Here is a 71,878-nt window from a genome sequence, read left to right as displayed (position 1 = left end):
GGTTGAATTTGGTGCATGCTGCTTTGGATCTAAAGTGCCCCTGTTGAACGCCTTGTCCATAAGGGCTTAGCGTCTTATCTGGATAGAACTGGCTCTCCGGGGCATTGACTGTGCTTTGTGGCTTAAGGTTTTAGTGTATTGCTCGGCGCCTGACTCACAAGGTACGCAGTACAGCATTAGGTGAGATACTTGGTGGCCAGGGGGTGAAGTGTTTGTGGCATTTAGTTAAATTCTGTTAGGTTTGAGTTAGGGTAACATAAAACGAGCTCCAACAAGTAAATTTAGATGAGCTCTGAGCTTTTCAAGGTTGGTGTGGTAAATACTGAGCTATAGCGTACCATTAAAGCATTAGCCGATTCGAGTGCCAGTGCAGATAACTTCTGTGTGACATGGCTAACAGGGGTAACTCTCAGGCACCCTTTACCAATGGAGGGGGGTTTGGCCCGCAAGGTGGTTCGCAAACCCCGGCTATGCCTTGCAACCTGCAAGCCTTTGCCCAATTCTTTTCCGCGTTTGAAACATTCTATCTACAATGTAGACCAGGGGTCGCAGAGTCCTCCACGCCAATGGTGGGTACACAGGATTGCATTCCAGACACCCTCCCTAGCAATCAGAAGCGCCCGGGTACATCAGTGCACCTGTATATTCCAGGAGCCACTGGCTCAGCCTACACCCACAGAAGGTGGATTGGGTTCATCATCAGAGGAAGAGGCGCAGGCACAGCAAGTAACGCCCACAACCGCCGAGCAGGCTCTGGGTGTCAGTGAAGTGCAGGGGGAAAAGAGAAAGGCAAAGAAGAAACACACGGCGAAGAAGAGTAAGAAAAATAAGCCTTCCGACACTGAGACTCTACTTCCTCATCAGACTCTGACAGCGATGCCCCCTTGGATGGGTACTGGGGCCTGGGTGAGGATATTTCCAGGGTTTACATGGCCGTAATTTGCGCGTGTTACCCTAAACGCAGCATGCATCTAGTAGCTTACATAGCCCACGTAAGAAGGGCCTTTGCTGTGGCTGGGGAGACAGCCGCCTTAACGTATGATGAAGATTTCCACAGAAATGCTTCTTTACTGCTCACTATCCGCTGGGACCTGAGGGACCAGAACTATTGGATGGAGCATGTGGGCCCATACATGGAAAAGATACCACAGGACCCATATAAGTCTGGGAAGGTCGAGACAAAAAGGCGTAGGCAATGCTGGGAGTATAACAGAGGGCAGTGTATGTGACCAAACTGTAAGTACCTGCACGAATGTGAGAAGTGCCTAGGCAATCATCTGGCCACATCTTGCTTCAAAGGTAAGCAGCCCTTTCGGGGTGGCAGGGGGCACTTCCACCAGGGTAATCGTGGTGCCCCCGGACCCTCCCAGGGTGCAGCTGGAATTATTAATACTACCCTCGGTCTGGCCTTCTCACCAATTAAACTACAACCGTAAAAAGTCCTCCTTGATTTATACCCAAACAGACAAGCCGCTAGGTACCTGTGGGAGGGGTTTTCCCTTGGCTTCAGAATTCCTGTTTCATTCACACCTAACTCCAGGAATCCCCCTAACAAAAAATCTGTAAAAGACATGCCAGATATCGCTAAAAAGAAAATACATAAGGAAATTGTGGCTGGGAAGGTAGTTGGCCCCTTCATGTAGCCTCCTTTCAAGGGTTTACACATCTCACCATTAGGTATTGTCTCTAAGAAGGCCCCGGGCGAATACCGCATGATATTCCTATCCAAGGGGGAGTTCGGTTAACAATGCAATACCACAGGAACTGTGTTCCGTGAAGTATGCCTCCTTCGACCAAGCAGTGAAGCTTATTCGTAGATTCAGTAGGGGAGCCCTGTTAGCGAAATGCGACATCGAGTCTGCCTTTCGGCTCCTTCCAGTCCACCTGGACAACTTCCGTTGGCTGGGTTTTAAATTTGAGGGGGCGTATTTCATAGATAAAGCCATGCCCATGGGATGCTCAGTAGCATGTGCAGCCTTTGAGGCATTTAGCACATTTCTGGACTGGGCCCTTCGCTTTAAAACCGGTTCCGAGGGGGTGGGACATTATTTAGAGGACTTTATTCTCGTGGCAAGTAATGTGCCCGACTGCGTAGCGTTGCTACAAGCATTTACATCCCTGGCAGAGGAGCTCGGCGTCCCATTGGCGAATGACAAAACTGAGGGCCCAGTCACAACCATGACCTATTTGGGCATTGAGCTTGACACAATCGCGCAGACATCCCGCCTACCCAAAGAAAAGTTAACTGCCCTTAAAGAGTTTATTTTACAGCTGCTGCCCCTTAAGAAGGTCACCCTCAGGCAGATTCAATCACTCCTAGGTCGTCTTAACTTTGCTTGCCAGGTTGTGTTCCCGGGCCGCCCCTTTTGCGGGCATTTGGCAAGGTTGTCAGCAGGACTGCGGGTTCCCCAACACAGGGAGCGCCTCTCAAAAGCGGTCAAGTCTGATTTGGAGGTGTGGCTAAAGTTTTTGGACATGTACAATGGCATTTCTTTATGGCAGGACAATCTGTCGCTTCAGGCTGATTTTCAGGTACAGTCTGATGCGGCGGGTTCCTTAGGGTTCGGCGTCTATTTTAAGGGACAGTGGTGTGCGCAACCGTGGCCCTCGACCTGGCAGGGTAAGCCTATAACACGTGACCTCACCTTCCTAGAATTTTTTCCAATCGTGGTCGCGGTTCACTTGTGGGCGGAGGAGTTCAAAGATCACCGGGTATGCTTCTGGAAAGACAACCAGGTGGTTGTCTCCATCCTGTCAAAGCAATCATCGCGTTCCCCGAGGGTGGTGGCCCTGCTGCGATCCTTTATCCTTTTGTGCCTAAAACTAAACATTTATTTTTCGGCTAAGTTTGTACCAGGAGTTAATAATGACATCGCGGATGCTCTATCTCATTTCCAGAGGGATCGCTTCCACTCTTTGGCGCCAGAAGCACAGCAATTGTCACAACTGCTTCCAGAGCACCTTTGGAGCCTTGGGAGCGAGAAGTCCTGAAGAGAGTATTAGCATCTGTTGCCCCATCAACACTGAGATCATATAAAAAGGCTCGGTCGGATTTTCCGGCGTTCCTTAATAAAATAGAGAAGGATAGGCATGACACCCCCGCCCTACAAAGGCAGAGGTGCTAAAATACCTGGTGCATTTAAGGGGGTTGGGCCACGCACAAAAGACACTTAACATACAGACTACGGCAATCTCCTTCTTTTGTAAGGCCATGTACTCGGTAGACCCTTGTGCCGATTTCTTGGTGCGGAAAGCGCTGGAGGGCTGGCGCAGGCTTCAGCCTCCCAGCACCGATGGTAGAAGACTCATAACCTTCGACATCTTATGTCAAATCCATAAAAAACTAAGGGCCATTTGTTGGTCAAAGTATGAAGCACGCGTCTTTTCATCAGCTTACTCCATCGCCTTTTTCAGCACTTTGCGCATAGGCGGGGTGGTTTGTGACGACCATCCTAATTCTGTTGCACGGGGGATCCTCTTGAAGGATGTAACATTATCTCGCTCTGATCTAGTTATCCATATCCGGAGCTCCAAAACTGATCAGCTAGGAAAAGGGGCCCTAATCTGGCTTATAGCAACTCAAATGAAGGGGCCATGCCCAGTAAAGCAGTGTTCCCCAACCCCCGGTCCACGGACCGGTGCCAGTCCGTGGATCAATTGGCACCGGGCCGCCCGAGGAACTTCAAATCATTTCACTGTGGCGGGCGGAGCAGAGCAGAGCATTGCGCCCTCTCAAGCCCGCCCATTGTGTGACAATAGCAAATGAAAATTCGCTATTGTTACACTGATGCTCCTCCTGGCCAATCAGGGAGCGGGTCCTCCCGCTTCCTGATTGGCCGAAAGGCAAACCTCACGCCATTGGCCGAGGAGGAGGCGCCACGGGAGGACTGAGGACTCGAGGTCGGAGACGCGGGGACTGAAGAGAAGCTGCCGTGAGGTAAGTGCACGGAGGGGGGGACTCAGCACTATCAAACAGAAAGAGGAGCAGCAATGGTTTTATTAGAATGCCCTCTCATTCACCCAGGCCTATTGCACTTATTTAGGTCAACAACTCCTGGGTCGAATGTGTTTGTGCGGGTTCAGGCATAAGTGCACGGAGGCGGGGCGGGGGTTCTCTGCTATTGAGGAGACTCAGCACTATGGCACGATGATCTCTGTATTGAAAGGGGGAATGCTGGGGCATCTCTGTATTGAAAGGGGGAATGCTGGGGCATCTCTGTGTTGAAAGGGGCACGCTGGCATCTCTGTATTGAAAGGGGGCACAGTCATCTTTTGTGATTTATATACCGTATTTTTCGCACGATTGGACGCACCGGACCATAGGACGCAGCTAGTTTTTTGGGGAGGAAATAAAGGAAAAAATTTTTCCCTTTATTCCCCCCCCCAAAGCAGGTCAGGGAAACCGAACCAGGTCGAGGAACAGCGGGATAGTGGCGCTGCGCCTCCCTGCTGTCCCCCGAGCTTGTGGGGCTGGCTGATGTCTGCCTGGCGCGCGGGGCGCTCTGCTTCAGGGCGCCCCACCCGCCGGGCGGCAGGCTGCTATCCGCAGCGTGGGGAGCCCTGCAGGGAACTCCTGCAAGGCTCCCCATGCTGCGGATGTCTGCCCGGTGAGAGGGGCGCTCTGCTTCAGGGCGCCCCTCGCGCCGGGCGGCAGGCTACTATCCGCAGCGTGGGGAGCCCTGCGGGGAACTCCTGCAAGGCTCCCCACGCTGCGGATGTGTTCCCGAAGCACCAGGCGCTCTGCTTTTAGGGCGCCCGACGCTCCGGGAAGCAGGCTGCTATCCGCAGCGTGGGGAGCCCTGTGGGGAGCTCCTGCAGGGCTCCGCACGCTGCGGATGTATGCCCGGCGTGAGGGGCGCTCTGCTTCAGGGCGCCCCACCTGCCAGGCAGCAGGCTGCTATCCGCAGTGTGGGGAGCCCTGTGGGGAACTCCTGCAGGGCTCCCCACTCTGCGGATGTCTGCCCGGCGCGAGGGGTGCTCTGCTTCAGGGCGCCCCACCCGCCAGGCAGCAGGCTGCTATCCGCAGCGTGGGGAGCCCTGCGAGGAACTCCTGCAAGGCTCCCCACGCTGCAGATGCGTTCCAGAAGCGCAGGGAGCTCTGCTTTCAGGGCGCCCGACGCTCCGGGAAGCAGGCTGCTATCCGCAGCCCAGACACGGCTAGCGGAGCGCTAATCCCGAAGCTTGGGGCGTGCGGAGCTCAGCGCGCCCCAAGCTTCTGGGCGCCGGCAAGGTCTCCCCTAGCCGTCTAGCGGAGACCTTGCCGGCACCCAGAAGCTTGGGGCACGCTGAGCTCCTCACGCCCCAAGCTTCGGGATTAGCGCAGTGGTCCGCTAGCCCTGGGAGAGCCGCGCGACGTCGCGGGGCTCTCCCAGGGCTAGCGGAGACCTTGCCGGCACCCAGAAGCTTGGGGCGCGCTGAGCTCCGCACGCCCCAAGCTTCGGGATTAGCGCAGTGGTCCGCTAGCCCTGGGAGAGCCGCGCGACGTCGCGGGGCTCTCCCAGGGCTAGCGGAGACCTTGCTGGCACCCAGAAGCTTGGGGCGCGCTGAGCTCCGCATGCCCCAAACTTCGGGATTAATGCAGCGCTCCGCTAGCCGTGGGAGAGCTGGGTCTCCCACGGCTAGCGGATAGCTTCCTGAAGCCTGGAGAGCGAGAGGGGTCAGTGCGCACCGACCCCTCTCGCTCTCCAGGCTTCAGCGAAAGCCTGCATTCGCTCCATAGGACGCACACACATTTTCCCTTGCTTTTTAGGAGGGAAAAAGTGCGTCCTATGGAGTGAAAAATACGGTATATATTTCACAGTTATTTTGATACACTGGTCATATATTTAAAACACTGATCACATTTTTGTGTTGATAGTTTTTTGATTTACATTCGGATTTAGGTGACATCTGGAGCTGAGCGGTTGCAAGCAGCAGTGGAGTGAAGAGAAAGAGAAGGTATCACTCTTCTAGCTCTTCTATCTCTTCACCGGTACTCGTGTGTACTGACGTGTTATTGTGTCTGCTTTAACCCACAAATTAGCAAAAATGAGTATGAAACAGACATCGTTAGAAAGTTTCCTTGGGAAGAAAAAAAGGCCCAGTGAACAGACAGAAGAAGAGCCTTCAACATCAAAGAAACATGCAACTTTTAACAGACAATACCATGAGTCCTATTTGAAATATGGATTTATCGGGACAGGTGATTCCCACGCATCAAAACCGCTCTGCATAGTTTGTGGCGAGAAGCTCTCTAATGAGGCAATGAAACCTTCAAAACTGCTTCGCCACTTGACCGCCAAGCACCCTGGCATAAAAGACAAGCCCCTGGAGTATTTTGAAAGAAAAAAAACGGGAGCATGAAGCACAGAAGATATTTATGAGGGCCACCACATCAATAAAGGAGAATGCACTGAGAGCATCATATTTGGTGGCTAACCGCATTGCTAAGGCTAAAAAGCCATTTACTATTGGTGAAGAATTGATCTTGTCCTCCACTAAAGACATTTGCCGTGAACTTCTAGGAGAGGCTGCTGTGGAAAAGATAGCACATGTGCCTTTGTCAGCTAGCACTGTGACTAGGCGCATTGAGGAAATAGCCGAAGACATTGAGGCACAATTGTTGGAGAGGATTAATACATCACCGTGGTATGCACTCCAGGTTGACGAATCTACAGATATCGACAACAAGGCACTACTACTTGTTTATGTGCGATATCTATATCAGGAGGATGTGCATGAGGATTTGTTATGTGCACCATCTTTGCCAACCAACACCACAGGAGCAGAACTGTTCAAGTCACTGGATGGTTATATATCAGAAAAACTGAAATGGTCCTTTTGTGTCAGCATATGCACAGACGGAGCTGCTGCCATGACCGGACGACTGTCTGGTTTAACTGCTCGGATTAAGGAGGTTGCACCTGAGAGTGAATCTACGCATTGTCTCATTCACAGGGAAATGCTGGCAAGCCGAAAAATGTCACCGGAATTTAACAGCGTATTGATGGATGTCGTTAAAGTTATTAACCACATCAAAGCACACGCACTTAACTCGCGCCTGTTTGAGCAGCTTTGTGAGGAGATGGACGCAGAGTACAGATGCCGTCTCTTATACACAGAAATAAGATGGTTATCCAGAGGGAAATCGCTAACCAGAGTATTTGAATTACGAGAGCCATTGCAATGATTTCTCTCAGAAAAGAAGTCACCGCTGGCAGCACATTTCAGTGACAAGGTATGGGTCACAAAACTGGCTTACCTGTGTGACATATTCAGCCTGCTCAATGAACTCAATCTGGGCCTTCAGGGGAAAATGACAACTGTTTTCAAGTTGTCAGACAAAGTAGCTGCATTTAAAGCCAAACTGGAGTTGTGGGGACGGCGCGTGAACAGAGGCATTTTGGACATGTTTCAGACATTAGCAGGGATTGTAGGAGAGACTGAGCTTGAACATTCATTCTGCCAGTTGGTGCACGATCACCTGTCTTTGCTTTTAAAAGAGTTTGAGCGCTACTTCCCAACCACAAAAGACCCACGAACTGGTAAGGAATGGATCCGCGACCCATTTGCCAACAAATCAGGCGAATCTAGCATGTCTATGAAAGAAGAAGAACAACTGCTGGAGATTGCAAATGACGGTGGCCTTAAAACTACGTTCAAGACAACAACTCTGCCGATGTTCTGGAATACCCTGAGATTGCCACCACAGCACTTAAATCCCTATTGCCATTTCCGACAACCTATCTGTGTGAAGCGGGGTTTTCTGCAGTGACAGCAACCAAAACAAAACAACGGAATAAACTGGACATAAGCAACACACTTCGGGTGTCATTGTCTCCTATTACCCCGAGATGGAACCGTCTCGTTGCAAAGAAACAAGCTCAGGGTTCTCATTGATTTGGCATTCTAGTGAGTTAAATAAAATAAATCACTTTATATTCATTTTTTGGTGTAGCGGTATTTTCTTTTGAAGGCATGTTTAAATACAATTAAATCAAAATTATTAAATCAAAACAAGCGGGCCACGGAAAAATTATCAAACATTTACCGGTCCGCGGCGATAAAAAGGTTGGGGAGCACTGCAGTAAAGGACACAAGACGATTTATATATTTGAGACCAAATACCCCGGGCCCATTTTTCATACATGCAGATGGCTCCCGCCTTACAAGACATCAGTTTACACGCGTTATGCGTAAGGCAATTGCTGCTTGCTGCTTTCCCCTGGCTGAATTTGCGGCTCACTCATTTCGAATCGGGGCAGCCACTACAGCGGTACACTTAGGCCTACCGGCTGAAAGGATAAAGGATCTGGGTCGATGGAAGTCAGATGCTTTTAAAGGGTACATTTGGAGGCCTTTTTGACAGTTTTCATCATCCCTGACCCCTTCTTGTTGTGCTCTTTTCTTCTAGGTGACGTGGTTGTGCGTGTTTGGATCATAGGCCATAGTATCGTCCACTGGGCCAGGAACCATGCTGTCAGCCGTGGCCAGGGGTGCGCGTTAGAGCTGCCAAAAAACGTTGAAATCTCTTGGATCAGTCACTGTGGAATGCATTGGGCGGAATTTCTGCCAGGGGTAAAAGCTAAAGCCACCGTGAAAGGCCCACCGGATGCCCTTGTCATTCAGCTGGGTGAAAATGATTTGGCCTACCGGACAGGCGGTGACTTAATGTGGAACATTTTCGATGATTTGGATGATCTGAGGATTTCTTTTCCAAATTTAGTCATAATTTGGTCATCACCTGTCAGGGAACTGCCATCAGAGACTAGAGGAGAGGGAAGTCGCCCCAATGATGCAGGGGAGGGAACTAGCAAGGAGAGAGAGAGAGCTTCCGGGCACTTCCGGTCAGCGCCAGTGATCAATGGCGGACTTGCCTCCGAGCTCCGGGGGAAGTCTGCTCCGCGGGTTCGGGTCCTGCCGCTACGGCGAAGCGGTGACCCTTAAAAATCACAGGAGCGGAATCCTGTGAACAAGGAGACCCGGTGGGCACCTTTTGCGCCCCCCCTAAACTGCAAAGGAGCCTTTTTAAAGGTTTCGGAGCGGTAGCGGGTGAGCGGCGCGGTGCTGAGGGTCGTCTACAGCCTGTGGAGTGAAGCTGCACCGCCATGATCGGAGAGCGCTGATTTCTTCTAAAGAATTCGGACTTTAAAGCAACTACTCGTGAGTAGGATTTAACAGATTGAATTTGGGGGAAAATTTTAAGAATTTGAGAACTACCACGGGAAAGGTATAAAAAGGAAGTCTGCCTTTCCACGCTGCAGATGTTTAAAGCAAAGTGACTGTAAAGCAGCAACCAAAGATAAGAACTCTTAAAGTTAAGAATCTATCGTTTGGAGAATATCTTCCCCCGTTGTGCAGGAGCGGAGGGGGGTGGAAACTGAACTTTTGTATGCCTGCAAGAAACGTATGACTTTAAAGGGGAAAAGATATCTGCTGCCCTGATCTCTGGAGTCGGACTGCCTTGATAAGGGAACTTAATGGTGGATTCTCAGCACATTGGGAACAATTGTTGCATTAACTCTGTGTAAGCTACATTGTCTTCAGAGAGACTTTAATACAAAATAGCACTGTAAAGAACTTGAAACTGTGGCTAACTGAAAAGGGGGATTTCACAGAGATATTGACTATAAAATTATAAAGGGAAGTTGGAGTTTTACCCCCTAGTGGAGACTTTGTGGTAACATTAATAATTAAGCCACTGTAACAAGATCCAGTGGAAATTTCCTTTAAGAAACAAAAGTGCAAGTGTGGGACGTGACCTTGGCTTTGAATGAGAGTGTTATGGATAAAGAGAAGGGGAAATTTGAAGAAAAAACAAGTCTAAGATCCGGGAGACAATACAAAACTGACAGTTCCCACCAGCGAAGAGCCTCAACGTCCGGAGGCATAGGAACAGCTGCTGCCTCTCAACCAAAAGTAAGAGCAATGTCTACAGAAGATACTCTGGCACAGGCTCTTAGCAAAATTAATGCATCTCTGGAAAATTTAACAAAGCAGGGTACTGAGACAAGTAAACAAGTTGTGGAAACTAACAAACAAGTGGCTGAAGTCTCAAAAAAAATTGATTTGAATACGAAAAGCATCGACGACCTGGGGAAGAAGGTAAATTCTAACACAGAGACTATTGTAAGGCTTTTGGAGGATTCGGCTACAACCCGAAAGATTGCCGAGGAAGCGAAAGAAATTGCTGTTGCCACCCAGGAGAGGATACCACCTGTCATCAAGAGATTGGAGGACCATGACCTGACCTTGTCTATGATCGAATTGCAAAGAAAAGAGAGAAATTTAAGGCTGAGGTCAGTTCCGGAAAGTGAAAAAGATAATGTCAGGGGTTCAGGGAGAGAGGCACAGATGAGGGAGGAGACTGAGAGCGAGGGGGAAGAATCCAGGAACGAGGAGGAGGAGGATGACAATGACTTGAGGGCTTCCATGAGTCTCTCAAGTGAATCGGAGGATTCCCAAAAGGGGGCGCCCCTGGTCAGGCCAAGGGGAGCCACAGGGGGGACTCGTCAGGAGCAGGGGAGCAGCAGGGAAACCCCGAGTGGGAGTGGGAGATCGGGGCCGGCTTCCCAGCCGGAACGGAGTGAAGAGGGTGGAGTTCCCAGTGTGACACACGGAGCAGAGCAGGAAGCAGAGAGGGGAAGGAGATCGGGGCAAGGCGTCCTGCCGGAAGGGGCGGAGAGTAGTACAGAGAGTAGTATAACTGTCAAGAGGAAGGTCAGGGGTAGCGAACGCGCGCCAAGTTCAAATGTGGAGGCGCGCGGAAATGCGGAGAGCCCGGAGGAGGAGCCTGGTCCCAAAGCACGGAGGAGGGGGGAGCAGGCGTCTGGGGACTCAGCGTCAGAGGAAAGCAGGAGGGAAGGAACCCAGGGGGGCAGAAAGACCCTGCGGAAAAAGAAGGACAGGAAGAGGTGGACTAGCACAAGCCTCTTAAACTGGTGTAGAGGCGGGACTGATTCAGAGGGGACTTCAGCGGTCTAAGCGTAACAGACGTGGGGCTGCGCGCCTCAGCTGTGGAACAATGTACTTCAATAAAGACTTTTGTAAATAAAGTGGACTTGGCGTTGGTCTCTTGTGAGCTGGGACCTGAGGCGGCCCTGACAGATAACCTGGTGGATTTTTTAACAAAAGAATTTTCGGACTTTTGGCAACAGGACCTGGAGGAGGAAGAATTTAAGATACTGAGTGCATTTAGGCTTGGTACAAGACAAAGGAAAAATAAAGCAAGAGATTGTTTGATAACATTAAGAACTAAAGAAGAAAGAGACAAAATTCTGAACCTGCACTACCAAAGAACTCTGGAGATTGAAAATTCTTTTGTGGAGATCTATAAAGACATCCCGAAGCACATTTTGGATGTAAGAGCAGACTACAAAGACTTGGTCATTCTATTGAAGGAAAATAAGACATTTTTCAGGTGGGAATATCCACAAGGCCTATCTTTTAAGTTTAAAGGAAGGAAGATAAGAATAAGATCATTGAGTGATAAAGACAAATTCTTGAGAGACCACGAAGAAGATCTTCAAAAGGAGGTGGAATCCGGAGGGGAACTGGTACTACCAGGAAAAGGATCATTGGACATATCTAATTTATCATTTGGGTTGTCACCACCGACAGAGGAAGAACAACGACTTGGAGCAGTTGGAGGAAGTAAATAGTCTCACCATGGCTCTGCAACTTCTAAGTTGGAACTGCAATGGTTTGAACATGCCCCGAAAGAGGAAAGCGGTTTTTCATATATTGAAGAAAGAACAATTGGACTTGATTTGTTTACAAGAAACACATGTGACAAGGCTGCACAGGAAATTATTAGTGAATAAAAGACTGGGACAAGAATTTATTTCATCTGACAGAGTTAAAAAAAGAGGAGTTGTAATATATGCAAAAGAAAAACTGCTACCAAAATTTTTGTTTAAAGATGAACAAGGAAGATTTTTGGCAATTGAAATTCAAGCCCAAGGAGAGAAATTTTTGATTGTTGGAGTTTATGCACCTAATGAGGGGAAATCGGAATTCTTTAAGAAGTTGCATGAGATTTTGTTAGACTATTTGGATTACAACTTGATAATGATGGGAGACATGAATGGAGTTGTTTCAACGAACATGGACAAAGCACAAAGACAAACACTTACCAAGGATGGAAGATTACCAAAAACTTTTTTTGAAATGACTGACAATATGGATATAATTGACATATGGAGAACAAAGAATCCTCTTGAAAGAGAGGGAACCTTCTTTTCTGAGTCCAAAATGACATGGACCAGAATCGACCAAATTTGGGTTACTAGAGGAATGGCATCAAAGATAAAAAAAGTGGAAATCTGCCCAAAAACTTGCTCCGACCATAATCCAGTAAAAATGGAGATGAAATTAGCAACTACTGGCACCTTCAGATGGAGGATGAATGACACCTTGTTTAGAGATGAAGAAGTTTACAAAAAGGCCCAAAAAACTTTGAGAGACTATTTTGAAATAAATATGAACACTAACGTTGAAAAAAGAGTAATCTGGGACGCAAGTAAAGCCGTTATGAGAGGATTTTTGATACAACAAAATGCAATTAAAAAGAGAACTCAAAATGAGAAAAAAGACAAGATTTTGGAGAAGATAAAAGATGGGGAAAGGAAACTAAGATCCAAACCAAAGTCCCAAGAGACTTTGAGAGAAATCAAGCTATATCAAACACAATATATGGAATTGATGAATCAGGAAATAGAATGGAAAATTAAACAAATGAGACAAAAGACATTTGAATCAGCGGACAAATGTGGTAAACTTCTGGCTTGGCAAATGAGGAAAAGATAAAAACTTAATACGGTTACAAGTCTAGAGGTGGAAGGAAAGAGCATTCATAAGCCAAATGAAATTAGAGATTGTTTTCAGAGTTATTTTAAACAATTATATTCACAAGGACCGCAGAAAGAAGAAGATATAGACCAATTCCTTAAGACATATGGATTACAAAAAATTTCCCAGGAAAGTAAAATAGGGCTGAACCAGAAAATAACTGAACAGGAAATAGAAGGTGCCATTCAAAATATGCAATTGGGCAAATCCCCGGGACCAGATGGGCTTACTTCCAAGTATTATAAGATGTTGAAGGAATGGATTGTACAACCAATGAAGGAAGTTTGTAATGAAATTTTGGAGGGGAAAAGGGTACCGGATTCGTGGAAAGAGGCGTATATCACACTAATATAATATATCACACAGATACACACTAACTGTGTATCTGAAGAAGTGTGCATGCACACGAAAGCTCATACCAAGAACTAACTTAGTTGGTCTTTAAGGTGCTACTGGAAGGTGCTACTGGAAGGTGCTACTGGAAGGAATTTTTTTTGTTTTGACTAATACCGAAGACAGAGACAGAAAAGACTCAACTTAAGAACTACCGCCCTATCTCGCTATTAAATGTGGATTACAAAATATTTGCTGACATTTTGGCTAAGAGATTGAAGAAAGTTTTGATGGAGGAGATTCATGGGGACCAAGCGGGCTTCCTCCCGAAAAGACATATGTCAGATAACGTAAGGAATATAATTGATATTTTGATATTTTGGAAATGCTAGAAGCGAACATAAATACTAGAGCAGTTTTGATATTTGTTGACGCGGAGAAAGCATTTGACAACATTTCTTGAAGTTTTATGAAGAAGAATCTCCAGGGGATGGGGGTAGGCCAAGGATTTGAAAATGGTATTGGTGCAATATATTCAGAACAGAAAGCAAAATTAATTGTGAATAATGTGGTTACAGAAGTGGCGCGCCCGCCCGCCTGGCTTCTTCCTGCAGGAGGAGGAGGCGCAGGAGGCGGCTGCTGCTGCTGCTGGCGCTGCTGCTGCTGCTGCCCCCGCCGCCGCCGCGCTGAGCCCCGGAGCCCGGCGGCCGAGGGAGCCCAGCGCCGGCGGGGTGGTCGCGGCGCGCGGCGCCCGCTCAGGATGTCACGCAAGGTGCCCCGCGCGGAGGTGTGCGCCGACTGCAGCGCCCCAGACCCTGGTTGGGCGTCAATCAATCGCGGAGTGCTGGTCTGCGACAAATGTTGCAGCGTCCATCGCAGTCTGGGGCGCCATATATCCATCGTCAAGCACCTTCGACACAGCCCTTGGTCGGCCACCTTGTTGCAGATGGTGCACACCCTCGCGAGTAACGGTGCCAATTCTATATGGGAACACTCGCTGCTTGATCCGGCGCAGGTCCAGAGCGGGAAGCGTAAGGCTAACCCGCAGGATAAAGTCCACCCCACCAAGTCTGAATTCATCCGTGCCAAATACCAGATGCTGGCCTTTGTCCACAAGCTCCCGTGCCGAGACGATGACGGCGTCACCGCCAAGGACCTCAGCAAGCAACTGCATTCAAGCGTCCAGACGGGGAACCTGGAGACCTGCTTGCGCCTTCTTTCCCTGGGCGCCCAGGCCAACTTCTTCCACCCGGAGAAAGGGACGACGCCCCTGCACGTCGCTGCCAAGGCGAGCCAGATCCTCCAGGCAGAGCTGCTCGTTGTCTACGGGGCGGACCCCGGGGCACCTGACGTGAACGGACGCAGCCCCATCGATTATGCCAGGCAGGCTTCTCAGCACGAACTGGCCGAGCGCCTGGTGGAATGCCAGTACGAGCTGACGGACAGGCTGGCTTTCTACCTCTGCGGGCGAAAGCCAGACCACAAGAATGGGCATTACACCATCCCGCAAATGGCAGACAGCCTGGACCTCTCTGAGCTCGCCAAAGCAGCCAAGAAGAAACTGCAGGCGCTAAGCAACCGTCTCTTTGAGGAACTTGCCATGGATGTCTACGATGAAGTGGATCGCCGGGAGAATGATGCAGTCTGGCTCACGACGCAGAACCACAGCACCTTGGTGACGGAGCGCAGCGCAGTCCCCTTCCTTCCCGTGAACCCCGAATATTCTGCAACGCGCAATCAGGGACGGCAGAAACTTGCCCGTTTCAATGCCCGGGAATTTGCCACCCTCATCATCGACATCTTAAGCGAGGTGAAACGTCGGCAGCAGGGCAAAAGCCTCTCCAGCCCCACAGAGATCCTCGACTCCTCCCTCCACGGGCCCAGCGACCTCGACGACTAACACGACTACGACAGCGTTGCCTCAGATGAGGACACGGACCAGGAGCCCCTCCGCAGTGCCAACGCGGGGCGCAATAACCGCGCCCGGAGCATGGATTCCTCGGACCTCTCAGATGGTCCCATCACGCTGCAGGAGTACCTGGAGGTCAAGAAGGCGCTGGCCGCCTCCGAAGCAAAAGTGCAGCAGCTGATGAAAGTCAACAACAGCCTGAGCGACGAGCTGAGGTGGCTGCAGAGAGAGATCCACAAGCTGCAGGCGGAGAACATGCAGATTCGCCAGCAGGTGGGGCCCATCCACCCGGCAGCAGCGCCACCCCCCAGCGAGCGCCCCGACCACAGCCACGTGGCCTCCACGGCCACGGGAGCCCACCGCCGGGACCGCCACGCCTTCTCCATGTATGAGCCGGGCACTGGGGCCCTCAAGCCCTTTGGCCAGCAGCCGATGGACGACCTGGTCACCCGCCTTTCCACTCCGTTCCACCCCGGGGAGGTGGACGAGGAAGCCTTGTATTCCATCCACAACCAGGCCAGCATCTACCGGATGCAGAAGAGTTCAAGATAGAAAAAGGAACACGTCAGGGGTGCCCAATCTCTCCATTACTTTTTATTTCAGTTCTGGAGGTTTTACTAAATATGATTAGAAGGGACCAGTTGGTTAAAGGGGTTCAGGTCGGAGCTAAACAATACAAATTGAGAGCATTTGCAGATGATCTGGTACTTACTTTACAAGAGCCAGAATCTAGTACAAAAAGGGCTTTAGAACTAATTCAAGATTTTGGTCAAGTGGCAGGATTCAAACTGAACAAAACTAAAACTAAGGTTTTGGAGAAAAACTTAAAACCTATTGAAAGGGAGAGGTTTCAGAATGTGACAGGTTTAACTGTGGTTAAGAAAGTGAAATATTTGGGGATTAATATGACAGCTAAAAATTTGAATTTGTTTAAAAACAATTATGAAAAATGTTGGATAGAAGTGAAAAAAGACTTAGAAATCTGGTCGAAGTTGAAGCTTTCCTTGTTGGGTCGAATTGCAGCTATAAAAATGAATGTATTGCCTAGAATGTTGTTTTTGTTCCAAACACTGCAAATTGTGGACAAGATGGACTGTTTCAAGAAGTGGCAAAAAGACATTTCTAAATTTGTCTGGCAGGGCAAAAAGCCCAGAATAAAATTTAAGATATTAACTGATGCAAAAGAAAGGGGGGGGATTTGCCCTGCCAGACTTTAAACTTTACTATGAATCAGCAGCTTTCTGCTGGTTGAAAGACTGGCTACTTCTTGAGAATACAGATATTTTGGATTTAGAAGGGTTCAACAATACCTTTGGGTGGCATGCATATCTGTGGTATGAGAAGGTCAAAGCTCATAAAGCTTTTAAAAATCATATTGTCAGGAAAGCATTGTATAATGTCTGGATTAAATATAAAGATTTGCTGGAAAACAAAACTCCCAGGTGGTTATCTCCAATGGAGGCAAAGGCCGTGAAAAAACTTAATATGGAGTCGAAATGGCCGAAATATTGGGAAATTGTGGAACAAGAGGGGGATAAATTGAAATTGCAGAGTTATGAGAAATTGAAAGATAAAGTGCGAGATTGGCTTCACTATTATCAAATAATGGAGGTTTTTAGGTCTGATAGGAAAAATGGTTTCCAGGTGGAAAAATCGAAACTGGAGACAGAACTGTTAGAGTCCAAAACTAAGAACTTGTCAAAAATGTATAACTTGCTGTTGGAATGGAACACACAAGATGAAACAGTTAAATCAGCTATGATTAAGTGGGCACAAGATATTGGTCATAACATCATGTTTGAAGACTGGGAACGGTTATGGACCACCGGTATAAAATTTACGGCATGTAATGCCTTAAAAGAAAATATTATGAAAATGATTTATAGGTGGTACATGACCCCAGTCAAGCTTGCAAAAATTTACCACTTGCCTGATCATAAGTGTTGGAAATGTAAAGAGACTGAAGGTACATTCTTTCACCTTTGGTGGACGTGCCCAAGGATTAAGGCTTTCTAGGAGATGATTTATAATGAAATGAAAAAGGTATTTAAATATACCTTCTTGAAGAAACCAGAGGCCTTTCTCCTGGGTATGGTCGGCCAATTGGTGCTAAAGAAGGATAGAACTTTTTTTATGTATGCTACAACAGCAGCAAGAATACTTATTGCAAAGTATTGGAAGACAGAAGAACTACCCACCGTGGAAGAATGGCAGATGAAAGTTATAGACTATATGGGACTGGCAGAGATGACCGGCAGAATCCGAGACCAGGGGAAAGAGACGGCGGAAGAAGATTGGAAGAAATTTAAAGACTATCTTAAGAAATACTGTAAAATTGCTGAATGTTAAGACGATGTTGATTCTGAAATTAAGGGGTTGCTAGCTGTAATTATTATGTAAATATGAAAAGAAAGCTCAAAATTTAATAGAAATTAAGGGAAGGATTTGTTGAAGAGAATTAATTAGAGAATGGAATGCAGTAAGGAGAGGTATGAGGAGGTCGGGAAAGTAAGTTTCATGAACATAAGGGAATGAAGTTATACATGTGGTTTTTTGCTTTTTTGTATGTATTTTTGTCTTTCTTTTTTGTGTTTTTTGTGACTTTTATGTTTTATAAAATTTGTGAAAATGCCAATAAATATCTTTTTTAAAAAGAGAGAGAGAGAGAGCTTCCGCTGGGGAAGGAAATCAAGGTGACACCTGGAAGAAAGGGGAGGCTGAGAGTACTTCGGAGGGAAGGCTCCGAGACTTTTCCAGTGACATCAGCGGGGAGAGCACAGGACCTCCGCTTGGCACGCCCACTCTGCGCAGAAAGCTTCCGCGCAGAGAATCTAGGCGGAGACTTGGAGTCAAAGAATTCTTATGTTGGAAGAAGTTTAGGAAACGCCCACTGACGGATTCTGCCAGTGATTGAGACAGTCGCGTTGTAAGGGCTGTCAAACCAGGGAAAGGTTTAGCTATACAACCAGCTTGGAGCAGTTGGAGTTTACGCACAAGCAACCCCAATTCCCATTACATCACCGTTGGAAAGGCACACTTGGAGGGACTGCCGATGCCCTATTGCTATAAACAAATCTAGAAAGATCCTGGAACGCTCAGTGGCTCATAGAGTGGCAGCGCTGGGGGGACAAGTCATTGACCACCCCAACAAGGTGGCCCTCTACCGTGAAGATGGCATGCATCTTTCCAATGTGGGAAATGATGTTTGGTTGGCTGACATATCTGCAGGGATTAGGGATTGGTTGCAAGTCTGAGGGTATTGGCGGCGAGCTTTGCTCGAGTGGCGGTTAGGTATTGGTAGGGGTATTGTTATGCAGATGTATGGGGGGGAGGAGCGCCATAGTCCGGTAAAGGATTCCGGGGGGCGTGGCTCCGTCAGAAGCCTATGGAGGCCAGGGCCTAAGGCACGCCCCCGAGCAGTGACCCCGGGAGAGTGCCTAGTTGATGTGCATCAGCAGGGCTCCCCCTGCTGGTGTTAACCCTTCCCGGTCTTCAAGCAAGCAGGCTGAAGCCGGATAGTCGGATAGGACCAATGCCTAAGCCAATACCGCTCATCACCTGTAACCAATAAAGTTGTGGCCAATTTTAGCCCATTAACCTTAAATAACGGTGTCTTGTGTCTTTATTCATTCTGGTGGGAGGCGGGAACTCGCCACGCAACAACAAGTTCATTACTATCTTTAATTAACACATAATCTATATATGTGTATGTCTTATATCTGTTCGAAAAAAAGGTGGGTTTCATACTAGGGTTCCCCAAATTAAACACATCTTTTAATCCCCATTTCGTTAACTTAAATGATTGTTCTGTCTTTAAATTCCAATTGAAATTGCCAGTCACAATAATTTCCCCTTCCGTATATGCTTGTAATTTATCTAAAGTTTTCCTTAAAAAAATTTCTGTCCTTTATTTGGGCAATATATATTGGCTATTGTGAAAATTGTCTTCATTATTTGAATTTTTATAAATACCTATCTACCATCATTATCTTTCTTCCAATTCAAGACCTCTAACCTCAGATTTCTATTACATAATATAGCAACCCCTCTGGCCTTATTTGTTGCTTTAGATTCTATTTTTAAACCCCAATGCTGGGAAGGCAACAGAGGTTTATTGTTTGCTTTGTCTCTGTATGTTTCAGGCAAACATAATATATCTACCTTCATTTTCTTTGTCAATTCCATTATCCTATACAGCTTAGTATAGAAGTTAGCCCGCTAACATTTAGCGATAAAATCTTTAAGGCGCTATCCATTATCCCTTTCAATGTTTATTTTTTGAGTCCATCCATGCACATATTCTTTACCTACATTTGTGCTTCTTTCATACCCCGAGAGGGGAGTTAATAAATGACCCTCTCAGTGTTACGTATTTCCATGCTGTTACGGAATGGAGGGGGGGCGCACACAAATGAAGTCTTACTCCCGAGTAAGTGTGGAAAGAGAGAGACAGGAAGAAAAACAGTCTCGAGAGAAAACACTGAGTTTGACCAGAAAGTGGGGAAGGGGACCGCGACACCACACAGATAACCTCTATTAAAGAGCCCATAAGGTGTCCGGAAAGAACGTGACTCAGCACACCAAATTAGGCAAAATGGAATAATTAGAAAAGTAAATACAGCAAAGTTTAAAGTTTAAAGAAAGACTGGCAACCGATTCAAATATAAACAATTTAAAACAAAACTGCTGAAAGTAATACAGACAGGGGAACAAAATTAAGTTACCTGCGTCTGAAGGAGGAACAAAGGGGGCAACGCGGAGGAGTTGCCATTGGAGGACGTCATAAAGAATACAAACAGGAAAAGACACCAAAGAAAGAAACTTGGAAGCAATAGAGAGGGGAGTACAGGAAAAGAAGACACTGAAGGAGAGAACAGCGACACGTGTGGTGGATGGAGGAAAAGACATAAGCTAAAATACAAGTTGAGAAAATAGCACCACCTATTGGACATAAAGAAAAAAGAAAATCAGACATAAAAACTAAAAGGAGACAAAATAAAGAACAGAGAACTTTTATAGAAAGATTTTAATGATTTTGGTAGTAAATTACACCTCTTCTCTCTTCTCAACTGATCATTTGGAAGAAAATACCAGACAATTTTTTAAAAATAAATGGACATATATATACTTAAAATAAGGAATTCCCTGAAAGAAAAGAACGTTGAGGGAGCAAAAAAAAAAAAAAAGGAGGGAAAAACAGACAATATTACAGCTCGATGGGATCAAAGAAAATACCAGCTTTGAGTGGTGCCAACACATCTCAAAACCATTCGAGAAGAATATCAACAGTAGAGAGCGAAAACAATATGGATATGAAAGAAATCCTAGCAGTAAGGGAAAGAATGAAAAAAATCTAGGGGAAAAGATAACAGCACTTGATGGGAATATAAAATTACTAGATGAAAAGATGGAAAGTATGGGCGCTAAAATAGAAAAAAAAATTCAAGGGTAATAATGGACCTTTCAACTCTAGTAAATCAACTGACAGTCAAGCATCAAAGTTTAGACACAGTGGTCCAGGAGACCAAGATAAAGATACAGAAACAAGATGAAAATATGAAGAAGAATCAACAAGATCAAAAAGAAATGAAAAGATACCAAGAAAAAAATAAAGAAGAAATAGATGAATTGAAAAGAATACAGGAGGACTCTTGGGATTCTTTGGCCATCTTACAGATGAAACAAAGAGAGATGGTTCTCTGTCTACGCGGCATCAAAGAAAGCCAGGATGAAGATACATCCACGAAATTGATAAAAGCTACGGCAGACTGGCTGGGAGTCCAAGAACAGGAGATGATACTGGACATTGAAAAAATATTTCGAATAAGAGTGAGCAAAGCTAAAGCTAGGAAAGGACCTGGAGATTGTTTGATATTTTTGAATTTGAGATTGCTTAGAGACAAACTCCTGCTGAAAGGCAGGTCTGATCCACTCTGTATAGAAGGGAGTTATGTCGAATTTATGAGAGAGATCCCAACACGTCTGCTCAAGAGGAGAGAAAATTACAGATTTATGACCTCAGCGCTGAAGAAAAACAAAATAAGGTTCAAGTGGGAATTCCCAGAAGGACTATCATTTACATACAAAGACAGAAGAAGATCCTTCAGATCGGTAGAAGATACCAAAATTTTTTGGAGAAAGTATTGGGAGGAGAGAAGCTGGTAGAGTGAAGAGAGAAAGATAAGATTGAACTTTTAATATAACTGTTGTGACTTACGCACACTAGATTTTTCGTGGAACAGCCGTATAGTAATAGATATAGTGAGATTATTTTAAGCCAATAAAGAAATAGGTTATTGAAATGCATTTCTTGGAATGTTAATGGATTAAATTGTAAACTTAAAAGAAACAGAGTTGAATGTATACTAAAGGGGGAAAATGGGATGTCATATGTATGCAAGAAACACATATATCCAAAAATCATGTGAGGGTGTTGAAGAATACAAGACTAGGACAAGAATTCGTAGCGTCAGAAACAGAAAGAAAGAGGCTGAAATCTCAATTGATATTTCAAGATGAAGAGGGTAGAATCTTAGGAGTAGAAATACAAACAAAAGAAGGGAAAATTATAGTGGTGGGTATATATGCCCCGAATAATAGAAAGGAAGAATTTTATAAAAATCTAGAAGAGAGATTATGGGACTATGCAGATGAGAGCATAATAATTATGGGGGACTTAAATGGGGTGACATCTATAGAAATGGATAGAACACAAAGAGACAGAATGTCAAACTCGGGTAGACTACCACTCTCCTTTCATTTAACAGAAAACTTTAACTTATACGATGCTTGGAGAACCAAAAACCCAAGCGTCAAGGATATAACTCATTATTCTGAGGCTAAAAATTCGGGGGGGGAGGGCGAATTGATGCAATTTGGCTATCAAAGAAATTGATGTTAAATTTGGATAAAGCAGAAATATTGAATAGATCAATATCAGACCACAACCCTGTAACAGTCCATATGAAATTTAAAAGTCACACAAAGGGGAGGTGGAGAATGAATGATGAGGTATGGAGAGATGAACAAAGGGTAATAAAAGCAAAAGAAATATTGAAAGAATTTTTTGAACTAACTGAGAACCAAGGTACAGATAAGAAAATAATTTGGGAGGCAAGTAAAGCCTATATGAGAGGATATGTAATACAACAAATGGGGAGGATAAAGAGAAATAAAGAAACCAATATTATGGAGATAAATAAGCAAACAAGAGAGAAATAAAAAGAATTGGCAAAGAATCCAAAAAATGAAGGCACCATCCAACACATAAAGAACCTACAATCCCCTTTATCTAATTTAATTAACAGAGAAGTTGGGGGGGGGAATTATTTGGGCAAAGCAAAGATATTTTGAACAAGCAAATAAAACGGGCAGAATGTTAGCATGGCTCATTAAAGACAGACAGACAGAAAGAAAGATTAATAAACAAAATTATAGATGAAGAAAGATAAATTATTGAACCAGAACAGATTAAAGACAGATTCATAAAATAATATAAAATTTTGTACAAAGCAGAATTGAAAGAAGAAAGGAAAATTCAAAAATACCTGCTAGAGAATGGATTACCAGAAATTGATGAAAAGGAGTATGCTATCTTAAACTCAAATATTGAATTAGAAGAGATTAAAAAAGTTATTAAAAATACGAAAGAAGGTAAATCACCAGGACCGGATGGCATTTCAGTAACGTACTATAAAAAATTAGAAGGTATAATTGCACCCAAATTAAAATTAATTATGAATGAAATATTAGAGTAAGGAGAAACACCAGAATCCTGGCAAGAAGCGCTAATAACCATAATCCTGAAACAAGGTGCAGATTTGAAATTAATTAAAAATTACAGGCCAATATCTTTATTAAATATAGATTATAAAATTTTTACAGGCATCCTAGCAAACAGAATGAAAATTTTGTTAAAAAGAATAATAAAGAAAGATCAAGCTGGATTTCTACCAGAGAGACAAATAAAAGATATTGCTAGAGTAATTATAGACCTATTGGAATACATAGATATGAAACGGAGTAAGAAAATAGCAATGTTACTGGTAGATGCCAAAAAGGCATTTGATAGTGTCTCATGGAATTATCTAATTAAAACCTGCGAGAGTTTAAAAATGGGAAATAGATTCATGAATGGAATCCAGGCAATTTATATAAAACAAAAAGCTAAATTAATTTTAAATAATGAAATTACAGAAGAATTTGATATTGAAAGAGGAAGAAGTCTCGTCGCGGCATTCTGCACCTGCTGGAGTTTCTGGGTCAGTCTCAAGGGCAGCCCCACGTAGAGCGAGTTACAATAATCCAGTCTGGAGGTGACCGTCGCGTGGATCACAGTGGCTAGGTCAGGGTGAGAGAGGTAAGGAGCCAACTGCTTAGCTTGGAGGAGATGAAAAATGCCGCCTTTGTTATAGCTGTAACCTGTGCCTCCATGGAGAGGGAGGTATCAAAGATTACACCCAAACTCTTAACGGACAGTGCTGGCACTAATTGCACCCCCGCAAGAGATGGGAGTTGCCCCCTCAATCCCATATCATCCCGTCCTAGCCAGAGGACCTCTGTCTTCGAAGGATTTAACTTCAACCAGCTCCCACGTAACCATCCAGCCACAGCTTTCAAACATCTGATCAGTGTGTCTGGGGCTGAGTCAGGATGGCCATCCATCAACAGATAGAGTTGGGTGTCATCAGCATACTGATGGCAGCCCAGCCCAAAACTCCGGACAAGCTGGGCGAGGGGGCGCATAAAGATGTTAAAAAGCATTGGGGAGAGTATCGCACCCTGAGGCACTCCACACACCAAGGAGTGGCGTGATGACAATTCTCCCCCCCCCCCAGCGCCACCCTCTGTCCCCGAACAGAGAGAAATGAGCGCAGCCATTGAAGGACTGTGCCCTGGATCCCCACATCGACAAGGCGGTGGTCCAGGAGTTCGTGATCAACCATGTCGAAGGCTGCTGACAGGTCTAAAAGAATCAGCAGCACTGACTCGCCTCTATCCAGCTGCCTGCGGAGATCATCTGTTAGGGTGACCAGAGCTGTCTCGGTCCCATGACCAGCGTGGAAGCCAGATTGGAATGGATCCAGAGCCGATGTTTCATCCAGAAACCCACCAAGCTGTTCCGCAACCGCTCTCTCAATCACCTTACCCAGGAATGGAAGATTCGAGACCGGGCGGTAATTGGATAGATCTAAGGGATCTAATGATGTTTTCTTTAAGAGCGGGCGCACCACTGCCTCCTTCAGTTCCCCTGGGAATGTCCCAGTGCCAAGGGACAAATTGATGATATCCCCTAGGGGGACCCGCACCTCGTCTGGACATGCTCTAATCAGCCAAGACGGGCATGGTTCGAGAGGACAGGCTTTCCAGCTCGGAGGAGTCTGTCCACATCGGCTGGGGATATCCAGTCAAAGTGGTCCAATACTGGACCTGAGGACAGTCGAGGGGCCTCCAGTTCCTTTATTGTATCCAAATTGGCAGGGAGGTCATGGCGGAGCAACAGGACCTTCTCCGCAAAAAAGCTCGCAAATGCCTCACAGCTGTGTGTCAAATTGTTATTTAAATTTGGCTGTCCCTCAAGGGATGTTAAAGACCGAATTATACTAAATAATTGCGCCGGGCAAGAGCTAGCGGATGCAATGGAGGCCAAGAAGACAGACTTCTTAGCGGCCTTCACTGCCATCTCGTAGGTTTCCATAAACAACCCTATAAGATGTTCTTGAGGCTCCGTCGCGGGCACCCTGCCATACTCGCTCTAGCTGCCTGAGGTCCCGCTTCATTTTCTGGAGCTCCTCGGTAAACCAGGGAGCCCGGTTTCTGCGGGGTCGCAGAGGGCGCTTAGGTGCGATCTCATCAATGGCTGCCAGGAGCATCCCAGCACTCAACAAGCTCAGTCAATGAGTCGCCAGGGGGAGCAAGGTCCCACAAGGCTTGGCGGAATCTATCAGGGTCCATCAGCCTCTGCGGGCGAGCCCAAATTGGCTCGCCACCTAATCAGGGTTCAGACATGTTCAGAGATTAGAAAGTTCTGGGATATGATCCATGAAGAGATTTTAAAAAATGATAAAAATTTCATACAGCAAAAGGGCAGAAGCATATTTATTAGGAATTGTGAGTAAAGATATCCCAAAAGACAAAATTAACATATTCTTATATGCAACGACAGCAGCGAGAATATGGAAAGGAAATAATATACCAACAAAAAGAGAATGGTTAAGTAAACTATGCGAGTACCTGGAGTTAGCCAAACTGACGGACCTAATAAGGCAAAAATATGGTAAAGAAACAGTGGGATTGTTTAAATGAGTATTTATATAAACAGGGCTCAACTACGAAAATTTGGTTGTGCCTAGACTAACCTTGTGTGGACTATAAAGAATATAGAGAATTTAATGGATTATGGAACATCTTAAGGGATCTAAAGAGATGGAAGTGAAGAACAGAGGCAAAGGAGAATTAAATAACATAAGAAGTGTGGTTTAGACAGTGGAAGTCTTTAAAGGTATTTTAATTAAGATTTCTATTTTACAATGTATGTAAGTGTAATTCTGGAATTACTGTTTATGGAAAACAGTATTTCTTTTTCTTTTTTATTTCTTTTCTTTTCTTTTTTTGCTTTCTCTTATTTTCTATCTTCTTTCATAGTCTATGTTTGACATATATGCAAAGAATTGTGTTTTTTGCAGATATAGCTGGAAATTTGATTGTATTATTCAATAAAGTTATATTTTAAAAATTAAAAAAAACCACCAGATTGTGTTGAATACAGCCTTTCGGCCAATCACTGTAATGCCATGGCTCTGCAGAAGCAGCTCAGCTGAGCTGCCTTGCACGCTCCACTGAGCGCTGACAAGTGATGACAGCTCCCGCTGCTAGAACAATGGATTGAGTCAATAGAAACCTCGTTACCTGTTTAATCCAATCAAAGCTAGATACAATGTAGCAACGTCAGATAAGAAAAGAGCCGTCTGTATTAAAAAGCCTAAAACCCTTGGGAATTCGTAGAAAATCTCTGGTTTCACCGATTCTCTTCATTCTACCACCAATCTGCTTTGTTGGCCAAGGACTTGAGAAACCCTCGGTCCCCACCATAATCCCTCAAGTGGGAGGTCACTTACGCACAGTCCTCATGGGTGTCAATCGCTTGGCAAAGGCACTCCTCCGGACTTGCCCAGGTGGCAGACTATGCAAAGCAAGGTCCTATTGTTTTCCTGCTGTAGGTGCTTAGAATGTACTCCCAATACATATCCTGTATTTGCATGTTCCCCACACACATTCCTCTTATGTTAATCATGTATAAACCACCCCTTTTCTGATGTAGTGATGATGTTTAGCGAACTGTATGCTGGGATAAGATAGGAACTTTTAAAAGTCCTTGTCACCCCATTCTCGGGGTTCAATTCCCTTTTGAACCTGTTGCACAATAAACTTTGATCTTCAGCTATTTGCTCCGGTTGGTGGCTGGACTCCTTTGTTCCGCAGGGACCCATGAACTCTGCCCGATGAGCTGGGTGGCTGAGCAGCCTCGCACCTGGATTTTTTCCGTAACAATGCTAACAACAAAAAAAAGTATCTTTTTACTTCTGTTTCTTTACCTTGTATCGCTGTATCGCTGTACAGTGGTACCTCGGGTTACATAAACTTCAGGTTACATATGCTTCAGGTTACAGACTCCGCTAACCCAGAAATATTACCTTGGGTTAAGAACTTTGCTTCAGGATGAGAACAGAAATCGTGTTCCGGCGGCGCGGCAGCAGCAGGAGGCCCCATTAGCTAAAGTGGTGCTTCAGGTTAAGAACAGACCTCCAGAACGAATTAAGTTCTTAACCCGAGGTACCACTGTAATACCACAAAAGAATGTAGCTGAAGAATGTAACTGTTGACTCTATCAAATGTATTTGTATCAATATTCTGCCATTCACAAACTGTCAAAATACCTTCAAGCACTACAGCACCAGCTACTGGGTTTACTTTTATTAATTAAACTGATTTTATGTTGCATTTTGTGTGTATTCACGATGTCATTTGTAGACCGGCAGAATCTTGACAGATTGAGTATACAGCAATGGAAAGTCACACAACTAGGAATATAAAATCTTTGGTTACATTCTTTTAGTTACATTTTGTATTCTAGTTAGATTTTCTAGTGTAAGAAAAACACTTCTTAAAAAGATACAGTACATAAAAGGCGATACAATCAAATACATTTGATAGAGTCAACAGTTACATTCTTCAGCTACATTCTTTAGTGGTATTACAGCGATACAGCAATACAAGATAAAGAAACAGAAGTAAAAAGATACATTCTTTTTGTTAGTGTCAGATGGCAAGGGTGGTTGCTCACAAGTAACCAGGCAGGACTCCCACCTGTCTTTTACAGGTTTTATTTTGGTGCAAAATGATTTACAGTGCAGAACCCCAAAGTTCATGTCTGCCTCAATCTCTAGCAGAATCCGGGAGTGGTTGTTTCCTGGACCTCCCCCAACATAAAAGTCTCGTTACTCCCAGCCTTTTCCTTCCCTCTCTGCGCTTTAGACTTCTGCGCAGGGTGGGTGACGGAAGGGGCGTGCTTCCCTCCTGGCCGGCTTTGCCAGAAGTGGTGCTGAGGCTCCCACCAGAATCCTCTGGTGCTTTTACCTCTTCCCCACTGGAGGTGGGGCTTTCCTCATCAGTGGAAGAGGAACTGCTTCGCAAGATTTTCGGAGGCTCCCTGTAACACAACTGCCCCTCTGTTTCCCGCCCCTGTTCTGATGGCAGTTCCCTGACAGTTAGCATAGAAATACCCAACAATGAGAGGGTCATTTATTAACTCCCCTCTCTGAACATGGCTTCTCTTATGACACCCAATACTTTATTTAACTTTCCACTGACAAACACACTGAGGCAGCCCCGACCCGCCTCGATCCAGCTGTCTACGAAGATCATCTGTTAGGGCAACCAGAGCCGTCTCGGTCCCATGACCAGCGCGGAAGCCGGACTGGAATGGATCCAGAGCCGATGTTTCATCCAGAAACCCACCAAGCTGTTCAGCAACCGCTCTCTCAATCACCTTACCCAGGAACGGAAGATTTGAAACCGGGTGGTAATTGGATAGATCTAAAGGATCTAATGATGTTTTCTTTAAGAGCGGGCGCACCACTGCCTCCTTCAGTTCCCCTGGGAATGTCCCCGTGCCAAGGGACAAATTGATGATATCCCCCAGGAGGGCCTGCACCTCGTCTGGACACGCTCTAATCAGCCAAGACGGGCACGGGTCGAGAGGACAGGTGGTGGGCTTTCCAGCTCGGAGGAGTCTGTCCACATCGGCTGGGGATATCCGGTCGAAGTGGTCCAATACTGGACCCGAGGACAGTCGAGGGGCCTCCAGTTCCTTTATTGTATCCAAATTGGCAGGGAGGTCATGGCGGAGCGACAAGACCTTCTCCGCAAAAAAGCTCGCAAATGCCTCACAGCTGTGTGTCAAATTGTTATTTAAATTTGGCTGTCCCTCAAGGGACGTTAAAGACCTGATTATACTAAATAATTGCGCTGGGCGAGAGCTAGCGGATGCAATGGAGGCCGAGAAGTATGACTTCTTAGCAGCCTTCACCACCATCTCGTAGGTTTTCATAAAAGCCCTATAAGATGTTCTTGAGGCTCCGTCACGGGCACCCCGCCATACTTGCTCTAGCCGTCTGAGATCCCGCTTCATTTTCCGGAGCTCCTCGGTAAACCAGGGAGCCCGGTTTCTGCGGGGTCGCAGAGGGCGCTTAGGTGCGATCTCATCGATGGCTGCCAGGAGCTGGGTATTCCAGCCCTCAACAAGCTCAGTCAATGAGTCGCCAGGGGGAGCAAGGTCCCGCAAGGCTTGGCGGAATCTCTCAGGGTCCATCAGCCTCTGCGGGTGAGCCCAAATTGGCTCGCCACCTAAGCAGGGTGGGGGTGGAAAGTCAATCCTGGCTTTCAGAGCGTAGTGATCAGACCATGGCACCTTCATCGAAGGAAACATGATCACATCTATACCGACGCCAAAGATCAAATCCAGCGTGTGGCCTGCTTGATGTGTGGGGCCCGAAACAAACTGGGAGAGCCCTAGTGTCGCCATGGAAGACACCAGGTCCAGAGCCTGTGAGGAGGGAGTGGCATCAGCATGGATGTTGAAGTCCCCCAATACCAATAGGTTAGGGAACTCCAAGGCCCAGCCGGCCACCGCCTCCAGCAGGCCTGACAGGGTGGCTGCTGGTGCGCTAGGTGGCCGGTACACCAGCCAGACAGCCAAGCTCACCTCGGAGCCCCACACTAGGCCAACACATTCAATGCCGGGGATCGATGGCGATGGTAGAGCCCTGAAAGAACAATCTTCCCGGATTAATAATGCCACCCCTCCCCCCCGGCCCACAGTCCGCGACTGGTGGAGGACGGAGAAACCCGGGGGCGCCATCTCTCGTAAGGTAACAGTATCCCCTTCGCGCACGCAGGTCTCCGTCACACAAGCCAGGTCGACCCCCTGCGAGATGAAGAAATCTCGCAGGGTGGCGGTTTTGTTGCCTATAGACGTGGCATTGCACAACACCAGTGACGGAGGTGAGTAATCCTTGCTCACCCTACCCTCGTCCCTCGGGATGGGGCGCAGATTGGAAAGGGTACGAGCGTATCCATATCTCGATCCCCTTCGCCTATAACATCTGCCCCCACCGCCATACCTCCCTCGCCCCTCCACGGTAGCAATCCCAGGCCTCATAGTGGCCTCCATTGATGGCAATTAATATTATTCTTTCGCAGCCTAAAACAATAAAACCTTAAAACAATAAAAACAAAAAACAAAAAACAAAAACAACCCAGAAAACAATAAAACAATACAAACAAAAACTGCAAAAATTACAAATTCATCAAAATCTAACTAATTCCCCAGCCCACCCAAACATCCATCCCACCCCCATATATAAAATCGAAAGGGAAAGGGAAATATTAAAAAACAAAACAAAACATATTAAAAAGAGCTCTGCACTCCTCCGGGTCCTCCTGGGCAGTAGCAGCATCAATGGCAACAACCATCCTTGTGAGGCCCCACCCTGGGCCAGATAGTAAGTGGCAGGAGCAGTCCTTGTGAGGCCTGTCAGGCCCTCCCTGGGCCAGGTGGTAAGTGGCAAGAAGGAGCAGGGCCCTCAGGCACTCACACAGGGGAGTCTTCCTGGGCAGCAGAGCAGTCCTTGTGAGGCCTCAGGCCCCGCCCCAGGCCAGATGGTAAGTGGCAAGAGCAGGGCCCTCAGGCACTCACTACAGGGGAGTCTTCCTGGGCAGCAGAGCAGTCCTTGTGAGGCCCCAGGCCCCGCCCCAGGCCAGATGGTAAGTGGCAAGAGCAGGGCCCTCAGGCACTCACCACAGGGGAGTCTTCCTGGGCAGCAGAGCAGTCCTTGTGAGGCCCCATGCCAGATGGTAAGTGGCAAGAGCAGGGCCCTCAGGCACTCACTCAGGGGAGTCCTCCTGGGCAGCAGGCAGCAAGCAGCACCACGCAGTCCTTATGAGGCTTCAGGCCCCGCCCCAGGCCAGATGGTAGGTGGCAAGAGCAGGGCCCTCAAGCACTCACTCAGGGGAGTCCTCCTAAACATTTTTTGAATCTAAGTTTGGCCTCATTGAGGGGCAGTATTTCAATGTGAGTAGGAAAATGAGAGTACCCCTAAACATTTTTAAAGAAAAAAAGCACTGGTTCTATTACTTTACCAGCTGCCACTTCTACCAAATAATCCCAGGACTTGTAGTTTACCTCCACAGAGAGCTACAGTTCCCAGCATTCATGGCAAGCTACAGTTCCCAGGATTCTTTGGGGGAAGCCATGACTGTGAACGAGATATAAGAGTGCTTTAAGTGTACGGCATGGTGTAATTGTGACCACAAGTCTTCCTGTGCCTGGCATCATATTTTATGAAGCCCTCAAAACCAGCTCTAAAGTTAAGCCCCAGTTCAAATTGCATTCTGCTCAAGCCTTATTTGCTTGTAATGGCAGGATCCATCTTGGATATGACCCCTCTTCAGCTTGTTCTTTCTTATACAGTACAGGCAACATCTTCCTTTGCCTCTTTTGCAGTTTGCTGTGCAATAATTATTCCAACCCCCTCCCTCATGCTCCAGAATTGGGCCAACTGGATTGGCGTGAAAGCTTTTGAGTTTCGCAGGATGTTTCAACAGGCTGACCCTACTTGATGAAGAATTCTGGAAAACAGGGGGGGAAAGACTGACATTAGCCCAATAAAAGATAGTTAACTGATTCTGTATCTTCCTTTCATTGTCTTCCCCTCTGCTTCTATGGCTGTGTACCCACTATAATTTCACAGCACATTGGCAGCACATTCTTTCCCTCAAATAATTCTGAGCATAGTAGTTTACGCCTCACTAAGTTATAATTCCCATCAACCTTTAACAAACCTTCTGGCAGTTCCCTCATTGCGAGAAGCAAAGCTACAGGGAACCAGGCAGAGGACCTTCTCAGTAGTGGCGCCCCCCCCCCCCCCCCGGTGGAACGCCCTCCCACAAGATGTCAAAGAGATAAACATCTACCTGACATTCAGAAGACATCTGAAGGCAGCCCTGTTCAGGGAAGTTTTTAATGTGTGACATTTCAGTGTATTTTTGGTCTTTGTTGGAAGCCGTCCAGAGTGGCTGAGGAAGTCCAGCCAGATGGGCTGGGTACAAATTATTTGTTATTTGTTATTTCCAGAATAATAATATACTTCAAATGTACTTCAAGGTCTGGTGTGTATGGAACCATCTGCTTGCAGTTAGTGCTGGAGCCAATTCTGTTTCTCCTTCCCTCTCCTTGCCTCTCTGCAGACAGACCTATTGCCTCTTACCAGGCAAGGCCTGCCCCCCTACTGAGCTAGGACTTCCTTATCTTGCAGCAAGACTGAAAGCTCCTCCAGGGGTTTGTTGAGCTCATTTGCTTGCACAGAGCTTTCACAGTGGTTAGACTATGTCTGTTGCTTATTGAGAGCACTTGTTCTTATTTGTTTATAGGGTAGCTATACAACAACAAGCATTCACCCACATTTTCCTGCAGGGTGTTTACACATCTTCCCATTAACAATTTGTTCATCTCACACTATTCAACACATTTCCCAGTCACTTTCCTAGCAGCAAAAAAACCAAACACTTGTGGCATTGTTTTTCTTAAAAAGCAGATTTGTTGCGCTAGGGTGACAGAGCGCTTTAATCCATTTTCATTGTGCAAGTATAAACTTATTGTGTGTGCTTGAAACCCACCCACAAATTAGTGAACAGCCTGGGCTGGAGGCCCCCAGAGTATGCCCCCAGATGGGCATTTACTGTGGGATCAGTATTCCCCATATAAGTAAGTCATTTGCAGCAGCCACACAACATCATTCACATCAAAATGCCAGCCCGTTTTAACTCCCCCTCCCATTTAATCAAGATTAACTCTTTTCAGGGGAAAGCAGATAATAGGAAAAGGGGGGGCACCTGTTGCCAATGACCTATTCACAAATTAACCCCCTTGTGTCTGGAGGCAGCCTGAGGGTGGCATCATGGTTGAAAGGAAATAAAGACAGTTTGGTCAGAAACTAAGAAAAGGGGAACTGAAAGGGTGGGGTTAGCTCGAGATGACAGTCTTCCCTGCAGTTCAACACGGCTCTTTGACTGAGTCTCCTGCTGCTGCCATTCCTTTCACCAGCCGTTCAAAGATTTTAAAACCATCCACCTATGTGCTGGCTATTCCAGAGTCCAGAGGCGTCTCAAGGAACCTGCTGCTTTTGAGAGGAGCCCATTGCAGCACCATATGTGGAAAAGCAAGGACAAGAGTCAACCAGTGAGTCTTTAATCCTTTGCGCTAGCCCAGAATCAACAGTGCTTTTGAAAAAGAGAAAGGGAGAGAGAGAGGAGAGCAAACTAAGAAGTGGGGAGGGGAAAATGAAAGCAATGAAGGCAGGTTGATTTGTAGCCTCATTCAGGAATCAAGTGGAAATTTTCAGAGTGATGATCTTGGGCCTGAAAACACCAATAGCGACTTCCGGAGGCGGCGCGAAAAGGCAATGGCGGTCCTCCTCTTGTGCTGAGGGGGAAGCTCTGCGGAATCGGGTCGTCCGCTATGGCAAAGCGGAGACCCGCACCGAAAAACCACAGGCAGCAAGAGCCTGTGGCCGTGGGACTCGGCGGGCGCCGAAAGCAACCTCCGAAACGTTGAAGAGACCCCGTAAGGAGCCTCGGATCGCGGAGGGGGTTGCGGCACTGTGAGTCGATCGCTACTCTGCAGAGTGAAGCCGCGCAGCTGTTGTCACTGAGCGCTGACCTTTTTTCCTCAAAAATTCGGAACCAGAAGCTACAACCCGTGAGTAAAGAGGGACTTTTACAATTGGGCTCTAAATTTAAAGAAAATTGGCAGAAAGCGGAGAGACGTTAAAAGGAAGTCCGTCTCCCGCTGCTATTTAAACTACAAAGCAAAGAGCTGGAGGAGTGGAGCTTTTGTAGAGGCTTTTTAAACCATCTGATCTGAGCATCCACTGGAACTACCTCTAGACGAAGAAAATATATATTTATTGGACCTACTTTCTATCTGAACTGTGTTAATTTTCTCCTGTGGGAACTACAAATCTGGACTGAGAAACCCAGGTATTTGGGCTGCCTAAAGAACAGAAGAGCTGTCAGTTTGCAAACTTGGCTATTGTGTATCTGGACTGGTAACATTCTGAGCTTTTACAGACTTGTTACTTTGAAATACTAGCTAGCACTTGTCAGAAACAATGTTATGTTACTAATACCAACTCTGCTAAACATTAGTTTGAAGGTCCTGGGACTTTAAAATCAACTTTATTGATCTTATTTGATCTGACTTCTTCCCTCAAGACACTTCAAGCCCCCTCTAGAGGATTTGGGACCAATAGCAGTGACATTATTCTACTTTCTCTTTCCTTTCCTCCTGTTTGACTGTTTATCTCTGGGCTGCTATTTTCTCATGGGAACAACCCAGACTGACCTTGACTTTTAGATAACTTTGGAATGAGTGGCACAAGAAAAAGAGGACCAAGAACTAGACAAACAACTTTAACCTCGGCCTTACAGACACGTAGATCATCTGTACCTATCATACCGTCGGCAGCGGAAGAAGAAACTGAGCAGCTGCAACTGGAAGATATGGCCTCAGGAAAAACTGCTTCAATTCCAGAGAAAATTTATGAAAAGTTGGAATCTTTGGACAAAAGAGTAGAATCTTTGGACAAGAAAGCAGATGAACAAACAGCTAAGATTGATCAAAATACAGCCTGCCTAAATCAAATAACTGGACAAGTGGCACAGAACGTACAAGCAATTGGGCAGTTGACTGAGGACACTATAGAAAATCGAAAACTGGCTGAGGCTACTAGTCAAAAAGTTGAAAAACTAGAACAAGAGGTAAAGCCACTCTGCAAACAGGTTGGAGAGCAACAGACATACTTATCTATGATAGAACTTCGGAATCGGGAAAATAACTTAAGGATAAGGTCAATACCAGAAGCTGAGGAAGGGAATCTAACTGAGTTCCTGACCAAAGAGTTTTCCAAGTTTTGGCTTATTGAAGAGAAGGATTTTAAAATTCTGTCAGCTTTCAGACTTGGGAAATTTGCAAGGAAAGACAAGCCCAGAGACTGTTTGATAACCTTGAGATCAAAGGAGGAAAGGGATAAGATTTTGGGCCTGCACTACGGAAAGTCACTGGACATTTTCGGCAGAAGAATTGAAATTTACAAAGATATTCCGAGACAACTGCTGGACCTTAGATCTGAATATTTTGAACTGGCCAGATTGTTGAGGAGCAACTCAATCATCTTTAGGTGGGAATTTCCTCAGGGATTATCCTTCACCTTCAGAGGGAAGAAGGTTAAAATCAAAACAGTGGAAGATAGAGACAAATTTTTGACTGCTTACGGAGAGGACCTACAGAAAGGAATTGAAACACCTTTTGGGCCTGGAGCACCAGCTGTACCTACACCCTTGGACACTGAAGACTCAGAGAAAAAGGAACCACCCCTTGAAAAATAGCAGATTCATCCAGGATGTCTCTGCAACTCCTGAGTTGGAACATAAATGGCGCTAACATTCCGGAGAAAAGGAAAAAAATATTTCATATTTTGAAAAAAGAACAATTGGACATTATTTGTTTGCAAGAAACACATGTGACTAGGCTACACAGAAAAGTGTTAATAAATAAAAGATTAGGCCAAGAATTTATATCCTCGGACCGAGTGAAGAAGAGAGGAGTGGTGATCTATGCGAAAGAGAGCCTGTCACCTAAATTCCTTTTTAAAGATGAACATGGAAGAATTTTGGCAATTGAGATACAACACCAAGGAGAGAAGTTTTTGATATTAGGAATTTATGCACCAAATGAGGGGAAATCAGAATTTTACAAGAAGTTGCATGAGAGTGTCCTGGACTATCTGGACTATGACAACATCATTATGATGGGAGATATGAATGGCGTGGTCTCAACCAATATGGATAAGTCTCAAAACCAAAATGTGACAAAAGATGGCAGACTACCTAAGACTTTTTTTGAACTGACTGACAATATGGACTTGATTGACATTTGGAGGACAAAGAACCCCTTGGGAAGAGAAGGAACATTCTTTTCTGAAGCCCAACTGACATGGACAAGAATCGACCAAATATGGATATCTAGAGGTCTGGCACCTAAGACCAGAAAGGTGGAAATCTGCCCAAAGACCTGCTCCGACCATAATGCGGTAAAGATGGACATGACACTAGAGATCAGGAAATTATTAAGAAGGCCCAAAAAGCTTTGAAGGATTATTTTGAGATAAATTTGAACACTTCGGTGGAAAAAAGAACTATCTGGGACGCAAGTAAGGCCGTGATGAGGGGGTTCTTGATACAACAGAACGCTGTAAAGAAAAGGACACAAAATGAGAAAAAAGACAAGATCTTGGAGAAAATTAAAGAACTAGAGAAGAAGTTAAGATCTAATCCGAAGTCACAGCCGATTCTGAGAGAAATTAAACTATACCAAGCACAATATTCTAAACTGATAAACCAGGAAATAGAGTGGAAAGTTAAACTAATGAAACAAAAAACATTTGAATCTGCGAATAAATGCGGGAAACTGCTAGCTTGGCAATTGAAGAAAAGACAAAAACTAAATACAGTTACTAATTTAGAGATTGAAGGAAGAAACATTCAGAACCCCGTGGATATTAGAAAATGCTTCCAGAGATACTTTAAAAAACTATATACACAAGGGCCGCAAGATGAGGCTGAGATTAAACAATTTTTGGAAAAGAATGGACTACCAAAACTGTCACAAGAAAATAGATCAATCCTGAATTGTAAAATAACACCACAAGAGATTGAACTTGCCATTCAGAACATGAAATTGGGCAAATCTCCAGGGCCAGATGGGCTGACCTCCAAGTACTACAAGATATTGAAGGACTATTTGATACAACCATTGATGGAGGTCAGCAATGAAATTATGGAGGGGAAGAAGGCGCCGGAATCGTGGAAAGAAGCTTTTATCACATTGATACCAAAATCGGAAGCTGAAAAGACACAACTTAAGAACTACCGTCCCATCTCCCTTTTAAATGTGGATTACAAAATATTTGCAGACATTTTAGCAAGTAGATTTAAAAAAGTTCTAAATGAAGTAATCCATAAAGATCAGGCAGGCTTTCTCCCAGGTAGACATTTGTTTGCTAACACAAGGAACATTATTGATATTTTGGAATTCTTGCAAACAGATGTCAACATAAAAGCAGTGTTAATTTTTATAGATGCGGAGAAGGCCTTCGACAACATCTCTTGGAAATTTATGAAAGGGAACTTAGAAGGGATGGGAGTGGGACGGGGTTTTGAAAATGGGATTGACGCAATTTATTCAGAACAAAAGGCTAAACTGATAGTTAACAATGTGGTTACAGAAGAGTTTAAAATTGAAAAAGGAACACGACAAGGTTGCCCTATCTCCCCATTGTTATTCATCTCAGTTCTGGAGGTGCTCTTGAATATGATTAGAGGAGACCGGTTGGTGGAAGGAATACAGGTCGGAGTGAAACAATATAAACTTAAAGCTTTTGCAGATGATCTAGTTTTGACTTTGCAGGAGCCAGAATCTAGTACGAAAAGAGTATTACAAATAATTCAAGATTTTGGTCGGGTGGCGGGATTTAAATTAAACAAGCAGAAAACTAAGGTAGTGGGAAAAAACCTGACAGATGCAGAGTCAGAACGGTTTCAGAGAGAGACAGAGTTAAATGTGGTCAAGAAAGTTAAATACCTAGGGGTGAACATAACAGCAAAAAATCTGAGTTTATTTAAGGACAACTATGAGAAATGTTGGTCAGAAATTAAGAGAGATTTAGACAGCTGGACAAGACTGAAACTTTCCTTGTTAGGCCGAATTGCTGCTATCAAGATGAATGTATTGCCAAAAATGTTGTTTTTGTTCCAAACATTACAGATTGTGGATAAGACAGAGTGCTTTCGGAAGTGGCAGAGAGATATTTCTAAATTTGTCTGTCAGGGCAAAAAGCCCAGAATTAAGTTTAAGATACTAACAGATGCGAAAGAAAGAGGGGGCTTTGCCCTGCCAGACTTAAGGCTTTACTATGAATCAGCAGCTTTCTGCTGGTTAAAAGACTGGCTACTTCTCGAGGACACTGATGTGCTGGATCTGGAAGGTTTTAACAATGCTTTTGGTTGGCATGCATATTTATGGTATGACAAGGTTAAGATTAACAAGGTTTTCAAGAATCATATTGTCAGAAAAGCAGTGTTTAATGTCTGGACAAAATATAAAGACTTACTGGAAAATAAAACACCAAGGTGGCTTTCACCATTGGAAGCTAAGGCCCGAAAAAGATCCAATATGGAGGCCAACTGGCCAAAGTATTGGGAAATACTAGAAAAAGATGGAGATAACTGGAAATTGCAGAGTATGGAGAAAATGAGAGATAAAGTGCGAGATTGGTTACATTACGCTCAGATTAAGGAAGTTTTTAAACTTGACAAAAAGTTAGGGTTCCAGGTGGAGAAATCGAAGTTGGAAACGGAATTGTTAGAGCCTAAGACTAAGGTACTTTCAAGAATGTATAACTTGCTGTTAAAATGGAACACACAAGATGAAACGGTAAAATCAGCCATGATAAAGTGGGCACAGGACATTGGGCATAATATCATGTTTGAGGACTGGGAAAGGCTGTGGACTACTGGGTTGAATTTCACTGCTTGTAATGCTTTAAAAGAAAATGTAATGAAAATGATATATAGATGGTACATGACCCCAGTCAAACTTGCAAAAATATACCACTTGTCTGATAATAAGTGTTGGAAATGTAAAGAAAATGAAGGAACATTCTTTCACCTCTGGTGGACCTGCCCTAAAGTGAAGGCTTTCTGGGAAAAGATATACAATGAATTGAAAAAGGTATTTAAGTATACCTTCTCTAAGAAACCAGAGGCCTTTCTTCTGGGTATGGTGGGCCAAGGGGTGGCAAAGAAGGACCGAACATTCTTTATGTATGCAACAACAGCAGCAAGGATACTTCTCGCGAAGCACTGGAAAACACAAGATCTACCCACACTGGAAGAATGGCAGATGCAACTGATGGACTATATGCAACTGGCCGAGATGACCGGCAGAATCCGAGATCTGGGAGAGGACACGGTAGAAGAAGACTGGAAAAAAATTAAGATTTACTTGCAAAAACATTGTAAACTGTATGAATGCTAAGCAGGATGCTTGATTATAAACAATTTGGCACCATTAAAATAGATGAAGCGAAGTAGGAAGTGTCAGGGAACTGCCATCGGAAAGACAGGAGGTGCAAAGGCTCACTGAGGTTGAGAGAGACGTAGCAGCTGAAGAGGGAACCAGTAGGGGGAGATCAGGAACTCCAAGGGAAAGTGAGTCGGAGGGATGGCTCAGAGACGCTTCCAGCGAAAACAGTGGGGAGGTCTCAGGACCTCCTATAGGGACACCCACTCCTCGCCGGAAACTGTCACGCCGAGAGTCCAGGAGACGTGTTTCCGTTAAGGAGCTTTTATGTTGGAAACGATTCCGAAAGCAACCACTTTCGGATTCTGCTAGCGATTGACGCAGCCATGCTGGAGGGGCTCCGTCACAGGCAGAGGTTTGAAAACCTGATCAAACTCTGAGGGACTTGCATTTTACGCACAAGCAGCTCATCATCCCATCACAGCAATCCGAAAGTCACCGAAAGCCAGCTTGTGCAGGGAGAGGCATCATGAGCGACCCAGCCGGAACCGGAGGAGCAGGAGCAGCTGGAGGGGGTCCAAGCCTGGAAGAAAGGTACAGGGCGTTGGAAATCCAGCTTGCCATGCAAACGGCGAGGCTTGAGGAGAGGAGGGCTCAGGATGCAGAGAAGGGAAAGGAGAAAACCACCCCGCTCGCCAGAAAGGTGCCAGGATTGGTGCAGAAATTCGGGGGGGATCCCAGAAGCTATCATGCCTTTAGAACAGAGATGCAATACGCTCTCAACCTGCAGTTTGATGACTTCCCCGATGAGGAATCGCGAGTGGCTTTTGTAATTGGCCATCTCGAATCGGGGGCGAAGGACTGGGTTAGACCCCTGATGGCAGTGAATAATGAGATCCTAAAGGACACGAGGAAGTTTTTTCGTGCCATGGACCTGATGTTTTCCAGCGACATTGAGCAGGGAGTGGTGCGAAGGCAGTTAATGGCTTGCAAACAGGGGAGCCGATCTGTCCGTGAGTACTGGACTGAGTTTACTATGTTGATTCATAAATTGGGGTGGGACCTATCGGCGGAACCCATCCAGATGCTTTTCGAAGAGGGGCTTTCTTCGGCCGTTAAAGATGAACTTTCCCGGGGGCCCAGGGCGGAGTCTATGGATCAGCTGACCAAATCCGCGCTGGCCATAGGAGCGCGCCAGGAAGCGAGGGCTTTGGAAAGGCGGGAAGGGAAAGGAGAACGTTGGAGGGATTTCCGCATTCCAGACATTCCAGAGCCACCTTTCCCGCCAGCAGAGCCGATGGAAGTTGGAACAGCGCGGGCGCGCGCAGTTTCAAATCCCAGTGAAGGGCGGAAGAAGGAGGGAAAGAGCGCCAAGAAATGTTATCTCTGCCAACAGCCAGGGCACTTTGCCAGAGTCTGCCCACAAAGAAAGGAATGGCAAGGGATGGCAGGAGCTGTTGGGGAAAAGGAGGAGGAAAGCAAGGAGCAAGTAAAAGCCAACGCCTGGCTGCCACCGTCGGGGCACAGCAGCCAGGCCAAAGAGCAGTGAAAGTGCCCACGCCAGAACCTCCCAGACCTGCTTTAGTGATAGAGGTGTTGCTAGAGCTGCCAAACGGACACCCACTACAGATCAAGGCGCTTTTGGATTCAGGCAGCTCCTGTAATTTCATGAGTAAGGAGTTTGCAGCTGAGCACCAGATACAGACCATCCCTTTAAGTAACCCCTTGCAGGTGACCACGATTGACGGCAGAGAGCTGTTGGGAGGAGAAGTTAGCCAACAGACTGTCCCGATGATAATGAGGGTGGCAAGGCACACCGAACGGATAGCGTTTAATGTGGCCACCTTGGGAGGAGCTCCCATCATTTTGGGGATGAGCTGGCTGGCGCTACACGATCCGCTAGTGGGCTGGCATCAGAGGGTGGTCTCCTTTGGGTCAGCGCATTGCCTAGAACACTGCAAGCAGGGGAAGGTTCCGGGAGGAGCCAGAGTCACCCTAGCCGGGATGGAAGTAATGGATAAAGGGAAGGTGCCCCCGCAATACGCAGATCTGAGCAACGTATTCAGCGAAAGGGAAGCAGACAAACTGCCGCCGCATAGACCCTTTGACTGTCAAATCAACCTACTCCCTGGGGCCCAACTCCCAGTGGGCAAGCTGTACGCCATGTCAGACAGGGAGATGCAGGAGTTGAGGGAGTTCATTGACAAAAACCTGAAGCGAGGTTTCATCAGAGAGTCCAGAGCGGTGGGGGGCAGCCCAGTGTTTTTTGTGGACAAAAAAAACACAGATAAGCCGAGACTTGTAGTGGACTTTAGGGCCCTGAATGCAGTGTCGGAACCCCTGGCTTTTCCTATGCCCCGAATTGATGACATTTTGACCAGGGTGAGGAAGGGGAAGATTTTTACAAAACTGGACCTGCGGGGGGCGTACAATCTGATACGCATAAGGAAGGGGGATGAATGGAAGACCACCATGTTCACCCCTCTGGGAGCCTTTGAATACCTCGTTATGCCCTTCGGTCTACAAGCGGGCTCGGCGTGCTTTCAAGCTTTTATGAACCACGTCCTGGGACCTTTGCTCTACAAGAATTGTGTGGCCTTTTTAGACGACGTGTTGGTGTATTCGGAGAATGAGGAGCAGCATGTGAGGGACGTTCGAGAAGTGTTGGGCAGACTGCAAGCCAACCAGCTGTGGGTGAAACTGGAGAAGTGCCAGTTTCATACCAAGGAGGTGGAATTCCTGGGGTACCGCTTGTCAGACAAGGGATTGGCCATGGATCCAGGCAAGGTCCAAGCGGTACTGGAATGGAAGACACCGAAGACCAAGAAGGATGTGCAAAGATTCCTGGGGTTTGGGAACTTTTATCGGAAGTTCATCAAGAACTTTGCCCACTTGACGGCGCCCATCACCGACTGCCTCAGCAGCAAGAAGAAATTTGTTTGGACGGCGGAGGCGGAGCGAGCTTTTGAAGAACTGAAAAGGGCTTTCGCCTCGGAAGAACAACTTCTGCATGTGGACTTACGAAAGCCCATGAGAGTGGAAACCGATGCGTCCGACCGGGCGATCGGGGCGGTACTTCTTCAACCGGGGAGGAATACGTCGGAGTGGAGACCGTGTGCCTTCTTCTCGAGGAAGCTGAATAAATCCGAGAGGAACTACACGGTGTATGACAGGGAACTACTCGCCATTCACGAAGCGTTCCGGAGGTGGAGACATTTATTAATTGGGGCACAACACAAGGTGCAAGTGTGCACCGACCACAAGAATTTAGAGTATTGGAGAACAGCTCGAGTGCTCAACCAACGACAAGTGAGATGGGCACAGGAATTCTCCAAATTCCACTTTGAAATTTGTTATGTGCCAGGCCCAGAAAACCTCAGGGCGGACGCTCTCTCACGCAAACCCGAGTATTTGGAGGGGGAGGGGGCAATCGAAGAGAGACATGTCATCCCTGAAGACCGCTGGGTGTGTGGGGCGGCGCTGGTGGGGCAACGAGAACTGGTAGAGGAAACGGAAAATGATGAATATGCCCAGGATAAGCTCAGAGGTCTCAGGGGGGAGGGCGAGAAACCCGGAGGTTTTGAGGAAAGAAATGGGGCATTGTATTACAAAGGGGCACTGTATATACCAGAAGGTGAATTGAGGGGGAGAGTACTCAAGCAGTTGCACGATAGCCCCACGGCGGGACATTTTGGGCAACACAAGACCATGTGGTTGGTTACCAGGGAATTTTGGTGGCCCAAGGTGAGGGAAGATGTAAAGGAGTATGTAAGAGGGTGTGACCAATGTCAGCGAGCCAAAGGGGAAAGAAGGGCGCCGGCAGGGTTATTAGAACCATTACCCACACCAGAACGGCCTTGGGAAGCGGTATCAATAGATTTTATGACAGATCTGCCGAAGTCCAAGGGGAAAACAGCCATCATGGTAGTAGTAGACCTGTTAACTAAGATGTGCCACTTTGTAGCATGCTCACATGCAGTCACAGCGGAAGAAACAGCGAAGTTGTTTGTAGAACACATCTTTAGGTTGCACGGAGCCCCCTTGAGGGTGATCTCAGACCGCGGCAAACAATTTACTTCCAGGTTCTGGAGGAAGCTCATGAGCTTGCTGCACGTGGAAGTCAATTTTTCGACTGCCCGGCACCCTGAAACCAACGGGCAGGCGGAAAGAGCAAATGGCACCCTCCAACAATATCTGAGGTGTTATGTCAATGACAGAGAGAACGATTGGGTCGAAAAGTTGGCGCTGGCAGAATTTGTCTACAATAATGCGGAGAATGTGTCCACAGGGATGAGCCCCTTTTTGGCTAATTACGGGTGTCACCCCAGGGCATTTCCAGGGGATGGAGGGGAGAGATGGAGCGTTCCAGCGGCCGAACATTTTGTAGAAGAGATGGAAGCGATCCATCATCAGCTCCAGCTCAACTTAGAAAGGGCCAAGGCACAATATAAGAAGCAGGCAGACAAGAACAGAAGGGAAGGTGAAACCATAAGGGTGGGGGATCAGGTGTGGCTGTCAACCCAAGGGTTGCCGTTCAAAGGGGGTTGTAAGAAATTAAGACCCAAAAGATTGGGACCCTTTGAGGTCATTCAGCAGATCAACCCAGTGGCTTTCAAACTCCGGTTACCCAACCACATGAAATTGCACCCAGTGTTCCACAGGTCGTTACTGTCACCATACAGGGGGGGGACGTGAAGGGGAGCACGCCAGGGGACCAGCCTTGGAAGAAAGGGAACGCAGCAATCATGTAGCGGAAATCCTCGATTCTAGGTGGAAGGGAAATCAGGTGGAGTATTTGGTGGCGTGGGAAGGGGAACCGGAGTCAGAAAACACCTGGGTGACTGCAGGGGAGGTCAATGACGAGGTTTTAACAGAAACGTTCCACCAAAGATTCCCGAGGAAACCACAGCCGGTAGCAAGGTTTAGGAGGGAGTATTTCGGCACCACCGACGAGGAAGAGGAACTGGAAGGATTCGCGGAGTCGGAGTTGGAAGAGGGAATGGAGTCCGATGACGAGGAGTACCGAGAGACCAGGGACAGCAACAAGTGGAGGGAAGTGTTCGAGACTTCGGAAGATGAGGAAGGTTCTTTCAGGGGTTTTACCTCCTCACAGCCCGTAGGGGAGGAGACGGGAGGGGGTGAAGGGGGCCCTGGAGGGGAGGTGGATGTCAGGGAACTGCCACCGGAAAGACAGGAGGTGCAAAGGCTCACTGAGGTTGAGAGAGACGTAGCAGCTGAAGAGGGAACCAGTAGGGGGAGATCAGGAACTCCAAGGGAAAGTGAGTCAGAGGGATGGCTCAGAGACGCTTCCAGCGAAAACAGTGGGGAGGTCTCAGGACCTCCTATAGGGACACCCACTCCTCGCCGGAAACTGTCACGCCGAGAGTCCAGGAGACGTGTTTCCGTTAAGGAGCTTTTATGTTGGAAACGATTCCGAAAGCAACCACTTTCGGATTCTGCTAGCGATTGACGCAGCCATGCTGGAGGGGCTCCGTCACAGGCAGAGGTTTGAAAACCTGATCAAACTCTGAGGGACTTGCATTTTACGCACAAGCAGCTCATCATCCCATCACAGGAAGATAGGTTAAAATGTAAGAAAAAACAATCTTTATTTTGGATAAACATTTGATTAAATTTAATTGATAGTTAGACAGTAAGGATGGAAGTAAGGTGATAATTTGCTGGACTAAATTCTTTTAACATGGAAGGTAGGGGCGGGAGATGTGAGGAGGTCACAAGAAGATAAGAAAGTATGTTATGTTTTGTTATAACTTGGTTTGTTTATTATATTGTAACTTAAAAATTTCAATAAAATATTTATAAAAAAAAAAAATGAAAACACCAATAGCAATCAGAGCAACAGCAGCATTGATGAGTGTTGTGCAACTAAATTGTGGGCTACACAGACATTCCAGTTTTCTGTTCTCAGGTGTATTTTCCAGCCCACGCACCTCTGGCTGCTGGTATCCAAATCCTGGACACCATGTCTTCTTAATTCTGTACCTTGCAGATATACATGTGAGTACGCAGAAATGTAGGAAGCTGCTGTTGTAAACAAAATCTGCCCTTTTCCCCTTACGGGATATCCAAGAGCCCGTATAGAGTCCTTACGTAGGTTCCCTATTGGTAAGAGAAAATAACAGAGGCCAACCAGAGAATAATGAGAAGCAAAGCAGCTAGTAAGCCTGATCTTTATTGATCTGTTGCAACAGGGTGCTCCCCTCACATGCAGGAAAGGAGGAGGAACCCCAAACAAAGGTGTGCCTGCCTTTATATAGACATTTTAAATTCCCTGCCCTGGAGCTCAAGACCACCCCTCCATACATCATACATACATCCATCACAGAAGGGGTGCAGCCCAAGACTACCCCCCAGATACATCATACCTACATCACAGAAAAGGTGGTCTACAACAGAAATTTGAGTGTTGTTGTTTTTCCTGTCTGGCAGGTTTTCTGATAATGCCTTATCTGATTGCCTTTCCTGACAGTCTGTCACCCTTTGAAATGGTGATTACTCAATTATTGAGACAATAGGAAGGCTCCCATACCCCTCCCTCCTTGCAGAGAAAACATTTGGCCAGTTTGGGAATCAAAAATGGTTTTCAGGTCAGTCTTCCTGTGCTGATCTACAGGTGAAACTCGGAAAATTAGAATATCGTGGAAAAGTTCATTTATTTCAGTAATTCAACTTAAAAGGTGAAACTAATATATGAGATAGACTCATGACTCAGGTCGGCCTTCCTGTGCTGATCTATGTACGTGCTTGGTTGGTACATTTATGAACATTTATTATATATCTAAGACCTTAAAATTCTTATCACAGTGCCTTACACCGTCAGACTAATGGTCCATTAAACTCAGTATTATCCACACTGAGGTGCCAGAGATCAAATCTAGGACCTTCTTCATGCGGAGCATGTGCACTACTGCTGAAGTGCAGCTCCTGATTGCACTGCATTTGTACTCTTCCAAGGAACATGGCATTAGTGGCCATCACAAGCCATTTGTGCGCAAAGACCAGACAGTGATGTACTTACTTTTTGAAGCCATTCACATAGGGATTAAAAAAATATTGCAATGGCTTCTTTTCTTACATGCAATGTTTTCTCTTACTTTTTGTATAAAGGAAGAGTAAGTAAATAAATATGGAACATTTGTGATTATGGACAAGATTAGAACCATGGTAGATAGCAGACCCAGGAATTTATAGACAATTAATAAATTAATTGGCAACTGGTTCCCCCCCCCCCCCTTCTGTATTGGAACTGTTTGTTTGTTTGCTTGTTTGTTTGTTAGGCTTATATATCACCCTTCATCATAAGATCTCAGGGCGGTTCACAAGATAAAAATACAAGGTTAAAACACAAAGAAATAGTTAAAACAAAAGCAGCAAAACTATAACCTGCCCTACAAATATATCAAACATTATAATACTTAGCATTCAACCAGTGCTTTCCAGTGTTCAAAATAGTACAGATGCATTATCTAATTGTAATCCCATATGGATTGTAATTGCAGATGAGAGTGGCAGGCGGTGTAGCTCAAAAGTCTGTGTTAGCTTTTTTGAACATTGCTTGGCTCTAATTAATGCCTTCTTTTTCTGACACTGTGGAAGTTGTGCTACGGAGCAACCTACTTCTAATACAAAATGCAAAGGTTGGCCCAGAAGAGAAATTCCAAAAAGTAATACTTGTATTAGGTCGAACAAAATGCTACAAAATAGTGTGCAAGTTTTCGAGTCCTCCATAACTCATCATCAGGCTTGGTGGTAAACAAAACAAGATTGGGGGAAGAGGAGGGGGGGGGGAATTGGCTGATGTTGGATGAAATCTGAATTTAGTCACAGTCTTAATGTGGAAGGAGAAGGTACCACACATTCCAATGAGGACCTATTTCAAATGTGGAAAACCTTTGGCCCTTCCAATGTTAATGAACTACAACTCCCATCAACCTCAGCAAGCATGGCTAATGACCAGGCATGATGGGATTTATTGTTTAGCAACACCCAGAGCTCCAAATTTTCCCTACACTTGGTATATTTTGTAGGTTTCAGTGGGACTGTTTCCCAGGACAGACATACAATGGTTCATCATCCTGGCAAAAATATAAAATCAAGCTGTTACACCCAGATCTCCATCCTGAGGTGAAACACAAAGGTTCCTTCAATGGGGAAAACAAACAGGAATACAGAGCAGCTATACTGTTTTTAGATTAGCAAAGTTGGGAAGCTGAAACATATTTTAACCGTGCAGTTCCTTTTTCTGATGGGGCCTCATCTTATCTGAAAGTCCCACAATCTGTGCAGATGAGAAGCCTTATCAAGAAGTTAGACGCATAAGATAGATACTGCTTCTACTTCCAAGCAGATGATGTCCTCTGTTGCATGGAATTGGATCCATCTCCAACTGCACATGGGAGTAACTCCCACGGCAACTTTGGCCAGGCATGTTTTTAGGAGCACCAGACATGACAGAACTTTTCATAATCTTACAGAGAATGTCAGAACCCAAAGTCAGCCCTCAGCATCAATTGCACACATGGCAAAAGAGATCATGGAAGTCATTAACACCTATTATTTTGAAAATCAAAATTCTGCATTGAAATATACTCACAGTCAAGAGTGGATTTCATGCTCTTTATTCAGCTCATAGTGGTGATGAGGAATTAATGCTCCCCCAAAATATCTGCTTTATATACATTATTTACACAATGGGCCACACGTGATTGGCTAATTCCAGGATTCTCCTGTAGGCCAATCAGGTTGTGGATTCACTTCTATCTGGAGCTGGATTGGGTGGCTCCTGCCGACCAATCATACTGCTGCATTGTTCTAGGACCAATCAGACTGCTGCATTCTGAATCCTATTGTTCTAGGACCAATCAGACTGCTGCATTTTGGATCCTATTCAACTCAGTACATAACACCCCTCCCTTCTAAGTTCCAGTCCTGCCTGGGAGGTCGCATTCATAGTCCTCAAGGTACGCCGGCCGCCTACGTATGCGTTGCGGCCTGGGGTGTTCCCTGGTCAGGGGTTCTGGTTCTGGCTTGTGTTCCGAGGATGCTGGCTGTGATGGGGCCCTTTGGTCTTGCGCAACCGGCTCGCTCAGTCGTGGCTCTGGTTCCAGTGTCCTTTCGGCCTCACGGGTCCTCTCTGTATTTACTGATTCTGCCTCCCCTGCAGACCCCTCCTGCTCTATGGGCCTCACTGCCCCACTGTTCCCTTGGGACTCCTCTGACCTGTCCTCCTCCTGGTTTCCCCCCAGGAATAGTTGCCGTATCTGGTCGCAGTGGCGGTGCCAGCATTATCTCCCCTCCATTAGCACCTCGTATGACACGGGGCCAGTGACCCTGGTGACTGTGGTGGGTACCCATGCCGGGCCTGCCCCAAAATTCTTTGTGTACATTGGGTCCTGGGCCACGAAGGTCTGGGGTTTCCTGCCTTCCCCCACCACTACCTCATCCTGAGCTATGTCGGGGTGAAGGCGGTCCAGTCTGATTGCGAGACGCCGGCCCATTAGTAGTTCAGCGGGGCTCCGGCCTGTCGTTGAGCTGGGGGCGCTGTGCTGTGCTAGAAGGAATGTGGCAAGGTGGTACTCCCAATCCCCTTGCGTCATGCGGCGGAGGGTGTCCTTGGTGGTCCGCACCATGCGTTCTGCTTGGCCATTGGTGGCAGGGTGGAATGGCACCGAGCGGATGTGGCGGATGGCGTTCTGCGCTGTGAAGGTCTGGAATTCTCCTGACGTAAATGCGGTTCCGTTGTCTGAGACGAGAGTGTCAGGGAGCCCGTGGGTTGCAAACAGCCTGCGTAGTACCCGGATGGCTGCGAATGTGGAAGTGGACGGTACCAGTGCGACTTCCAGCCATTCGGTGTAGGAGTCCACCACTATGAAGAATGTTTTCCCCTGAAATGGGCCAGCAAAGTCCACGTGCAGGCTTGACCATGGTGCTTGGGCAGACTCCCAGGACTGGACTGGGGCCCTTGGGGGATCTGGGCGGGATTCTTGGCAGGCCTGGCAGTGTTTGACCCAGGCTTCTATCTCTCCATCGATCCCCGGCCACCACACATAACTCCTGGCAAGGGCCTTCATTCTCACTACCCCTGGGTGTGTCTCGTGTAGGGCTGTGAGGACCCTTTTGCGGAGGGGCTGGGGAACAACGATCCTGCTTCCCCATAACAGGCACCCCTTGTGGGCCGACAGTTCATGTTTGCGGGTTGTGTAGCCCGCGAATTCTGGCCCGGGGCTGCTGCTGGGCCATCCCCTCCACACCCAGTCCAGGACCATTTCTTGGAACTGTGTGCAACTTCTTGTGCCTGAATGGGGCGGTCGGGAAGCAGCTCCAGGCTCATAACCTCTTGCGCGGGCCCTGGGTCGGGGCCTGTTTCCGGTAGTGGTAGCCTGCTGAGGGCGTCTGCGTGGCCCATCGCCTTTCCAGGGCAGTGAATCAGTGCATACTGGTAGCTGGCAAGGAAAATTGACCACCTGAGGATGCGAGGAGACAGCACTTGGGGAGTCTGCTTTTCGGGGGCAAACAAGCCAAGCAACGGCTTATGGTCAGTCTCCACGGTAAAGGGCCGTACAAGAAATCATGGAATTTTTTTACTCCCTTCACGATTGCCAGACCCTCCTTGTCGGTTTGCGAGTAGTTCCACTCGGTTGCGTCGAGTATCTGGGAAAAGTATGTCACCGGCACCTCTCTTCCATCTGGGAGTTGGTGTCCCAGGACAGCGCCGATGCCGTAGGGCGAGGTGTCGCATGCTAGCACCACCGGCAGCCTCTTGTCTGTGCTGGTCCCGGGGGGGTTACCATGCGGCGTGGTCTGACTCCGGTCCTGGGTCGAGGGTCTGGAGGCTGTCTGTCAAGGGCGAAGCGGGGTCCAAGGCAAGGAGCCGGGCGTGGTCAGGAACTCCGGAAGAGCAGGTCAGGGTGCTGGCAGGAACAGGTTTCCAGCGATGTTGCTCCCGCAACCTGGGACTGGGCTGACTGGCCTTTATCTCCTCTGGGGCCTAGGGCGGTCCCAGCCCACAGGTGACTCACCTCTCCTGGCCTTAAGGCGAGCACTTCTCCTGAGAGAACTTAGTTCCCTCCGCCTCTCTGCCCTGAGCCTCTGCAGCTCAGGAGAGGCTGGAGGGTTACTGGACCCAGAGGCAACCACACCTTCCCCTGACAGGGCTGGGAGAGGAGCACCTGCAGGCAACGGGTCCTCAATCACCCCCAGAGCCAGAGTGGATTCATCTGGTGTCTGCTCCTGAGGATCCGGCATAGGTGAGGGCCCTTCAGATTCAAGCCCCTGCCCTGGCTCAGCCGGCCCTGGAGACGGGGACTCCTGTGCAGGCTGGGATTCTTCAGGTTCAGCCTCTGAATCAGATTCCCAGGCCATCACATCGTCGAAGTGTGCAAGACCGAGTTTGAGACAAGCAAGTCCTTGACTACCTGGAATGCGGCCTCCTGGCGCTGGCCCCATACCCAAGGGGCCCGCTTGTCCAGGAGTCTGTGTAGGGGCTCCGCTACCGCCGCCTTATGGGGAAGGAAGGCATGGTAAAAGTTCAATAGTCCCAAGAAGGCCTGAAGTTCAGTCTTGCCCTTGGGCACTGGGGCATCACAAATGGCCCGTACCTTGTCCCCAGTCAGGTGGACCCCTTCTGCGTCCACCATAAATCCCAGAAGGTCCACCTGAGGCACTCCTAGTAGGCACTTTTCCCGCTTCACCTTCAGACCCGCCGTCTGGAAACAGTGTAGAATGGTGCGGAGGCGGTCCTCAAACTCCTCTGGCATGGGCCTGGCAATCAACACATCATCAAAGAAGGGGGTGACTCCAGGAATCCCTTTAAGGAGAGAGTCCATTAGATTCTGTAATATGCCTGGTGCCACACTGACACCGAATTGCAGCCTCTTTACCTTGAACGCTCCTCTGTGTGTCCCAATTTCCCATCGAAAACCCCCAGAAATTCCTTGCATATGGCGTCCACATCAACTTGTAAGCTAGTGCGGTTCACCCCAGTGACGGCTAGCCCCAGTGGTCCAAACCATGCCAAACCCAGTAAGCTAACGTAGGGGCCCTTGACCACAAGCAAGTCCAGTTGCCATGTCCACCCTCAATATTGCACCCTGCAGGTCCCCACCCCCATTGTGGGGACCTTACATTTCTGGAAGTCCCGGAGGGTGAATGGGGTCGGCCTGAGTTTGGGACCCCCACTAGGGCACAGTTTCCTTAAGGTCCTTGCCGAGATTATGGATAGAGTTGAACCCGTGTCAAGCTCCATGAGGCACGGGGCCCCCTCTATCTGTACCTCTACATAAATTTTCTCTATGTTGGGGTGGGGCAATTGGTATACCTGGCAGTCCGTGATCTCCGTCGAGTTACCTTGGTGCGTTGGGCCCCAGGACCTGGAGCTCTTGGATCGGTCATCTGATGCCTGGCGTCGGTCATCTGATGCCTGGCCAATCAGGTTGCAGATTCACTTCCACCTGGAGCTGGATTGGGTGGCTCCTGCGGACCAATCATACTGCTGCATTGTTCTAGGACCAATCAGACTGCTGCATTCTGAATCCTATTGTTCTAGGACCAATCAGACTGCTGCATTTTGGATCCTATTCACTCAGTACATAACAAGAAGCAAGCCACTCCTAGGTACAAGGGGACTGTAGGAAAATAGGTCATTTCTGAATCTCAAGTTTCAGTGTAATGGGAAAAATTAATAACAGTTATATCCAAAACTTAATTGAAATTACCTCAAACTGGAAATCAAGCTCTGTTCTTTATGCAGATTGCCGCCACTGTTGATAGGTAAAGCACTTTGTGACTGGTGAATATTAAAGATTAAAATTAGCTTATCTTGGCCAAAAGTATGAAAGCTGGTGTGCTGACTCCAGTCTTTCCCCCTTTTTGCAGCTGCTTATACTTCCAAAGCATGCTGCAGTGTTTTTAGATTTTATAGGTCAAGGTGTCTCCCTGCTACATGAACGTTTTGGAAGACAAATTTGACTTAGCTATTAGCCTTTACAATAGTCAACTTCATCGTACAGTGGCAGAGGTCAGTGAAGCAGGTCATTAGTAGCAGTAGCAGGTTCAGATAGAAGCAGTAGTATAATACTTTTATTTAGACCACTTGAAAGTCACAGAAAGTGAGCTATCAGTCAGGTTTCACAGCTCTTCATCAGGCAAGATTTGTATTATTTTTTTAAAAAAAGAGAAAAATGTTGCTGATAGAAGGCATGATGAGAGCCATTATACATGACTGTAATTGCAATTTGCCGTTGAGTGCAGGTCCACCCCACCACCCACATAAAGTGAAGTTGCAGACCCCCCCACACACACCTCCAATTCAGATCCGAATTGCAATGGGGGACTTGGGTTAAAACCTACAACTATACTAGGCTTAAATGCTACATTACACTAGAATTCCAACATTGGTGTTCACAGTTGGGGGGGGGGGGTTGCTTCCCACTGAAAATGTTAAACAACAGATATTTGAAACTGATTCTATTGCTGATCAGGGCACCTTTGTATTCTTTGAGGAATACCAAATTTATTGTCAAGCAATTATAGAAAAGGAGGAAGTCTACCTTTTACCACCTAATGCTGTCACTTTTTCTATGCGTGAAACAAAATGTCTCAAATAGAAGCCAGAGTGGAAAGTAATACAGTGTGGTTGTACATATTGCTTTCCACTTTGGTCTCTACTGACTTTGCTTTTAGTAGATGCACAAGTTATAATCTCCAGTTTCATTAATCTCCCTCCCACTTTTTTATTTTACTCCCTGCTTGATGGAGAATTCCATGAAACTCACAAGGTATCTATTTTTCCTTTCACCTGGTCCTAAAAAGATCATATGCTGCTGTTTTAATTAATTTCTAAATCAAATGTGGCCAACAGCATTTTTGGTGTCTGCTTTAGCTTCCCCAAACAGGTTATCTATAACTAGGTAAATATGGAATAATGTTTTAAAATGTTTTTAGGCAATGTATGTGTTTTGTTTCCTTCGGGGGTTTTTTCTCCATATTTTTCCTTTGAAATATGTCGGACTACTGATGGCACAGTGTGTAATTGTATTGCTGTTGTAAGCCTTTAGATTTAATATTTAGATTTAGCTGAATTTGCAACTAAGAAGTTGGCAATTGTTTTTGTAGACTTTGCTTTAGTCTGTTTCAGTTTCTATGCCAGTCCATTCTTCATAAATGGGAGAGGTGCACTTCTTGGCTCTGTAGCTTTAAAAACTGTAGCTTTTAAAACATGGGTAGGCAAACTAAGGTCCGCAGGCTGATCAGACCCATTTGCCTTCTGGATCCGGCCCGCGGATGGTCCAGGAATTGCCACGTGGATCGCCAGCGCGCACGTTCTTTCCCTCTCCTTCACACGGTGGCGCCTCCTCCTCCTCCTCCCTCCCTCCTCCTGCCTTCTCCCCGCCCTGCCTAGAGGAGGAAGAGGGCTGCGTTTTGTTGGTCCCAGCAGCAGCAGCAGCGCTCAAGCAGCTGCCATTTTATGCAGCCCATCTCCGGAGCCCTTTCGCGCGCTGCTCATCATCCCACCGCCGCCAGCCCCTGCTGCTCGCAAGACACAGGTAAGCAGCTACTGGGGCTTGTGGTGCTCTTGCATCATCCCCCCCCCCCCCGCCAAAATTTAGTCCGGACCCTCACAAGGTCTGAGGGACAGTGGACCGGCCCCCTGCTGAAAAAGTTTACTGACCCCTGTTTTAAAACAATGGGAGTGAGGAACCTAGAGTAGCAGCATAGATACTGTATTTCCTGCCCTATTCATGATGTGGGCCATATTTAGCTGTTTGGCAAGTTATTCCTTATGAATCTGAGCTGCCACCATCCTAATAGCACAATTGAAATCCTATGTCTCCTAGGCTGAGTGTGTTTGCAGTAGGTAGATCTTGGGTTGTTCCAGTGCAACCCCCTCATCTCTGGTGAGCAGTTTAGATGCAGTTTATTTTATTTTAATGTGCTTTCCAAATAACCAGTCACACTTTTTTGTCAATATATTTTAATTAAACGGTGGCTGCAAATCCTATGCATGCTTACTTGGGAGCAGATTGGAACGTCAGAGAATTTTAGTGGAAGTGGAAATTGCCACTATTTCTATCCAAGGTCCAGAACAGAAATCAATCCAGCAAGTACAATCTTTATTCTCCTGCAATGTTCTTGTTTCAATCAATACATAGTATCTTTTTACCTTGTTTTTACATTTCTTTTATATTGAATTGATTGGTGTGGAAATAATTTTGCCATTGATTATGTAAGTTACCGTATTTTTCGCACGATTGGACGCACCGGACCATAGGACGCACCTAGTTTTTTTGGGGGGAAATAAAGGAAAATTTTTTTCCCTTTATTTCCCCCCCAAAAGCAGGTCAGGGAAACCGAACCAGGTCGAGGAACAGCGGGATAGTGGCGCTGCGCCTCCCTGCTGTCCCCCGAGCTTGTGGGGCTGGCTGATGTCTGCCTAGCGCGCGGGGCGCTCTGCTTTAGGGCGTCGCACCCGCCGGGCGGCAGGCTGCTATCCGCAGCTTGGGGAGCCTTGCGGGGAACTGCTGCAGGGCTCCCCACGCTGCGGATGTATGCCTGGCGTGAGAGGCGCTCTGCTTCAGGGCGCCCCCCGCGCCGGGCGGCAGGCTGCTATCCGCAGCGTGGGGAGCCTTGCGGGGAACTCCTGCAAGGCTCTCCACGCAGCGGATGTGTTCCCGAAGCGCCGGGTGCTCTGCTTTCAGGGCGCCTGACGCTCCGGGAAGCAGGCTGCTATCCGCAGCTTGGGGAGCCTTGCGGGGAACTGCTGCAGGGCTCCCCAAGCTGCGGGTGTATGCGTGGCGCGAGGGGCGCTCTGCTTCAGGGCGCCCCACCCGCCGGGCGGCAGGCTGCTATCCGCAGCTTGGGGAGCCTTGCGGGGAACTGCTGCAGGGCTCCCCACGCTGCGGATGTATGCCTGGCGTGAGAGGCGCTCTGCTTCAGGGCGCCCCTCGCGCCGGGCGGCAGGCTGCTATCCGCAGCTTGGGGAGCCTTGCGGGGAACTGCTGCAGGGCTCCCCACGCTGCGGATGTATGCCTGGCGTGAGAGGCGCTCTGCTTCAGGGCGCCTGATGCTCCGGGCGGCAGGCTGCTATCCGCAGCGTGGGGAGCCTTGCGGGGAACTGCTGCAGGGCTCCCCAAGCTGCGGGTGTATGCCTGGCGCGAGGGGCGCTCTGCTTCAGGGCGCCCCACCCGCCGGGCGGCAGGCTGCTATCCGCAGCTTGGGGAGCCTTGCGGGGAACTGCTGCAGGGCTCCCCACGCTGCGGATGTATGCCTGGCGTGAGAGGCGCTCTGCTTCAGGGCGCCTGACGCTCCGGGCGGCAGGCTGCTATCCGCAGCGTGGGGAGCCTTGCGGGGAACTGCTGCAGGGCTCCCCAAGCTGCGGATGTATGCCTGGCGTGAGAGGCGCTCTGCTTCAGGGCGCCCCTCGCGCCGGGCGGCAGGCTGCTATCCGCAGCGTGGGGAGCCTTGCGGGGAACTCCTGCAAGGCTCTCCACGCAGCGGATGTGTTCCCGAAGCGCCGGGTGCTCTGCTTTCAGGGCGCCTGACGCTCCGGGAAGCAGGCTGCTATCCGCAGCTTGGGGAGCCTTGCGGGGAACTGCTGCAGGGCTCCCCAAGCTGCGGGTGTATGCCTGGCGCGAGGGGCGCTCTGCTTCAGGGCGCCCCACCCGCCGGGCGGCAGGCTGCTATCCGCAGCTTGGGGAGCCTTGCGGGGAACTGCTGCAGGGCTCCCCACGCTGCGGATGTATGCCTGGCGTGAGAGGCGCTCTGCTTCAGGGCGCCCCTCGCGCCGGGCGGCAGGCTGCTATCCGCAGCGTGGGGAGCCTTGCGGGGAACTCCTGCAAGGCTCTCCACGCAGCGGATGTGTTCCCGAAGCGCTGGGCGCTCTGCTTTCAGGGCGCCTGACGCTCCGGGAAGCAGGCTGCTATCCGCAGCTTGGGGAGCCTTGCGGGGAACTGCTGCAGGGCTCCCCAAGCTGCGGGTGTATGCCTGGCGCGAGGGGCGCTCTGCTTCAGGGCGCCCCACCCGCCGGGCGGCAGGCTGCTATCCGCAGCTTGGGGAGCCTTGCGGGGAACTGCTGCAGGGCTCCCCAAGCTGCGGGTGTATGCCTGGCGCGAGGGGCGCTCTGCTTCAGGGCGCCCCACCCGCCGGGCGGCAGGCTGCTATCCGCAGCGTGGGGAGCCTTGCGGGGAACTCCTGCAAGGGTCCCCACGCTGTGGATGTGTTCCCGAAGCGCCGGGAGCTCTGCTTTCAGGGCGCCCGACGCTCCGGGAAGCAGGCTGCTATCCGCAGCCTAGACACGGCTAGCGGAGCGCTAATCACGAAGCTTGGGGCGTGCGGAGCTCAGTGCGCCCCAAGCTTCTGGGTGCCGGCAAGGTCTCCGCTAGACGGCTAGCGGAGACCTTGCCGGCGCCCAGAAGCTTGGGGCGCACTGAGCTCCGCACGCCCCAAGCTTCGGGATTAGCGCAGTGGTCCGCTAGCCCTGGGAGAGCCGCGCGACGTCGCGGGGCTCTCCCAGGGCTAGCGGAGACATTGCCGGCACCCAGAAGCTTTGGGCGCGCTGAGCTCCGCACGCCCCAAGCTTCGGGATTAATGCAGCGCTCCGCTAGCGGTGGGAGAGCTGGGTCTCCCACTGCTAGCGGATAGCTTCCTGAAGCCTGGAGAGCGAGAGGGGTCGGTGCGCACCGACCCCTCTCACTCTCCAGGCTTCAGCGAAAGCCTGCATTCGCTCCATAGGACGCACACACATTTTCCCTTGCTTTTTAGGAGAGAAAAAGTGCGTCCTATGGTGCGAAAAATACGGTACGTGAAATAGCAGACCATGAGTCAAATAGCGCAGTATTTTGTGGAAACTGAACTGCAGCAGAATGGAAACTGCATTGATTGTGATGAAGACAGGGTGGAATGGAAATTGTAGCCTTAACACCTAGAGGAACAAGCCCTGTTAAACTCAGTGAGACTTAATACCAAGTAAACATGCAGGGGAATAAGTGTTGCAGCCCTGTTTTGAATTGGAACTTGCAAGACTATTTTGCAGACTATGTACATCTTTATACCATAGAATTAAAGTGGTTTAATAGGCATTCAATGCAACTAAGGAACCCTGGGAGTTGTACTTCCTTAAGTGTTTGAGATCTCTAAGACAGAGTACTTAGCACCCTCATAAACTACAGTTCCAGGAATTCTTTTGAGAAAAGCCAGGACACTTGAGGTGGTATTGTGATAAGAATTTTAAAGTCTTAGATATATAATAAATGTTCATAAATGTACCAACCAAGCACGTACATAGATCAGCACAGGAAGACCGACCTGAAAACCATTTTTGATTCCCAGTGAAACTTGGAAAATTAGAATATCGTGGAAAAGTTCATTTATTTCAGTAATTCAACTTAAAAGGTGAAACTAATATATGAGATAGACATACAAAGTGAGATATGTCAAGCCTTTATTTGTTATAATTGTGATTATTATGGGGTACAGCTGATAATTATTAATTATTATTATTATTATTTATACCCCACCCATCTGGCTGAAGCACAATCATGGGGAAGGCTACTAACCTGACAATTGTGCAGAAAGCCATCATTGAGACCCTCCATAAGGAGGGAAAGCCTCAAAAGGTAATTGCAGAAGAAGTTGGATGTTCCCAAAGTGCTGTATCAAAGCACATTAATGGAAGGGAAAAGTGTGGAAGAAAAAGGTGCACAAGCAGCAGGGATGACCACAGTCTGGAGAGGATTGTCAGGAAAAGACCATTCAAACGTGTTGGGGACTTTCACAAGGAGTGGACTGAGGCTGGAGTTAGAGCATCAAGAGCCACCACACACAGATGGATCCTGGAGATGGGCTTCAAATGTCGTATTCTTCTTGTCAAGCCACTCCTGAACAAGAAACAACGTCAGAAGCGTCTTCCCTGGGCTAAAGAAAAAAAAGAACTGGTCTGTTGCTCAGTGGTCCCAAGTCCTCTTTTCTGATGAGAGCAACTTTTGCATCTCCTTTGGAAACCAAGGACCCAGAGTCTGGAGGAAGAATGGGGAGGCATACAACGCCAGATGCTTGAAGTCCAGTGTGAAGTGTTGATTTGGGGAGCCATGCCATCATGGTCCACTGTGCTTCATTTAAGTCCAGGGTCAATGCAGCCGTCTACCAGGTGATTTTTGTTTTTTTCCGCAGTACATAGGCGCCGACTCCATGGGGCTTGAGGGGGCCCGAGCCCCCTCAAAAATTCGTTTGGGGGGGCTCCGCCCCCCCAATAATCTCCGGCGCCCCTCCAGCAGAGCACCATCGCCGCCCCTCCCCCAGCCCAAAATGCACAGGGAGGGGCGGGCTGCATGCCTCCTGCCCTCCCTCCCGAGCAAAAGCTCCACCCAATTTCCTTTGGAGCTGATTAATAGGCGCAGCACGCTCTCCCCTATTCGCTCACGAGGAGGCGGCGCCACTTTATTTGCATATTCATGAGCTTATTTATTATTCATGAGCTTTCCCGGGCCCCCCCAATATTTTTTATAAGTCCGCGTCCCTGCCGCAGTACCCACGTCTCCAACCTCGCTCACTCTCGGGGCTCTAACAGAGCTTACCGGGAAGCGAGGGAGTCGCAATGGGTACTTGCCGGAACACCAGGTCCTCAGAACGCTCGATCTGAGGTTTTTAATGGGGTACTGCAATGCTCTTGCAGTCACCCCCAGCCTCAGTGTGCAGAGCTCTTTCAGCTGAGAGTTCGTCCGCCATAAAAGGGCGACCAACCAGGAAGTCGTCTACCAGGAGATTTTGGAGCACTTCATGCTTCATTCCGCAGACGAGCTTTATGGGGATGCTGACTTCCTTTTCCAGCAGGACTCTTCGGCACCTGCCCACACTACCAAAAGTACCAAAACCTGGTTCAATGCCCATGGGATTAATGTGCTTGATTGGCCAGCAAACTTGCCTGACCTGAACCCCATAGAGAATCTATGGGGCATTGCCAAGAGAAAGATGAGAGACATGAGACCGAGCAATGCGAAAAAGCTGAAGGCTGCTATTGAAGCATCCTGGTCTTATAATAATAGTAATAGTAATAGTAATAGTAATAGTAATAGTAATAGTAATAGTAATAGTAATAATAGTAGTAATAGTAGTAATAGTAATAATAATAATAATAATAATAATAATAATAATAATAATAATAATAATAATGTATTATTTAAACCCCGCCCATCTGGCTGAGTTTCCCCAGCCACTCTGGGAGGCTCCCAATCAAATGTTAAAAACAATACAGCATTAAATATTAAAAACTTCCCTAAACAGGGCTGCCTTCAGATGTCTTTTAAAAAGAAGATAGCTGCTTATTTCCACAGGGTGGGCGCCACTACCGAGAAGGCCCTCTGTCTGGTTCCCTGTAACCTCACTTCTCGCAATGAGGGAACCGCCAGAAGGCCCTCGGCGCTGGATCTCAGTGTCCGGGCTGAACGATGGATGTGGAGACGCTCCTTCAGGTATACAGGACCGAGGCCGTTTAGGGCTTTAAAGGTCAGCACCAACACTTTGAATTGTGCTCAGAAACGTACTGGGATCCAATGCAGATCTCTCAGGACCGGTGTTATGTGGTCCCGGCGGCCACTCCCAGTCACCAGTCTAGCTGCCGCATTCTGGATTAATTGCAGTTTCTGGGTCACTTTCAAAGGTAGCCCCATGTAGATAAAGGTAGCCTTCAAAGGTAGCCCCACGCGCATTGCAGTAGTCCAAGCAGGAGAAAACTAGAGCATGCACCACTCTGGCGAGACAGTCTGCGGGCAGGTAGGGTCTTAGCCTGCGTACCAGGTGGAGCTGGTAGACAGCTGCCCTGGACACAGAATTAACCTGCGCCTCCATGGACAGCTGTGAGTCCAAAATGACTCCCAGGCTGTGCAGCTGGTCCTTCAGGGGCACAGTTACCCAATATAGACCAGGGAATCCTCCACACCCGCCCGCCCCCTGTCCCCCCAAAACAGTATTTCTGTCTTGTCAGGATTCAACCTCAATCTGTTAGCCGCCATCTATCCTCCAACCGCCTCCAGGCACTCACACAGGACCTTCACCGCCTTCACTGGTTCTGATTTAAAGAAGAGGTAGAGCTGGGTGTCATCTGCATACTGATGAACACCCAGCCCAAACCCCCTGATGATCTATCCCAGCAGCTTCATATACGGTAGATATTAAAAAGCATGGGGGAGAGGATGGAACCCTGAGGCATCCCACAAGTGAGAGCCCAGGAGTCTGAACACTCATGATGAGGCCTGAATCCCATGATGAGGCCTGAATCCCGATTGGAAGGCTTCCAAATGGTGCGCATCCTCCAAGCATGCTTGGAGTTGTTCAGCAACCACCCGCTCAATCACCTTGCCTAAGAATGGTAGATTTGAGACTGGGTGATAGTTGGCCATATTAGCCGGGTCTAAAGAAGTTTTTTAAGAAGCAATTTAATGACCGCCTCTTTCAGCGGGTCTGGGAAGGCTCCCTCACAGAGGGAAGCATTCACCACCCCGCAGAGCCCACCCCCCAGCCGCATCCTCGGAGGTAACAGATTGGAATTGATCCCATGTAACAAGACTAGACAGAACTCTAGCACTCTCCCGCCCTGGCCCTGCTCCCACGGTGGAGTCTACCTCCTGAATCTGAGCGACTATCTGCAAAAAACTTTGCAAAAGTATTGCAGGAGATCTTGGAGTCCCTGGTGGTGCAGGTGGTTCCGATAGATTGCGAACCACCTGAAAAAGTCTCCTGCTGTTGTTTTCTGCAGATGCAATAGAGGTGGCAAAGAAGGTCCTCTTCGCCGTCGCCACTTGGTAGGCTCGACGTTGAGCTCTAGCCCGTGTCCGGTCTGATTCAGAATGAGTTTTCCGCCACCGGCGCTCTAGCCGTCTCAGTGATTGTTTCATGGCCCTCAGATCTGTGGAAAACCACGGGGCTGTCCGGGCTCCATGCAATCGGAGAGGGCGCTTCGGAGGCAGACAGTCAATAGCCCTGGTTAACTCCGCATTCCAGCAGGCCACCAGGGAATCAGCTAAAAGGCCATCAACTTAGGATAAAACATCTCCTACCGCTCTCTGGAAGCTAATTGGATCCATTAAGTAGTGGGGGCGGACCATCCAAATCGGTCCCACCTCCCTGCAGAGGGGAAGGGTCGCGGAGAAGTCCAGTTGCACCAGGAAGTGATCTGACCATGGCACTTCTTTTGTGTTTTTTTTTTTAAGTAATATTTATTTAGAGTTTCAAATAATACAAAAAAGAAAAAGAAAAAGAACAAGAAAAAAAGAAAAAAATTCATCCTTTACAATCTCGTTTTCAATAACTTTTCCCCGCAACTTCCCCTCACCTCCCCTTCTTGTATTCCATGTCCAAATATTTATCCAACAAGTTCTTATCCCTAAATTTTTAACCTTAATTTGTTATTATATTTATTATATTATATTTTTAACCTTGATTTGTTATTATATTTAATTCAATTTATATATCAACTTTTAATTTATATGCCTCAATCATTTATATTTGAAAGCTTTTCCTAAGGTCGACCCAGTTTCCCTTCCACAAATTCCCCATTCTTGTACTAATAACAACACAAAATTAAAAAAAGAATAGAAAAAATCAAACACCCTTTGGATTTCCAAACCCCACCCTCCCTTCCCCGGTTTCGATCCCGGAACCATTGTCCATTAGTCCATCTACTATCAGCCTGGCAACCTCACATCCGAGGCCCTTAAGTCTCTCTCAATCCCTCTCTGCCGGTTTCTTTGAAAGTCCCTTATATTTAACACCAAGTCTCGGAGGGGCACTATCTCTATAATGTCCATGTTCCTTCCAGCCAGACCTCCATGTTTAAAGGTGGAGCTCAAATCTTGTTTCTTAATCCTTTTAGGTCCAAATGTCCCAAGAGCTCCAGCTTCCACCTTGATCAAATTTATAGTCCATAGATCTTCAGATCCCCACAAAAGGAGATCTTTCCATTCCTCATTTCTAAGTTCAAACCAAATTTTCCTCATCCAGTCCTTATTTTCTTTTATATCCATCTTGACAGGCCTCCGGCTCTCATTTGCCTTCTGCAGCATTGCAGCCCCTCCTTTCTGCTCCTCCTGTTCAGCGTATATTTCTTCCTCCACTTCCTCAATTTTCTCTAGTTTCTTTTCTTGTTCAGCTGCCTGGGTTTTGTACATCAAGTCCTTTTCCAGCTCAGTAGATACATTTGCTGTTGACTATTATTATAAATAGGGACGCGGGTGGCGCTGTGGGTAAAACCTCAGTGCCTAGGACTTGCCGATCGCATGGTCGGCGGTTCGAATCCCCGCGGCGGGGTGAGCTCCCGTTGTTTGGTCCCAGCTCCTGCCAACCTAGCAGTTTGAAAGCACCTTTGGGTGCAAGTAGATAAATAGGGACCGCTTACCAGCGGGAAGGTAAACTGTGTTCCGTGTGCTGCGCTGGCTTGCCAGATGCAGCTTGTCACGCTGGCCATGTGACCCGCAAGTGTCTGCGGACAGCGCTGGCTCCCGGCCTATAGAGTGAGATGAGCGCACAACCCTAGAGTCTGGCAAGACTGGCCCGTACGGGCAGGGGTACCTTACCTTTACCTTTATTATTATAAATGTTATTTTTCCACAGCGAAAAACAGGTTGAAATATTACTGTTGTTTAGGGCAGAGGTAAAAGCACAGGGGGAGGGGGAGGGCTGGGGAGGAGGAAGAAAGAGCAGTTTATTAAGGGGCTGGCCACAACGTCAGAAAAAATCCTCTGCAGAAATGCCGGGAAAAAACCTATAGAAACCTGGGGGGAGGGAGAGGGCAGGGCTAGGCGAAGCCCTTCAACAAAATACCATTTAAAGGGAAAGAAAGGCTGGTGGTTTAAACGCACAGAGCCGGCAATAAGACTTTGCCTCAATTGACCACACACACACACACACACACTAGCAGAAGGAAAATCGCTACGCTCTCACTGCTCTGCTAAAGCCACGGCGGAGGGGAGGGGGAGAAGGGGTAGAAGCAAGCGTTTTTAAAATTACGGACACAGGAAGGGAGGGGGAGAAGGGGGAGAAGCAAGTGTTTTTACAATGACAGGCGAACACGTGGGTGCAGAAACCAACGCACGGCGTGCGCCTGAATAAAATTAGGAAGGTAAATTTGCCGGCTGGCAGGGGCTTTATTTAATGCGCTTCCGCTCCCTGCTTTAAAACTCAAAAGACAATTAGCAGCGATTTTCCACCAGCACCCCCTCAACAAGCACAGTGGTGTCCAAAACACACACGCGCACGCACGCTCACACACACAGATTGCCGCCCCTCAAATCGCAGGGGCGCCGGGACACGCACTCACCCACACACACACACACACACAGAGTGTCGGATCAGAAGTCGGAGGAGAGCTGAGAAAGCGCTGATAGAGAAAAGCCGGAGGGGCGCTGTGTGAAAGAAGGGGAAGCAGGGAAGCAAAAATCGGAGGCTGCGACAAGCCGCTCCAAGGAGCGCCACTCACAACTATGCAAGGATACAGACGGGGGGGGGGGGGGGTGACAAAAAGGGGGGGGTGTCCAAAGCAGTAACACGAGGGATACGGCGGGGAGGCAGTCAAGCGAAAACTGCCTGCAGCTTTTTACTGTGCGCTGCTGCTTCAACGTTCGGACCACAGTTTGAAAGGGAAAACAGTCGCGGTCCTGCTCCCAGAACACACACACCGCGACCCAACCCCACGGAAGGAATTACTGGTAATTACTGGGAGCAAGAGAAAGGAAGAAAAGTGGCCAGCGCACACAACAAGCGAATTAAGGCAAACTTCCCTGGTCAAGGTCCTCTTCCTTGGATCCACGTGGTCGCCTCCCCACAGCTGAGCACACGGAAGAGAAGGACGGTCTTGACTCGCGACGGGACGACGAAGAGTGAGGCCGAGGAGGGGCTGGCGCCGCAGCATTTAGGCTGCTGTACACGCCCCCTCGGAGGCACCTGTTTGGGTGCCTGCCAATGGGCGTGGGCACCAGCCAGGCGGAGCTCGGCTCCCGCCCACAACCACTCCCCTCTCTTCCAGGAGGAGAGTCCTTCTTTCCAGGTGTCGGGAATTTCTCTTTCTTTCAAGATGTTGTTCATCACTTCTCTTAATGGCCCAAGTAGGATGTGTCTCATCTCCTTGTAATATCTTGCCGTCAGTCCATCTGGTCCTGGTGTTTTCCCTATTTTCAACTCCTTTATTGCGTCGATAATCTCCTCGATGTCAATTGGGTTATTCAGTTTGTCTTTTCTATCAGTCGGGATCTTCTGCACCTCTTTTTTCTTTAAAAACTCTCCAATTTTTTTAATATTACTCTTCTCCTTTTTTATATATAATTTTCTATAAAAGTCCACAAATCCTCTTCTGATATCTTTCAGATTGTCTATTTCCTTTCCCTCTATGATAATTCTGTTAACTGTTTTCTGTTCTTTCCTTTTCTTAATCTGCCAAGCCAGCCATTTCCCTGATTTGTTTGCAAATTCAAAGTTTTTTTGTTTCATTCTCTTTAAATTCCATTCTACTTCTTTATTAATTATCATTGCAAATTGTGATTGTAAAATCTTTATATTTTGATTTATTTTCGAACTATTTGGCCTATTAATTATTTGTTTCTCATTTTCCATTATCTGTTTTAAGATCTCTTTCTTCCCTTTCTCTCTGGACTTATTCTTAATCGAATTCTGTTGAATGAAGAAACCCCTCATCACGGCTTTACTGGCATACCATACTCATTTTTGTACCTTTGTTGCAATTATTTACGAAATAATCTGATAACTTTTTTTGGGCTTTCTCCACAATTTTTTGATCATCAAGAAGGTATTCATTTAATCTCCACCTAAAGGACTTTCCCTCATATCCTTTCATTACAAACTTTATTGCATTGTGATCCGAAAGTACCATTGGTTGTATTTCAATCTCCATAGTTCTTGACGTTAGTTCATTAGATATCCACACCTGATCGACTCTTGACATTGATTGATTTGGTTCTGATTGAAATGTGAATTGTTTTTCTAATGGGTGTCTTAGTCTCCAAATGTCTATTAAGTTACAATTATCCGTCAAAGAGAAAAATGTTTTTGGTAATTTCCCTTCCCTGGTCATCCCTTTTGCTCTCATCCTATCCATTTCCATTGAAACCACTCCATTCATGTCACCCATTATTATAATCTTTTGGTCCATATACTCAAACAATTTTTCTTCTAAATTCTTATAAAAATCAGTCTTGTTTCCATTTGGTGCATAGATCCCGACTATTATTAATTTTTCTCCCTGCCATATGATCTGAACTGCTATAATTCTTCCTTCTTCATCTTTAAATATTTGCTGAGCTTCAATTTTATTTTTTACATACATTACTACCCCTCTCTTCTTACTTTTGTCTGATGAAATAAATTCATTTCCTAGTCTTTTATTGATTAAAATTTTTCTATGTTTCCTTGCCACATGTGTTTCTTGTAAACAAATAATATCCAAATTCTTCTTTTTTAAATATTGTCCAATTTTATTGCGTTTATTTTTCTCGTTTATCCTATGAATATTCCATGTCCATAATTTCAACTCCATTTTGACCTCTTTTTTTAAAAAAAATATTATTAAAGTCTATAACCTTTCTTCTTCTTCTTCGTCTTCATCTTCGTCTTCGTCTTCACTTTTTCCAGCCTCCCCTTCTTCTCCTTCTGGTTCCCCTATTCCAGCGGCTGCTCCAGCCCCTACCCCCGCTTATGCTCCCCTCATCTCCCCCTCCACTCTCTCCAACTCCTTGTATCTTCTCATAAATTTCAGAGTTTCCTCCGGACTTGTATGTTTGTGTTTCTTTCCTTTATAAAAAAAGGAAATCCCCTCCAGGAATTCCCATTTAAATTCAATCTGATTCTTCCTCAATATTTGCACCATTTGTTTATAAGGATCTCTTCGTTTCAACAAGCGAATTGGGATGTCTTTAAAAATAATTATATAATTTCCACCAATGCTCTGTCTCTTTTCTCTGTTCTTCTGCAAAATCATATTTCTCATTTCTCTGTCTTTAAAATTTATTAAACAATCTCCTGGAAATTTCTTTGCTTTGGTGGTTCTAGTCTTTATTCAAAATGCATTTTGTACCATGTTTGCTACTTCTTCTGTTGGAACCTCTAACCATTGTGCAATCTCCAAAATCAGTTTCTCCCTATTATTTTCCCCTTGAACCTCGGGCACCGCCCTCAATCTCAGATTAACTTCTCTTTGCCTTAATTCATTCATGGCAAGTGCATCCAAGACCTCTTCCTGTGTTTTATTAATTTCTGACATCCCCACTTTAATTTTTTATTCCTCTTTTTTCACCTCCCTCACTTCTAATTTAGTTCTTTTCATTCCTTCTTCCAAACTTTGTGTCCTTTTCGAAACCTCTTTAATTTGTCCCTTTAGTTCATTATCAGTCATATCCATTTTTTTATCCATCTGTTCTAATTTTGCCTCAATATTTTTCTCACTTTGTTTTATATCCTTATTAAGTTCAGCCAGCATTTTCACTATATCTCCTTTCAGTTCTGTCTCCTGCTTTGAACCCCTTCTGTCCCCTGGTGTCGCACCCTCACTTGCCTTTTTTTGTGTATGAGACATTTTTAATACCAATACCTATTCACTTAAGTTCTGATATGTTCAACAAAAGTCCAATAAAATCAACTTTTAATAATTGTTCTGCCACTTGTTTGGCCACTTCCCAATCAGCACACATAAATTTAAACTCCAGACCAAGTTATTATTCCTTACTCATAACTTTGTCAAGGGGTTCCAAATTTACCCTATTAAATTCTTCTTGCCACTTGGTTGGCTATTCCATCAAATGAATATACAAAAAATAAAAGTTTCTGCCACTTGCTTAGCTACTCCTTTAAAATACGAGGCAAAACCAAATTCCGTCTTTTAAAGCCTTTTAAAAACACTTTTCTTTGTCCACCTTAATTCCACCAGCTCCAAAGAGATAGAGAAGCGAGGAAAGGAAAACAAAGGAGCAAACACAGGTTTTTTTCACTCCCTCCACCTCGCCAAAAGTCACAAGCTTCCACCTCAGACAACAAAGGGGAGGAAAAAAAAGGAGGGGGCAGTTTCTATCGTTCCGTACCTTCAGCGATATTATTCTCAGTCTTTAAAGAAACAGTCTACAATAAAGAATCCTGAAGCAAATGTTTCTTTCCTTCGCCTATATCTTGTGCCAGAAAGGTCTTTCACATTTTAAAACGTTCAAAATAAATAAGCAAGTAGTCACTACGCAGGTTTTTTTAAATCGAAAGTAAAAAGTTCTGAAAGGTCCTTCCCCCCGATCTCCTCAAGTTTACCAAAGCGACTCCAAATTTCTAAATATCAACACCACCTTCCAATTTACACCCTCTCAATTCTTCTTGTTAAGCATATGTTCAAATTTAATTTAAAACAAAATAAAAGCCGTTTGCAGAGACTCACGGAATCCTCTTTTATGCTCTGTGAATACTTCTTCCTTATATAACCGATTTCAGATGAAGCCAACCTCCTTTTTACTCTTCATCCATTCCAAATCTTTCCAGCTGCCAAATTCGATAGTTATTGCAATTTTAGATCCAGATTTCTTATTGTTTGAGAATCGATCACTTCATCGTGCAAGCCTGGGGCTGCGCTTTTCGGAGAGTAGCAATGGCTTCCCGTAGCGCCTGCTTCTCCACCTCGCCATTCTCTTCACCCTTTTTCAGGGCTACCTGACGGCCGGGTGTTCAGCTAATGGCTTTGCCAGGATCCTGAACCCCTGGATTATCCTCCAGGGCGTTCTGGGGGGCTGCGGCGCCCTTGCAGCACCCCCTTTCCTCTCCCAAAACTTGGATTCCTCCTTACGAGTAAAATCCCTCTTGCGCTCGCTCCGTGATCGACCGGAAGCCGTAAGCAATTATTCCAATGTACAGTGGTACCTCCGGTTACATACTGTCAGGGAACTGCCAGTGACTGAGACAGTCGCGTTGTAAGGGCTGTCAAACCAGGGAAAGGTTTAGCTATACAACCAGCTTGGAGCAGTTTGGAATTTACGCACAAGCAACCCCAATTCCCATTACAGCAATCCATCAGTCCTCTAAGTTGCTTGTGCGCAGAGCAGCAGGGGCAGCATCATGAGTCAAACCGGAGGAGCAGGCGCCGGAGAGGAGGCCAGGGGAGGACCAACTCTGGAGGAGAGAAACAGAGATTTGGAGCAGCAACTGGCCCTACTAGCGGCGCGGCTGGATGAAAGGCGGACTCAGGATGCCCAGGGGAAGCCCACCCCCATCGCAAGGAAGGTACCGGGACTAGTGCAGAAGTTTGGGGGCAATCCCAGAGATTATAACGCATTTAAGACAGAAGTGCAGTACACGCTGGACCTGCAGTATGATGACTTTGTAGACGATGGGGGGAGAGTCACTTTTGTGGTAGGGCATCTGGAAGGGGGTGCTAGAGATTGGATCAGACCCTTAATGGCATCGGAGAATGCTGCCTTGAAGGATTTGAGAAAATTTTTTAGCGCCATGGACCATATGTTCTCGAGTGATGTGGAGCAGAGCGTGACGCGCAAAGAACTGATGGGGTGCAAACAAGGGAACCAATCAGTGAGAGAGTACTGGTCGCGATTTGCGATGCTTATCCACAAACTTGGTTGGGAACTGGGTTCAGAACCAGTGCAAATGTTATTTGAGGAAGGCTTATCCCCTTGGGTAAAAGATGAACTTTCCCGCTCGCCCCGCCCGCAATCGATGGACCAGCTGACCAAAACGGCGCTTGCTGTGGGAGTACGCCAAGAGGTGCGCGCTCTAGAAAGGCGGGAAGGGAGAGCAGAGCGTTGGCATGACAACCGCATTCCAGACGTGCCGGAGCAACCTGCGCCGCCCGCGGAACCAATGGAGATTGGAGGAGTGCGCGTGCGCGGGGTTTCAAACTCCAGCGAGGTTCACAAAAAGGAGGGGAAAACGACTAAGAAGTGTTTTCTCTGCCAGCAGCCGGGACATTTTGCCAGAGTCTGCCCTCAGAAAAAGGCGTGGCAAGGAATGGTGGGGGCAGCTGAGGAGAGAGATAAGGAGCAGGGAAACGGCAATGCTTGGCTGCAGGAGAGCGGGCACAGCAGCCAGGCGAGCAACCAGTAAAAGTGCCCAAACCAGACCCTCCCCGAGCAGCCATAGCCATAGAGGTGGTACTAGAACTCCCTAACGGACACCCAATTAAGGTGAAGGCATTGCTGGATTCAGGCAGCTCTTGCAACTTCTTTAGCAGGGATTTTGCACTAGAACACCAGCTCCACGTGGTGCCTCTAGAACACCCCTTGCAAGTAACGACCATTGATGGGAGAGAACTCCTGGGGGGGGGAGTGACCCACCAGACCCCTCCCATGAAAATGAGGGTCTCCAGACACACTGAGACAATTGCCTTTCACGTTGCCACACTAGCAGGGCCACCAATCATACTGGGAATGAGTTGGCTGGCACTGCACGATCCAGTAGTGGGATGGCACCAGCGGACAGTCACCTTTGGGTCAGCTCACTGCGTAGAGCACTGCCATGGGGGGGGGGGAACCCCGAGGATGGCAGTAGCCAGGGTGGCAGGGATGGCGGTAGGAGAAAAGGGGAGAGTACCACCTCAGTACGCAGACCTGGAAGAAGTCTTCAGTGAGAAGGAGGCGGATAGACTACCCCCTCACAGGCCCTTTGACTGTCAGATCAACCTACTCCCAGGGGCTCAGCTGCCAGTGGGTAAGCTGTACGCCATGTCGGACAGGGAGATGCAGGAGTTGCGGAAGTTTATTGACAAGAACCTGAAAAGGGGTTTCATACGAGAATCAAGGGCGGTGGGGGGCAGTCCAGTGTTCTTTGTGGACAAGAGAGACTCTAAAGAGCCCAGATTGGTCGTAGATTACAGGGGGTTAAACCTTGTGTCGGAACCAGTGACCTTCCCAATGCCCAGAACTGATGACATTTTGGCCAGGGTAAGGAAAGGGAAGGTCTTTACCAAGCTGGATCTTCGGGGGGCGTACAATTTGATAAGGATGAGGGAGGGAGATGAATGGAAAACCACCATGTTCACCCCTCTGGGGGCCTTTGAGTATTTAGTTATGCCCTTCGGATTACAATCAGGCTCGAGCTGCTTTCAAGCTTTCATGCACCATGTGCTGGGGTCCCTGCTGTACAGGAATTGCGTGGCTTTCCTAGACGACGTGCTAATCTACTCGGAGAACGAGGAGCAGCATGTTAAGGACGTCAGGGAAGTGCTGAAAAGGCTGCAGGAACACCAGTTGTGGGTCAAACTGGAGAAATGCCAATTCCACACCCGAGAGGTTGAGTTCCTGGGTTACAGGTTGTCGGACAAAGGCTTAGCCATGGACCCAGGCAAGGTGCAGGCGGTGCTAGAATGGAAGACTCCCAAGAACCGGAAGGACGTGCAGAGGTTCCTGGGGTTTGGAAACTTCTATAGGAAGTTTATCAAGAACTTTGCCCACTTAACGGCACCCATAACCGATTGTCTCAGCAGCAAGAAGAAGTTTGAATGGACGGAAGAGGCTCAGCAGTCCTTTGAAGAGCTAAAGAGGGCGTTCGCTTCGGACGAGCAGCTCTTACACGTGGATCTGCAGAAGCCTATGAGGCTGGAGACAGACGCGTCAGACAGAGCGGTGGGAGCCGTACTGCTCCAGCCGGGAAAAGGGTCAGAGTGGAAGCCGTGCGCCTTTTTTTCCAAGGAAGCTGAACAAGTCAGAACAGAACTACACGGTGTATGACCGGGAACTGCTTGCAATTCATGAAGCCTTTCACCGCTGGAGGCATTTTCTATAGGCGCGCAGCACAAGATCCAGGTGTGCACGGACCATAAGAACCTGGAATATTGAAGGACTGCACGAGTCCTCAACCAAAGACAGGTGCGATGGGCACAGGAGTTTTCCAAGTTCTTTTTTGAGATTCGGTACGTGCCGGGGAAGGAGAACGTCAGAGTAGACGCCCTCTCCCGTAAACCGGAGTACTTGGAAGGAGAGGGAGCGCCGGAAGTACGACATGTCATACCCGAGGACCGATGGGTGTGTGGGGGAGTGTTGGTAGGGAGACAAGAACTAGCCGGGTTGACGAGGAATGACGAGTACGCCCAAACTAAAATCAGGGAGATCCGAGACGCAGAAGAAAATCAGGGGGATTTTGCGGAAAAGGTTGGGGCTCTGTACTATAAGGGAGCATTATACATACCCGAAGGGGACTTGAGGAGAAGAATACTCAAACAACTACATGACAACCCCACGGCGGGACATTTTGGTCAACACAAAACCATGTTGCTTGTCACCAGGCAGTTCTGGTGGCCAAGGGTGAGGGAAGATGTGCGGGAATACGTACGGGGGTGCGAACGTTGCCAGCGGGCTAAAGGGGAGAAGGCAGCACCCGCGGGGTTACTGGAACCCTTACCCACTCCGGAAAGAGCATGGGAGGTGGTATCCATTGATTTTATGACCGATTTACCCAAGTCCAGGGGGAAAACTGTTGGAGGGGGATTTCCAGCCGGTGGCAGAGGACAGAGTGACTCCAGGAGACATAGGTGTAAAAACCCAAACTAAAACGAAGACTTTATTACTAAGCAAATAAACACAAACTCTGGTGGATGTTATTCCTGCAGGCAAGCAACAAAACTCAGCTTTTTTTTCCTTTATAGCAACGGTCACCTGCAGCCAATTAATCCCAGAAACTTCTTAAAGGTATACACACATGTTTCTGTGCCGAATGTCCTCTAACACCCCCTCTCATTCAAACAGAAACAATAGTATTTTAAACAGAACAGAACATATTTACATATCACACACAGCAACTCCCAACTTTGCTACCAGTTGTGCATGTTTTTCAAAAGTTAACGCTTTTGTAAATACATCCGCCACATTTTGTGTACTTTCACAATACTTCAGCATTATCTGGTTCTGTTTTACATTTTCAGCTACATTTTGATATTTAATTTCTAAATGCTTTGATTTGTTTCTAAACAGGTCAGATCCAGACAAAGTTATTACGGCTTGATTATCTTCCATAACTTGAATAGGATAATTACACTGTACGTTTATATCCTTGAGGATCTGAACATAAAATTTAACTTCATTACATAATTCCGACAATGCACAGTATTCGGCCTCAGT

General features: G+C 47.3%; 1 protein-coding gene and 1 pseudogene across 1 annotated transcript; both read left to right on the top strand.

Annotated features, from left to right (window-relative positions):
- The first annotated feature begins 13,817 nt into the window (after window positions 1-13,817).
- On the top strand, window positions 13,818-15,622 carry LOC144326319 (ARF GTPase-activating protein GIT1 pseudogene; annotated as a pseudogene).
- A 2,619-nt stretch (window positions 15,623-18,241) lies between these two features.
- On the top strand, window positions 18,242-70,263 carry LOC144326318 (uncharacterized). The gene is made up of 4 exons (XM_077922865.1): window positions 18,242-18,261; window positions 20,503-21,181; window positions 67,461-67,643; window positions 70,249-70,263. Exons 1-4 carry the CDS (start codon window positions 18,242-18,244, stop codon window positions 70,261-70,263), a joined length of 897 nt encoding a protein of 298 aa, XP_077778991.1.
- The last annotated feature ends 1,615 nt before the right edge of the window (window positions 70,264-71,878 follow it).

The sequence above is a fragment of the Podarcis muralis genome, chromosome W (genome assembly GCF_964188315.1).
Source record: "Podarcis muralis chromosome W, rPodMur119.hap1.1, whole genome shotgun sequence".
NCBI classification, from domain to species: domain Eukaryota; kingdom Metazoa; phylum Chordata; class Lepidosauria; order Squamata; family Lacertidae; genus Podarcis; species Podarcis muralis.
The sequence above is the reverse complement of the archived record's forward strand: the minus strand, read 5'-3'. Positions and strand labels throughout refer to the sequence as shown.

What these genes read in the sequence shown, in the direction of transcription:
- LOC144326318 (XM_077922865.1), top strand. Translation starts at nt 18,242, where the DNA reads ATGGCATGCATCTTTCCAAT. An exon ending in ATGGCATGCATCTTTCCAAT is followed by an intron (nt 18,262 to 20,502) that starts GTGGGAAATGAT and finishes GCGCTAAAATAG; the next exon opens with AAAAAAAAATTCAAGGGTAA. An exon ending in GAAGAAGATCCTTCAGATCG is followed by an intron (nt 21,182 to 67,460) that starts GTAGAAGATACC and finishes ACCCTTTTTCAG; the next exon opens with GGCTACCTGACGGCCGGGTG.